Source organism: Petromyzon marinus, chromosome 68 (assembly GCF_048934315.1).
Source record: "Petromyzon marinus isolate PM22_M1 ecotype Great Lakes invasive population chromosome 68, UKy_Petmar_22M1.pri1.0, whole genome shotgun sequence".
Classification (NCBI taxonomy): domain Eukaryota; kingdom Metazoa; phylum Chordata; class Hyperoartia; order Petromyzontiformes; family Petromyzontidae; genus Petromyzon; species Petromyzon marinus.
The window spans coordinates 7,189,399-7,261,487 of record NC_133734.1 but is presented as its reverse complement, the minus strand read 5'-3'; the positions used below and the strand labels follow the sequence as shown (position 1 = coordinate 7,261,487).

The following is a 72,089-nucleotide window of genomic DNA, read 5'->3' as shown; positions in this document are numbered from 1 at the left end:
TTGTGTGGTAATGATGTGTGTGTGGTGATGCTGTACGTGAGTGGTGATGCTGCGTGTGAGTGGTGATACTGTATTTGTTTGATGAAACTGTATTTGTGTGGTGATACTGCATTTGTGTGGTGATGCTATGTGTGTGGTGATGCTGATTGTTTTTTGCTAATCGTCACAGGGGAAAGGTTCTGAAGAAGTCTCCGCCCCCAGCTCCTACTCCACTGGACACCCCCACGATCCGCTCCCTTGAGAGAGTCATGGGCAGACTGCTCCCTCTCATCTGTGAGTTCATCACTCCTGCCCCAGTGTGGAGGCGAGACCTTGGCTATTGAAACAACTGATTCCAGATACTAGGGTCCTGGGTTCAATGCCCAGTTCTAACTGATGCCCAGTATAGTCAATGTACTCATGTGCTGTGAGTCTAGGCTGAGCTTAGTCTCCAATCGTTGCACAACAAATACAACCCTCCATTGCTAATTGCATTTAGTTCACTCTCATCCAAAAGCGAGGGCATCAATGTCAGTGTCATATCATGATGCATATGACTCAGTGTTAATTCCTGAGACTCACAGAAACAGAATAAGTCTCGTTTCAGAATGTCAGGATTCATCATTCCTACTCCAGGCTGTTACATTTAGGCTCGAGCAACTTTTATAAGTCGTAGGGTTCAGTGTCCATATTCCAGGCTCAGGTGATAATTTTATCACTCTGCATATCATAAGATACGTTACCGTTACACAGGTAGTATATTATCTAAATGTTAATGTATAGTGCAAGCACATGAGTGTAAATCAGTCTTACGGTGCTCTATTAATACTAAACGGGTATGTTAAACTTGTTTCCCACGGCACTTAGCCAACCGTGCTAATCGGAGGTGCGAGTGTATAATTATTGAGCGAGGATGTCATTGGCCAATGTAGCAGATGAATATATTAGTAGAGGAGGTTTCTCGGTCAAGGATGTCATCATCAGACTAGAGCCAGACTACATCACCGTTGTAATGCAAAAGGTTAATTGTTAATGCATGAGGTGCATAGCCAGGCTAACTCAGCATTAGGATTCATCAATATTGCTTGAGACTGCTATATACCTTCTAAGGCACCTCAAGGATTATTGGGATTGGGCGTTAATTCCCGAGGCTCACAGAGCCACACTGGGCTATCACTATGGCTGACCATGTGTATCACTGTACATACGTTACAGTGCAAAGACGACTCGGAGGCAGATCTTCTTAGGGGCTTATGCCAAGGGTTTATTAGGGGCTTACGCCAAAGGACTATTAGGGGCTTATGCCAGTTACGGGCTAAGGGCTAATATAATTCTCCCAAGGGATAGGGTACTGGGACTCCTAACACACTGACTTACCGGGCTCTTTCCACTGTGCCGGCCGAGGGCTCTACCAAAATCGGCCGAATGGGTAAAGCAGCCACTCCTAACCCTCATGCTAGATTTCCCCTATTCCCCGTCAGCCCTACCCCTGGGTCCCAACTTCCACCCTTCACGTTCCCGGGCTCCTGCGACGATCCCGCTCACGTCACGGGCTCCAGCTTAAGTACCCCACAGAGACATGACGTCATCGTCCCGCCCCCCATGCATGACGTCACTGCTCGTGATGTCATCCTACCAGACAGTCCGCATGACATCACATCCTGTGACGTCACCGCACCAGAAGGTGTGCGTGATGTAATGTCCTCGACTACTCTTCTACATTACCCCCTCTCTCCGCCCCCCCCTTCCCCATGAAAAAGAATCAGCCTACCCCGGCTGTAGCCATTACTAGGCAGCATGATACAAGGCAAAGTTTGGAGACAGTCCCCACATGGGACACCGTAAAAGTGTCCAAGGAAGGAAGGGGACGAAGAAATGGCCCCACTGGCCGTCACAGTACCTGCATGCCCCGTGAGCGTGTGCGTGATGCCGGCCCGCTTCCCCATGCAACGTCGGGCGTCGTAACCGGCGGTGTACTGCAGGTGTCAAGTCCGTCGCCGGTACATCCGCCTGGTGAGGTGTCGCTGTTTGTTACTGGCGGGGGCTCTGCAGGCGCATACACAGGCAGGGCATCGCTCGCGCCATAACAACCCGTGCGGCCCGGGTTGTCGGACGCATCAATCGCCGGCCGCTCCTGAAGTGGGGATGAATCAGTGAGGCCAGGCAGTACAACCCGCTTGGGCCGAGACGGGTGCACAATCCAGTGGCGGCGGCCCAACTGAATACGGATGCACTACGGTCGGCGGACTTCTATGACCTCGACAGGGCCCTGCCAAGGGCGATGCAATTCAGGGGACGTGCCAACAGATACTTGGGGGCCGACAACCTGGTGTTTGGGCAAGCGCTCGTTAGCCGCCTGCCGGCTGGCCGAATTATCCAAGGCCGCCTGCCATGCCTCGCACAGCCGGTCGAGTGCGACTTTCATTGGGGCAGGCACTGGCGAGCATTTTTTGAAGGCCCCAAGTCCAGCTGGATGTGCATCGGGGGCTCCGGGTCCCTGCCATACATTAAATAAAAAGGGGAGAACCCTGTCGAGGCATGCGGTACCAACCTATACATGGCCAGAACCCCCGGAATGAACAGGTCCCAGTCCGATTGGGACGTACTCACGTGGTGGCACAGCATGGATGTGAGGGTGCCGTTCAAGCGCTCTACCATCCCGTTGGACTGGGGGTGGTAGGGCGAGGTGTAGATTTTCTTTGTGCCAAGAAGGTCGCAAACTCCTTGAGCACCCGAGAAGGAAAGTTCCGCCCCTGATCAGTCAAGAGCTGTTCCGGCGCACCCTTGTCAACAACGTACTCCTGTACGAATGCCTCAGTGATGGACAAGGCCGACTGGTCCATCAGAGGCCACGCCATAGGCCAACGTGTGAGGTACTCAACTCACACCAAGAGGTACCTGTGGCCCCGTTGGGATACGGGGAATGGCCCCAGAATGTCGAGTGCCATGAAATCATTGACACGAGAAACCCGGATGGACTGCAGCGGGGCCCGATCCTGGCCAACTGGGGCCTTCCTCCGTGCACAGTCGTGGCAACCCTTCAAAATCAGTGCCACGTCATCCTCCACACGTGGCCAATGGTAGACCCGTTTAAGGGTCAACAAGGTCTCATTGTAGCCCAGGTACATAAGTTTCTTGTGAATGGCTCGGGTCAATTTACCTCGCAGGCCAATGGGCACAACCACACAATAACTTTCCAACTGTGCATCCTAATGCATGAGGAAGCCGTCATGCACGGCGATCACCGGGGCAGCCAACGGAGTTGAGCTCCGGGCATTTGGCCCAACACGGCGTCGTAGCCTCAGCAGAGGAATCCTCCATCTGCAACTTAGACCATACCTCTCAGGGCAGTCCCTGGCCGAAATCAACAGGCAACACCACACCCGGAGGGGGGGGGCCGCTTCTGCCGATGCAACCAACTGGGCCGCGGTGTCCACTGGGGCCTTGCCGCGGCTAGAACCCAGGGCACAAGCGCACCCACCGTCCGTAGGCAGCCTGGAAAGGCCATCCGCATTCCCATGCTGAGTCCCCTTCCTGTGGATGACATCGAAGGGGTACTCCTGGAGCACCTCGAGCCAGCGGGACAGCTGACCCGAGGGCTGGTCAATCCGTAGGGAATATTGCAGGGCCGCATGGTCGGTCCGGACGGTGAACCGGCGACCGTACAAATATGGCTTGTACAGCTGGACGAAAAACACTTTGGCCAGCAGCTCCCTCCGGGTCACACAGTACCGCTGTTCAGTGGGAGACAAAACATGGCTGCCATAGGCAATAACCCTCTCAACCCCGTCGACGACCTGAGCCAGGACAGCCCCAATGCCCGTGTCACTGGCATCAGTGTCGAGGAGGAAGGGTTTGGAGAAGTCCAGATACCCCAGGGGCGGCGCATCCGCCAAGGCCGTGTGAAGTGCCACTAAAGCGGCTTCCTCCTCTATCCCCCAGCGAAACTTTTGACCTTTGGCGGAGAGTGCATGCAGTGGTTTTGCAATTGTCGCAAAATCGCGGACGAACCGACGATAGTACGATGCGAAGCCAACGAAGCTACGCACCTCAGCGACAGATGTAGGAGTCGGCGACGTCCGGACACAAGCTGTCTTTTCCGGATCCATGGCAACACCTGACGCACTCACAATGTGTCCCAAATACTTCACCGATGGTTGCAATAAATGACATTTCTGTGGTTTGAACTTCAAGCCCGCGCCCCGCACTTTGAGGAACACTGCCTCAAAGCATTGCAAGTGCTCGTCAAACGTACGGCCAAAAACAATAACATCGTCCAAGTAGATTAAACAAGATTCCCACTGCAGCCCCGCCAAGACCATCTCCATGAGATGCTGGAAGGTGGCCGAGGTCGAATGGAGACCCATAGCAAGCCGATTGAATTGGAACAGCCCCTGGGGTGTGCGGAACGCTGTCTTGGGTCTAGAGGCCTCATCCAGTGGCAACTGCAGAAGCCTGAGAGCAAGTCTGGGGTAAAAAAGAACCGCGCACCCGAGAGAGCGTCCAGGGAATCATCATGCGAGGCAATGGATATGCATCAGCCACTGAGATCTTGATTAATGTACGGAAGAGCAAAGGGGGCACCCCAAGGGCTAGTGGATGGGGAGAAAATGTCCGCTGCCAACATCTCGTCACCTACGGAGCGGACATTATCCTTTTTTGCCGGGCTAAAGTGGTACGAATTTAGACGAACAGGGGTCGAGTTGCCCGTATCTATGTGATTGTTCCAGGAGAGTGGTGCGACCGAGATCGAATTTACTCTGGCTAAACACATTGGTGAACCTCACGATGACTTTGTGAAGCCACTGGTGCTCCTCGGAGGATAACGACACATTCTCGTTACACAACACATCGATCCACGATGCGTCGGTCCTCCCCTTGTGCAACACGCCAGCCACAACCCCTCCAGCCGGCCTAGCGTCGTCGGGAGGGGGGCCCGGGGTAGCGTGCGCTAAAACGGCACCGGCTGGAACGACGATCGGCAAGGGCCCCGAATTTAGGACCTGTAAATAGGGGTCCTGGCCCGCCGACATGGCCGTCAAGGTGCCTACCTACTCATCTGACCTCGAAAAGTAATTGGAGGGAGACAAGAGGATACTTTCCTCCGGGGAATCCAATTTTAATGGTCTGCACAGCCTGAGGGGTAGTAGGATTTGTCACCCAGGTGGAACCGTCACAGACACCTTAGTCAAGGCCCGAACACTGGTGGCAAGGGGGGACAGTACAGTGGGAGAATGCAGAAAGTGCAACCACCCCCCCTACGGCATCTCTACACAACCTTGGTCAAAAAAAATTTGCACGGGCATTTTGGCTAAAAAGTCGGTCCCCAAGAGGCATGGCAGTGCCAAGGTCCTGGAGACAAGAATGGGCCCCACCTATTCAATTTCGCCAATTGTGATCGAAGCGACAATGTGGCCCAAAATGCCAAGGCTGCCGCCATTCGCAGCCACACAAGCTCCTTGAACCGGCCGCAACGGCCCAACGCTGCGTGGCAGAAAACCGAAAAATGGCCTCGGAAACCATCCATGTCCACCAAGATTTGCACCTCGACCCCTTGCACGTACCCCACCACCGCCGAGGACATGGCAGCGGCCGCCACCACGCGATGCGCAAGCGCATTCCACTGGCGGGTCCGCCTGGGCCACCCGGCAGATGGACACTAATGTGCAGGGTCCGAGCCCGACCCCCCAGAGATGACCCCGTGAAGATGGACCCTAACCGCGTTAGATGCGTGAGGTGAGGGGAGCGGCCGTGTGATTGATGCGTCGCGACTTGTCTGGGGCCCCAAAGCTGCTGCTGCTGCCGAAGAGCCGGTGGAAGGAGGGGAGGCCTTAGCGAAGGCCCCCGGGAGCGTCGCGGCAACATACATCAATAAAACTACACATTAAAATATAGCACATACACACAGATGAGTGCAAATCACTATTACATGAGCTCTATTAACACTACACGTGTGTATTATTGAATGAACATGCTATTGCTATTCTGCGTGTGAGTCTGACACACACACACGCCAGGGCTAAGATGTTTAGGATTCATTATTAGTGCTTGAGGCAGGGAGATTCAGACACCTTGAGGATTGCCCATGTAAATTACAATACTATCGCACACACGAGAGTACATCACTACACTATCACACACACACACACGAGTGTACATCTCTATACTATCACACACACCCAGAGTGTACATCACTACACTATCACACACACACACACACGAGTGTACATCACTACACTATCACACACGAGTGTACATCACTACACTATCACACACACACACACGAGTGTACATCACTACACTATCACACACACACACGAGTGTACATCACTACACTATCACACACACACACACGAGTGTACATCACTACACTGTCACACACGAGTGTACATCACTACACTATCACACACGCACACACACGAGTGTACATCACTACACTATCACACACACACAAGTGTACATCACTACACTATCAGACACACAGAGTGTACATCACTACACTAACACACACAGTGTACATCACTACACACACACGAGTGTACATCACTACACTATCACACAGACACACGAGTGTACATCACTACACTATCACACACACGAGTGTACATCACTACACTATCACACACACACACGAGTGTACATCACTACACTATCACACACACATACACAAGTGTACATCACTACACAATCACACACACACGAGTGTACATCACTACAGAATCACACACACAGAGTGTACATCACTACACTATCACACACACAGTGTACATCACTACACTATCACACACGAGTGTACATCACTACACTATCACGCACACACACGAGTGTACATCACTACACTATCACACACACACGAGTGTACATCACTACACTATCACACACACACGCGAGTGTACATCACTACACTATCACACACACACGAGTGTACATCACTACACTATCACACACACACGAGTGTACATCACTACACTATCACACACACACACGAATGTACATCACTACACTATCACACACACACACACACGAGTGTACATCACTACACTATCACACACACGAGTGTACATCACTACACTATCACACACACACACACATGAGTGTACATCACTACACTATCACACACGAGTGTACATCACTACACTATCACACACACACAAGTGTACATCACTACACTATCACACACACACACACACGAGTGTACATCACTACACTATCACACACGAGTGTACATCACTACACTATCACACACACACACACGAGTGTACATCACTACACTATCACACACACACACGAGTGTACATCACTACACTATCACACACACACACACGAGTGTACATCACTACACTGTCACACACGAGTGTACATCACTACACTATCACACACGCACACACACGAGTGTACATCACTACACTATCACACACACACAAGTGTACATCACTACACTATCAGACACACAGAGTGTACATCACTACACTAACACACACAGTGTACATCACTACACACACACGAGTGTACATCACTACACTATCACACAGACACACGAGTGTACATCACTACACTATCACACACACGAGTGTACATCACTACACTATCACACACACACACGAGTGTACATCACTACACTATCACACACACATACACAAGTGTACATCACTACACAATCACACACACACGAGTGTACATCACTACACTATCACACACACAGAGTGTACATCACTACACTATCACACACACAGTGTACATCACTACACTATCACACACGAGTGTACATCACTACACTATCACGCACACACACGAGTGTACATCACTACACTATCACACACACACGAGTGTACATCACTACACTATCACACACACACGCGAGTGTACATCACTACACTATCACACACACACGAGTGTACATCACTACACTATCACACACACACGAGTGTACATCACTACACTATCACACACACACACGAATGTACATCACTACACTATCACACACACACACACACGAGTGTACATCACTACACTATCACACACACGAGTGTACATCACTACACTATCACACACACACACACATGAGTGTACATCACTACACTATCACACACGAGTGTACATCACTACACTATCACACACACACAAGTGTACATCACTACACTATCACACACACACAAGTGTACATCACTACACTATCACACACACACAGAGTGTACATCACTACACTATCACACACACAGTGTACATCACTACACTATCACACACACGAGTATACAACACTACACAATCACACACACACGAGTGTACATCACTACACTATCACACACACACACGAGTGTACATCAATACACTATCACACACAGTGTACATCAACAACAACAACAACCGCCATTCGCCACTAAGTGGCGGTGACGTCACCACGACGCTTGTGCCAGGCTATGTGCACCCTGAGGCCACGTGAAGTGTCGAACGCCCGCTGGCAGGAGGTCACAGGGCAGACCCAGGTGCCACGGGTCGACTGACTGAGATGACTGGCTGATGCACCACCTGTGCCCCCTACTGTGCCAACCTGCTGTGCTTTAGCCACCCGGCGCTCCGCTCGTTGTTGTGAGCGTCGCTCCTCCGCCCTCCGTTGTTGTTGGAGGGTGACTACCTCCAACTGCCCAGTAGCATCCTTCACGAGCCTCCTCCACAGAGGCCGATCTTGACACCGCTGGTACCAGTCATCGGCAAGTCCACTCAGCTCCACGTTCTCCTGTACCACATCACTCCATCTCTTCTCTAGCCCGTGCCGCGCCCGCTTTGCCCCCTCAATCCGGCCGAACGAAAGCTGTTTCGGCATGCGGTGGCTGGGCATGCGGGCTACATGACTCAGCCATCGCAGCCTTGCCCGCCGGAGGAGCTCACCGATGGGACCTTGACCAGATCTTTCAAGGATTTGTGGGCTCCTCACACAATCCAGTCTGGTTAAACCCAGGATGGATCGTAGGCAGGCCAGCCTAAATGTTTCTAACCGGCGAAGATGTTCCATTAGGGGGGTCCACGTTTCGCAAGCAAAGAGAAGGGAGGGAATGACCGTGGCCGAGAAGACCTGAAGCTTAGTGCGGAGCGACAGACCAGGTAGCTTCCACACAGCGTTACGCAACCGATGAAAAGATATTGCCGCTCGACTGATTCGGAGTGAGACCTCTGCTGTTAAACTGGAGCCAGTCATAAGCACACTGCCCAAGTATGGGAAACTCTCCACTCTCTCCACAACTGCCCCATCACCGATCGGGAGTTGTGGGGGTGGAGTGTCCGATGGTACAAAATAACCAGGCAGGTGCTTAGTTTTGGTGGGGCTGATGGTAAGGCCCCACCTCTTAGTGGCACGCTCCAGTCTCAGCAGCAGCGTCTCCAACTCCTCCTCTGACTGAGCAGCTATTACCAAATCATCAGCATACATAACGTGGTTGAGCAATAGGGAGCCATCCCTTGACCGCACCCGGGCATCGATCAGCCTCCCATTATATCTGTACCATATGGAGATTCCCCTGGTACAGCTATTGAAGGCTTCACGAACTATGTGGTCAAAAATAGATGTTAAATAATGTGGGAGCCAGAGGACATCCCTGTCGCACCCCAAGGTGTACAGGGAATGGCTCCGACTCCCGGCCACGTAGTTTTACCCGGGCCCGCTCACCATCATGAAGGTCCTTAATGATCGTGAGCAGAGGGTCAGGTACTCCAAAAGCACGAAGAACGACCCAGAGCCCACGCCTACTGATGGTATCATAGGCCTTGACCAGGTCAATAAAGCAGAGATGTAGGTCTTGTTGGAATTCCCTACACCCCTGCTATAGCAGACGGACAGAAAATATGGCATCTGTGCAGGACCGCCCTATCCTGAAACCGCATTTGGGGCTCCGCAAGCCTCTCCTCACGAGTGTACATCACTACACTATCACACACACACACACACACGAGTGTACATCACTACACTATCACACACACACACGAGTGTACATCACTACACTATCACACACAGAGTGTACATCACTACACTATCACACACACAGTGTACATCACTACACTATCACACATACACACACGAGTGTACATCACTACACTATCACACACACACACGAGTGTACATCACTACACTATCACACACACACACACGAGTGTACATCACTACACTATCACACACACACACGGGTGTACATCACTACACTATCACACACACACGAGTGTACATCACTACACTATCACACACACACACGAGTGTACATCACTACACTATCACACACACACGAGTGTACATCACTACACTATCACACACACACACGAGTGTACATCACTACACTATCACACACACACACGAGTGTACATCACTACACTATCACACACACACGAGTGTACATCACTACACTATCACACACACACGAGTGTACATCACTACACTATCACACACACACACGAATGTACATCACTACACTATCACACACACACACACGAGTGTACATCACTACACTATCACACACACACACGAGTGTACATCACTACACTATCACACACAGAGTGTGCATCACTACACCATCACACCCACCTCGTGTGCCGGCCTTCACAGGTGCTCACCAACAGCACTTGCTCCTACAGTCTGTGAAAGGTGACACACGGGAGATGTTTGTGTTTGTTGTACACACACACAGAGACGCTATGGCGGTGTTTATATCCACGCTGCTGCTGCTGTGATCCACTGCCTCCCACGGGCACTACCGCACAGTAGGGCTGAACGATTAATCGATTCCAAATCGAAATCGCAATTTGAAACAATGCGATTAGCAAATCGCAAGGGCTGCGATTTTTTGCGATTTGAAAAGTCCTGTCAGTTTATAATTGGAATTGTTTTGTGTTTTATTATTATGACTTTATTTATTTAACTTAACAATTGTTATCTGTTTGATTGTTTTTTTTAATTAAAACATTTTAATAAATACATGTTGGAAACAATTCATATCTTTAAAGATATCATCCTTGCAATAGAATAGAAAGAGCAGTTTATATTGTGATGTATCACGTGGTAATGCTCCATCACGTGTTTTAAATCTATTACACAATAAATATAGAACTGAAGCTTGATTTCCAATTTTTTTAATCGCAAATCAAATCGCAATATCTGTCAGAAAATAAATCGCAATTAGAGATTCTCCCCAAATCGTGCAGCCCTAGCGGACAGCGCGCCCCACCTCCTGGCACCTCGCAAAGCCCCGCACGGCAGCCACCACCTCCCTGCCTAGCAGGTGCTACAGGCTGCGGGGTCACGTGGTGGGGCAGTCACCACCCTGCCTAGCAGGTGCTACAGGCTGCGGGGTCACGTGGTGGGGCAGTCACCACCCTGCCTAGCAGGTGCTACAGGCTGCGGGGTCACGTGGTGGGGCAGTCACAACCCTGCCTAGCAGGTGCTACAGGCTGCGGGGTCACGTGGTGGGGCAGCCATCACCCTGCCTAGGAGGGGCTAAAGGCTGCGGGGTCACGTGGTGGGGCAGTCACCACCCTGCCTAGCAGGTGCTACAGGCTGCAGGGCTACGTGGTTGGGCAGCAGGTAGCGGGGCAGACAAACGCACCGCTGTACTGTACTTCTGTGCTCTCGCCAGCTGCGCCATCTGACTTCGCCAACGCGCGGTGACCGGCGTGGTGAAGTATGGTCAAATATCCCCCGTGACCCGCACGGTGTAGGGAGGCAGTGGATTGACAAAGTGCCCGTTAGATGTCATCACACCGCTAGCTACGCATTACAACGTTGTATAACAATGCTCATTATGAATTGCTCTATTGTAGTGTGCGTGCGTGTTAGTGCACGAGTGATATTGTTAAAGTGCTGCTGTTGTTACCACGGCAACTGTGATTATCGTTACTGCAGACGGACGCTCACCGACTGTGGACCCAAACTCGGCCCACAACAAACTCCAGATTTCCTCGGACCTCAGGACGGTGATGCGGGCCGCTGTATCCCAGGGTCGCCCCGATCACCCACACCGCTTTGGTTACTATCCACAAGCCCTGTGCTCAGAGAGCTTCTCGTCGGGTCAGCACTACTGGGAGGTGGACGTGGGGGGTGCGGCGCGGCGCTGTCAGGTTGGAGTCACGTACGGGACGATCGCACGGAAAGGGCGTGGTAAAGAGTGCAGGCTGGGACACAACGACTCATCCTGGGTGTTATATAAATATAACAACAGCTGCTACGTGATTCATGGTGATGTAGTGACCTCAGTGCCGGTGAGGGATCCTCCCCGGAGAGTCGGGTGTCACCTGCACTGGGAGGCGGGGCTGCTGTCGTTTTACCGCGCCGACTCCATGGAGCTGCTGCACTGCATTCACCACGCGTTTAGTCAGCCTCTCTACCCCGCACTGTGGGTGGGTGGTGTTGTTGGTGACTCAGTGAGGATTCTGGATCTGAGTCGTGCGTCCTGAGAGCACGGAGTGTGAGCAGCGCAGAGAAACGGGCACAACGCACAGACTCACGCACACAAAGACGCAGATCTCCCCCGTGCAGCCTTAACAGACTGTTGGGGGCAAGTGCTGTTAACGAGCACCTATGAGACATTTGTGACGATGTGTGACGAGGGGCGAGGGGTTGAGAAATGTGACGTCACATCAAAATGCGCAACTCTAAATAAATAAAGACAACACGTTCTACTTTAATTAAATAAACGTTTTAATAAATGTTGTCTCCCACAACATCAGAGTGCAGCGCCACATTAAATACGCACTACAATGACAATAGTTTAAAGCGATTTGAAGCATTTTTTTTGGGGGGGGGGGGGGGGACAGAGCTTTGTGACGTCATATTTGAGGGGGGGTTTCGACTTTCTGTGACGCCGTGTGACGAAGGGGGGGGGGTCAAAAATTGTCCAAAATCGAGTGACGTCATTTATGACGGCCCCTATGAGGGCCGGCAGAGCACACGAGGGGGTGGGTGGCAAACAACCCGCCCGGCCGCCTTTGTCTCCCCAGTGTTGATGTTTACACACCGTACCAGAAACTCTTCAGGCTGAGTCGACCTAGGGGAGGCCTATGACCGGTTCACCAACACCAGTGACGATTATCGGAATCGGTCCTGGATCTCCCCCAGGTCGACTGAGCCTCAAATGAGTACCTGCTGCGATGTGCAAACATCGCCACTGGGGAGACAAAGGCGGTCGGGCGTGGTGCTGGTTACCGACACCCTCGTGTGCCACAGTGCCGGCCTTCATAGGTGCTACTAGCAAACAGCACTTGCCCCTACAGTCTGTTAAGGCTACACGGGGGATCATTTTCTTTGGGTTAGTGGGTTGGTGTGTATGCCTTTGTGTGTGTGTGTCTTTGTTACTGTATCTGTGTGTGTCTTTGTGTGTATTTTTGTTTTGTGGCTGGCCACCCACCCCCTCGTGTGCGAGAGTGCCAGCCTTCACAGGCGCTGCTACTTGCTACGAACAGCTCTTTCCCCAACAGTCTGTTAATGCTACACAGACACAATAGACAAAGACAAAAATCCCTCGTATAGCCTGGACAGACTGTTGGGGCAAGTGCTGTTAGCGAGCACCTATGAAGGCCGGAACGGTACATGAGGGGGTGGGTGGCCAGCACCACGCCCGTACTCATTTGAGGCTGAGTCGACCTAGGGAAGGCCCAGCACCGGTTTTCCATAACCATTGATATCAAATTTCTGAATCGGTCTTGGTTCTCCCGTAGGTCGACTCAGCCTCAAATGAGTACCTGGTGCAATGATAAAATATCGCCCCTGGGGATACAAAGGCGGGTCTCTGCCAGGCTGGCCTACTCACTAACAGCACTTGACCCAACAGTCTGTTAAAGCTACACAGGGGATTTTTGTCTTTAGTGTATAGAGGGGCATGTGCGCAGTGTGGGGTGGAGCGGTGGTGCAGTGGTTAGCGCACTGGTAGGGGAGGGCGGGGAATACTCTCCACGCTCTCGGCGTTGAGCGGAGTTCCACCGCGGGCGTGCTGGGAACACGTGTCACGTGACGCTACGGGGTGACGCGCGCCGTCCCCCTCGCGGTCACTCGCTCGTTGGGCGATAAACCAGGGGTGGGAATGGGGTGGGAATGGGATGGCATCACTAGGGGGGGCTACTCGTGGTGTGTGCCGGGCGTCGCTGGGATGAAGCATTTTTGTTATAACCAAGGGTCGAGGGACTCCTCCACCCACACAAAGTAGTTTTATTTTGCAGGGCTTAGAGAGAGAAAATCCATTTTAAAACCTAGTAGGAGGGCTTTTGCCACCAATATTTTTCGTAATAAAGGTTGGTTTTGTTTAACATTTTAATATCTTTGGACCTCCAGCCACAACCTTCGATTCATGGGATAACACCTTTCTCTGCTGACAAAAATTGGAACTGTCTTTTGACTTTGAAGTATGTTAATTAAGCCGACTAATATTGTCTCAACACGCATGAATAACACAGAGACACTGTGTGTTATTACAGGGATAATGACAAAGCAAAATCCAAATATACAGCAGTTTTCAGGGTTGTAATCCAACCCACGACCTCCTGCATACCAGGCAAGGGAGTTAACATCTCCTAGTCACCACGGCGCCCCTCCTTAACGTGAGACACCAATCCGGTGTGAGCCTAACTCGAGTCTCAGGCTTTTTAGCAACGCGAAGATGATTTGAGACGCATTGATTATATCGTACCAGTTGTGTAATTGTGTGAACGCTAATCACATTGTATTCTGGGCTTGGGGTGAGATTTCTACTTGCGTCATTGCTGGCATGGGTTTGACTTGTTTTGCTTTTTTAATTTTTGTGACCCAGGTCACTCTCGTCAACGAGACTCATCCTGATCTCCTGAGTTCTCACCTCGTTAAACTCAACTTAAACTCGACTCGATCATCATCAGAATCAGCAGAAGTTTCATTAGCAGCAGAATTAGTAACAGGAGCAACATTATCAATAGCAGTAGCTCCATTATTATCATCATCAGCATCAGGAGTAGAACCAGCAGCATCAATAATAATATAATAATTTTCAGCAGTAACAGAATCATCATCATCAGTAACAGCATCATTATCATTACTCTTGCAACCGAGGCTCATCCTGGTCTCTTGAGAACTCACCTGGTTAAACAAACCGAATTCAACACGTAGGCTTTCACGACCAATATTATTAATAACAATGGTCTACACTTTTTTTAGACGTCGTCTACTTCAGAGATTAAATGTGCTGTTTATTATGGATTTTGATGTTCTGAATTTAAATATGACAATTAAAACAACTTATTGGCTACTGTTCCCAAGACATTAAAGTTTTTACATTTTACGTCGATGTATCTTGTGTAGATAGTAGAATTTGTCTCGTAAATTGTAAACCTAGGTCTTTTCATGTGTTTATGGTTGCTTTACATGATAACATGTCACCTGTCCTGTTCATGGAACACTTTAAAAATCAGCAAGAGGGTTACATAAATAGAATCTATTATGAAACAAAAAGCACAAAAACTATGATGTATATATACGTACATAGTTTAGTCCTTATTCAGTGTCTATTCGGCGCTTCTTGGCTTGTCTCTTGCATTCATTAAATGGAGCATCTCTTGTCACTGTTCAGCAATAGTCTGCAAGCATTGATGGACTCAATTTTCCCTAAAAGCGTGTCTCCATTGTTGCAAGGTCCTGGTGAAATCGCTCGCCATGCTCGTCGCTCACTGCTCCGCAGTTCGGTGGGTAAAAATCTAGATAAGAGTGCTAAAATGTTATCTTTAGTGACATTTTGCAACCAAGGATTTTGTATGCCTTGAGGTTTTCTACAAAACTCCCTGTAGTTGTCTGCCTTGTTGTTTCCGAGAAAATGTGTTGCCACTCACTGGAAGGCTTTCAATACCGTCTTTTCCTTGCCACACAGTGCACGCTCAAATACATAATCTGGAAGAAGTTCACGAATCTGAGGACCAACAAAGACACCTTCCTTTATCTTTGCTTCACTTAACCTTGGAAATACTTGAAAGCTGCTTGTGTTTTGTCCATGGCTTTGACAAAGTTCTTCAGCAGACCCAGCTTGATTTGAATGAGTGGTAACAAAATCTTCCTTGATTCAACAAGTGGTGGATGCTGAACACTTTTCCTCCCAAACTCCAATGACTGCCGGAGTGGCCAATCTATATTGATGTAGTGGGAATCTCTCGCATGACTATCCCATTCGCAGAGAAAACAGCAGTACTTTGTGTATCCAGTCTGCAGACCAAGCAAGAGAGCAACAACCTTCAAATCGCCACAAAGCCGCCACTGATGTTGGACATGGTTTATGCACCTCAAAAGTTGTTTCATATTGTCATAGGTTTCCTTCATATTGACTGCATGCCCAACTGGAAATGATGGCAAAACATTGCCATTATCCAGCAAAACAGCTTCAAGACTCATCTTCAATTAATCAATGAACAGTCTCCACTCATCTGGATCATGAATAATGTTGAGGGGTGCCATCACACCATCTATGTTATTGCAGGCTACACGATCACCTTCCATGAAGAAAAATGTTAAAATATATTTTTGATGGTCACAGAACATGGAAATCCTAACATCACCTGCCAGGATATTCCACTGCTGCAGTCTGGAGCCCAACAGCTATGCCTTACTCTTGGGTAGTTCCAAATCCCTGACAATGTCTTTCAGTTCGCCTTATGTAATGAGGTATGGTTCAAACGAGGAGGATGGGAGAAAATCTGGGTCAAGTGACCTTGATGGGTCAGGCCCAGAAGTTAAATTTTCTTCCTGGTCTGACTCAAGTGAGAATGATTCTGGTGCATCAGGAACCGGCAGTCCTTCTCCGTGGGGAAATGGGTGTATAGCTGATGGAATGTTTGGATAATGCACAGCCCACTTTTTCTTCTTTGACACACCTTTCCCAACTGGAGGCGCCATTAAGAAGTAACAATTGATGATATGATCTGTTGGCTCTCTCCAAATCATTGGCACTGCAAAAGGCATAGATTTCCTTTTCCTGTTCAACCACTGGCGAATATTTGTTGCACAAGTGTGGCAGCATGTGTGGGGCCCACATCTTGTCCTCATCTCCAATTTTGCAGCCCAAATAAAGGTGATGGGCTTTCCTAACCACAGTGGTTGTACTGCGCTTTTGTGATGCAAAAGTCACTTCACCACAAACATAGCAGAAGTTACCTGCTTTGTTCACACAATTACGAGGCATTTCTGCTCACTTTGGATAAACAGAAATGTGTCCCTTTGCAAATTCAAACATTGACAAATAAGAGAGCATGACACTTTATGATTTCTAGAGCTGATACAGGGCAATGTGTTCAGCAGAGGGATATAAGCCTAGTTATGATTGCATCATCAATGACTTCTAGGACTAACACGATGCAATTCATATCATGTATGATGCAATATCAGGTTCAGATTGCATCATTCAATGTTTGCTCAAAAAGCAAGTACTGTCCAAACCCAGTCGTAGATATATTCATAGATCCAGTCAAATATGTATTTTAGTAATATCTGGTTTAAATTGAGATCCCTTCCCTTATAACTCACCTCCACTATTCCCAAGACATGTCGTTTCGTTTCCCCTATGTAACTGCTGCCGCAGGTACAACTCAGTTTGTAAACTCCAGGATATTGCATGTCAGGAATGACATCCTTCACAGATGGGATTAGATCACGGATTTTGTGTACTGTATTGAATCGGACCTGGATCTTGTATTTGTTTAAGATTTTGGGAATCTTTTTGGTAACACCTGCTATGTATGGTAACATGGTGGTTTTGATTGGCTTCTCAGGGGGTTGTTTCTCCATGGTTGGAGAAACAGCTTTGCGAATAATGTTGTCCGAGTACCCATTCATCTTGAGGGCCTGGTGTATGTGTTCCAGTTCACTGGCTAGGTGGTGTTGGTCGGAAATGCAGTGGGCCCTATGGTGTAGTGTTTTGATGAGGGAATTCTTCTGTGCCAGATGGTGGTGGGAATCAGGTTTCAGATAGGAATGTGTGTGGGTGGATTTCCTGTAGACAGTGTCCCAACGAGCTGTCAGGTCTCTTCTCAAACAAAACATCCAGGAATGGTAGCTTACCATCCTTCTCCACTTCCATGGTGAATTTGATGGATGGGTGTATAGAATTTATGTGGTTGAGAAATTGGTTCAAAGCTGGCAGGCCATGTGGCCAAATGACAAAAGTCTCATCTACATTTCTCTTCCACAACGAAGGACGTAGGGTGGATGTCTTGATGGCATCTGTTTCAAATTTCTCTATGAAAACATTCGCTATCACTGGTGATAAGGGGGGACCCATGGGGGTACCTTCATTTTGTTTGTAGAAAGTACCATTCCAGGTTAAGTGTTGGTAAGGCAGTGCCTAACCAGAGTAGGTACATCAGGATTCAGTCCATGTTGGACTAAGTCTTCAGTTATTGCTAAGGTGTCAGGTACAGGAACCTTGGTGAACAGAGAAACTACATCAAAGCTGATGATACGGTACACACCGCGTATCCAATAAATAAGTAACACATAACTGGTAGATAAGTAAGTAAGCATACTGTTAGGCTTACCAGCATTCGATCTCATCATATTACAGCTACTGGACGGGTAGTTACCCCTATCCAGTTTTAGCACTGGTAGATTGCACACTGCGCAGACAATAGCGGCACTAACGCCATTGCCTCCTGGCAACAAAGCCATTGGAAGTTTGAAACAAAGCTCATGGTCGCGACTGTATAGTGCTCAGCCAATAGCAGGGGCCTAAGGGACTCAGCAATTATGATTCCACGTCTGGTAGACGCTTGTTAAGGCCCTTCCCATTGTGCAGTCCATAGCCTCAGCTGAAACTTTCGCATCCCCCTACAGCCAATGAAAGTATTAAATAAATCGCGCCCACTTCAAACATTGTCGTTTCAGAGTGTTTTGAGTGTGAATTTTGCAGTATACATACTGTTGTTTTGTGCATATTTCAAGTAATTAAAAGTCGCTGTACCGTAGTTTATTATAATCACTTATGTGTTGCATAGTGGATAGTCCTACCATGAAAAAATTAAACGAGTTATGACATGTCACACGTGTAAAATATATTTGGGATAGTCCGCACCTCCATATACCCCGCAGGGTTTTGTTTTGTTTGTAAAAAGTGGTATACCCCGCGGGATATACGCGGGAAAATATGGTAGGCATGGAAGTTGGAAGGTGCTCTTCTCTGTCGTCTGGTTGACAGCACAGTTTAGATTGCGTTCAATGAATTTAATATTGCCGTCCCAATTACAATCATCTTCCCTTGACGTGAAGCAGGAACCTCGGTCACTGATGATGCGAGCAGATAGTCCGTCTTCGTTGATTAATGATTTGAGTGCTGTGAGTACATCTTGTGGTGAGGTGTCGTTGATATGGTATAGCTGAAACACTGCTTCTTGAATAAGCACGGCTCAGAGGTCATCGAAGACTGCCTGTTGCTCATCCGTTCCATTGAAGTCGGCATTTTTCTGCGTGGGCCTGCTCAGGAGTTATATGAAGTGATGAGAGGTAAATTGATGGGAGATGAAGCGATGAGAGATGAAGTGGTGGTGAGAGATAAAGCGATGAGAGATAAAGTGATGAGAGATAAAGTGACGAGAGATAAAGTGACTAGAGATGAAGTGATGAGAGATAAAATAATGAGATAAAATGATGAGAGATAAAGTGATGAGAGGTAAAGTGACGAGAGATACAGTGAATATAGAGATAAAGCAGTGAGAGATAAATTTCGATTTAAAGCTTTCGTGACTGCAATGATTCATCTTCTTTGGTTCTTTCGGTAAAGTCACGTAGAATGAGAATAAAATAATAAATTGTGTTATTTTATTTTATCAATTTTATTATTTTATTCTAATTCTACATGACTTTACCGAAAGAACCAAAGAAGACAGTGAGAGATAATCAATGCATCCAAGTATATACTCTACGCCCGTCCTTGTGGAAGAGATACATGGATGACACGTTTGTCATCTGGCCACGTGGCCGACCGGCTCTGAAACAATTCCTCAAACACATCAATTACATACACCCAGCAATCAAATTCTCCAAGGAGGTAGAAACAGGCATGCTACCTTTCTTGGATGTCTTAATCAAAATGAGACCAGATAGCTCATTGAGCCACTCTGTCTACAGGAAAGTAACTCATACCGATGCCTACCTAAAACCTGATTTCCACCATCATCCATCCCACCAGAATTTCCTCATCAAAACGCTACACCATGGAGCTCAATGTATCTCCGACCATGAACACCTGACCAGTGAACTCAAACACCTACACAAAGCTTCCAAGGCAAATGGATATTCTGCCTATACAATCTGCAAAGCCATCACCCCAACCGTGAGGAAGGAGCCATCTGAAGATCCAATCAAAACCATTACCTTGCTTTACATAGCAGGGATAACCAAAATGTTTCTAAAATCTTGAACAAACAGGTCCAGGTCCGATTTAACACTGTGTAAAATTCGTGATCTGATCCCATCTGTGAAGGACAAGATTCCTGACATGCAATATCCCGGCCTCGACAAACTTAAGCTGTATCTGCGGCAGCAGTTACCTTGGGGAAACTAAACTTCATGTCTCGGACCGTGTTCGTGAACATAATGGAGATCTGAAACACGGCAGGACCAATACTTCTGCCATGGCTGATCATTTACTTTAATGCGGCTGGCTCACGTGAAGTTGATTTCCCTAAGACGATGGTACTTGCAAGCCCACTGGCTATCAACAAAAATTAGTTCACGAAGCCATCCATATATACCGACACAGACACAATTTCAACTTAGAAATCATTGGAAAGATGTCATCAACCACTTTGGGCCATGACTTTATTTGTGTTTTCGTGTCAACCTCTACCGTCAGCAGTGTGGATGTTTGTAGCGAGGTGCAATGCCCCCCCCCCATCGCTACCCCCCTCTTTCTCCCCCTATCTATACCCCCTTCCTACCTCCATTGTCTACTTCTACATTGGCACTGGCTGACTTACACCGCTCAGCTCTCCTCCTCCCAGCTACCGAATTGTCGACTCCTACATTGCCACTCGCTCAGTGGCTGCCCCGTCCATGCTGTTTGCGCCGCGAAGCCCTCCTCCTCCCAGCTCTCGTCCCCCGTCCACTAACTTTGGAAGACCTTAGTATAAGCAGTTGCATTTGGAGGCTTGCCCCCTCTTTTCTCTCTGCCTGATGAAGATCGCTTGGTGTTGCGATCGAAACGTCGTGGGTTTTTTGCTTTTATTATTATTATTTTTTTTATTTTACATTTTTAATTCTAATTTTATTTTATTCTTTTATTTTTTGTATTTTCATGTCTATGTTGCGTCCTATAACTAACCACACGGAGACGTCTGCTGGAGGCAACACGTTTATTGAACAACTCTTAACACTCTGTTAACGCTACTCTGTTAGCCACTACTCTATTAACATGGCGAGGTGCGACCGCTTCCACTCGATATTCTAAGGGAGAGACAGCCTCCCTTCTAGCGTACTCTACCCACTCCGGGCTACGCACACGCCGGTCCCTTGCGACGGCGGCTAGGGGAAGGCTGGACCGACCGACCCACCCAGAAGTACGGGACTCGCCCTGGACCGCTTCAACCCCGGCTTAGCGAGAGCCTCGGGGAGGGTCCCAGGGGGTCCGAGCTACCTCGGCTCCGCTACAACCGGCTTACGAGAGCCACGGTTGAGGGTACCCGGGTCGCTGGTCCAGTCTTCAGATCTTCAGATGTCTTCGAGCTTGAGTTGGTCAGTACTGCCACGACCGTCCCGAGGGGCCGGCCTTTAATCTCCAGGTCGGGGTCACCCCTCCCCTCATGAACCCCCCCCCCCTCCAGAACCTTCTGGAAGATCTTAGAGGGTCTCAATTTTTTGTACAGCCATTTCCTTTTCTAAGTGGTTGTATTTCAAACTTTAGCTACCTTATAATTGAACAGCCATTTTGCACCCGCTTTCAAAATCCCCCCCGACCCCCCCATGCAGCTTCAGCCGTTTGCACCCGCTTCCAAAATCTCCCTGAACCCACACTCAGCATAACAAAAGTTGGGTTTTTTACCCACTCCCGTGCAGTGCGAAGTGGTTGTTACCCGCAGCAGCCTATCAAAAGGCTGCTTAACCCAGCCCTTCCACCTACCCACGCCCCCTTACTGACTCCTCCCCGCTCCATTAACCTGTATGTAATCCCGGTCGTCTCTGAACTGTGCTCCTGACACCGATATTCTGCGCTGACTTTTCCACCTGAAGACGGAAGCTTGTGTCGCCTCCGAAACGTCGTGATTTTACTATTTTGTTTTATTTTATCTGCGTGACTTTACCGAATAAAACCAAAGAGTATGGTCTTAATTCTTAAGAGGTCTTAGGAAGTGGAGGGGGGGGGGGCATCATCCCCCTCAGCCCCCAGCCCCTGGGGTCTGGGGTGTCAACCTCCGGTCACGGAGGGGCGAGGTTTCACCTTCGGTCAATCCTTTACCCACCTCGCTCTCTCTCTCTCTCGGCTGCCCCCTGTCGGCCCGTGAGCGTGGCGGCAGGTCAGCTGCCTACAGCGCCTTGTTATGGCGCAACATCTACGTGACTTTATCGAAAGAAACAAGTATATAGAGAAAAGTAACGAGGGATAAAGTAACGAGGGATAAAGCAACGGGAGATGCAATGATGAGAGATGCAATGATGAGAGATGCAATGATGAGAGATAAGGGGCCGTCCATAAATGACGTCACGCAGACATTTGTGACGATGTGTGACGATGGGGGGAGGGGTTTGAGAAATGTGACGTCACATAAAAATGCACAACTTCAAATGAATATAGACAACACGTTCTAACTTAATTAAATAGACTTTTTAATAAATGTTTTCTCCTACAACATCAGAGTGCAGCGCTACATTAAAAACGCACTACAATGACAACAATAGTTTAAAGCGATTCGAAGCGTATTCTTGGTTCTTTCGGTAAAGTCACCACCGCGTAGAAGGGAAACAATAAAATGATAAAAATATAAAACGATAAAATCCTCACGACGTTTCGACTGCAACACAAGAAGCAGTCATCATCAGCTGTGAAAACCACAGCAAGAAATTTTGAAAAAAGTGGCGTTTTTTTAACGAAAGAACCAAGAATATGAATCTCTGCAGTCACGAAAGCTTTAAATCAAGATTTGAAGCATGTTTATATATTTTTTGGGATGGGGGGCAGAGCTTTGGGGGGGGGGGGTGGGTCTGACTTTTTGTGAGGCCGTGTGACTAGGGGGGGCGGGGGGGGTGAAAAATCGTCCAAAATCGAGTGACGTAATTTATGGACAGCCCCTAAAGTGATGAGAGATGAGAATTATTCTTGCTTCTTTGGGTAAAGTCACGTAGAATGGAAATAAAATAAGTAAAAATGAACATAATAAAATAAAAATTAAATTAAATTAAAATAAAAATAAAATAAAAAATAATATAAAATAACGCCAACCCCAACCCCTCCCGCACCGCACGGACTGAGTTCGCAGCTGGGGCCAACGTTGGGGTGGAAACGGATCGCGTTCGTAAGTCGAGGAGTTGCCCCTCCACTCATCAACCACCAACACCCACCCATCACTTAGCCCCGCCCCCCCCGGCGTGTTGCGTTGATTCCCCGGAATTGATTTTTGTTGCCGTTGCGGATTCGACAGTTTGCTCGGAATCGATCGGAGGAATCGATTCCCCCCCCCCCCATCGCACAACTTCCACCATTGCTCAGTCGCTTCAGGTCACGCAGCAAGAAGCAAGCAGCAAGCAGCAAGAAGCAGGCAGCAGGAAGCAGGCAGCAGCAGCAGGCAGCAGCAAGAAGCAGGCAGTAAGAAGCAGGCAGCAAGAAGCAGGCAGCAAGCAGCAGGCAGCAAGCAGCAGCAGCATCAAGAAGCAGGCAGCAAGAAGCAGGCAGCAAGAAGCAGGAAGCAAGAAGCAGGCAGCAAGAAGCAGGCAGCAAGAAGCAGGCAGCAAGCAGCAGGCAGCAAGAAGCAAGAAGCAGGCAGCAAGCAGCAGGCAGCAGCAGCAGGCAGCAGCAGCAGCATCAAGAAGCAGGCAGCAGCAGCAAGCAGCAGGCGTTGGTTCCGTGTGAACGCTTCTGAAGACGGCGCAGGCGATCGGGGACTTCAATTCGGTAAACTTTGAACGTTGCAGCAAAAATCGTTGAAATAATTTAAATTAATAAAAAAAAGTTTCGTCGTCGTCGGCGGCGTTGTTGTTGTTCCGCCCGGGGCCTGCCGCCCTGGTCGGTAGGGGATTCTAGGCGAACGAGGAGGGCCCGAGAGCCCGTCGGGGGCCTACAGGAGGCGGGGTGAAAAAAAGTTTTAAAAGTTACATTAACGATCAAACAGCAGCAGCATCATCATCATAATCAGCAGCAGTAGCGTCAGCAGCAGTATCAGCAGCAGTGTCATCAGCAGTAGTGTCAGCAGCAGTGTCATCAGCAGCTTCATCAGCAGCGTCATCAGCAGCTTCATCAGCAGCATCATCAGCAGTATCATCAGCAGCAGCAGTGTCATCAGCAGCGTCATCAGCAGCTTCATCAGCAGCGTCATCAGCAGCTTCATCAGCAGTGTCATCAGCAGTGTCATCAGCAACTTCAGCAGTGTCATCAGCAACTTCATCAGCAGTGTCATCAGCAGCTTCATCAGCAGTGTCAATTGCAACTTCATCAGCAGTGTCATCAGCAGCAGTGTCATCAGGAGCAGTTTCGTCAGCAGCAGCTTCATCAGCAGTAGTGTCATCAGCAGTGTTAGCAGCAGTAGCATCAGCAGTAGCTTCATCAGGAGTAGTGTCATCAGCAGTAGCAGCATAAACTCAGCAGCAGTAGCATCAGCAACAGTGTCATCAGTAGCAGTAAGATCATCAGCAGCAGTAGTAGCATCAGCAGTGTCATCAGCAGTATCATCAGCAGTTGTCATCAGCAGCGTCCGCAATAGCACCGGCATCATCAGCATCATCATCAGCAGCAGTAGCGTCACACAGCAGCATCATCAGCAGTAGCAGCAGCATCAGCAGTAGCGTCACACAGCAGCATCATCAGCAGTGTCATCAGCAGTAGCGTCACACAGCATCATCAGCAGTGTCATCAGCAGCAGCAGTAGCGTCACACAGCATCATCAGCAGTGTCATCAGCAGCAGCATCAGCAGTAGCGTCACACAGCAGCATCATCAGCAGTGTCATCAGCAGTAGCGTCACACAGCAGCATCATCAGCATCATCAGCAGTGTCATCAGCAGTAGCGTCACACAGCAGCATCATCAGCAGTGTCAGCAGCAGTATCAGCAGTAGCGTCACACAGCAGTGTCATCAGCAGCAGCATCAGCAGTGTCATCAGCAACATCATTTCCAACACCATGGTGCTGATGATGATCGTGATGGTGTTTGTGTCGATGATTGCTGCTGCTATGTGATCCTATAGCCTAGGGGACACCCCCAGTGGCAGCTGTCCCTGTGTGTGAGTCTGCTGCGAGTAGTAGTAGGGGTAGCGATGATTGCTGCTGCTGTGTGGTCCTATAGCCTAGGGGACACCCCCAGTGACAGCTGTCCCTGTGTTTGAGGCTGCTGCCAGTAGTAGTAGGGGTAGCGAGGATTGCTGCTGCTGTGTGATCCTACAGCCTAGGGGACACCCCCAGTGACAGCTGTCCCTGTGTGTAAGTCTGCTGACAGTAGTCGTAGGGGTAGCGATGATTGCTGCTGCTGTGTGATCCTATAGCCTAGGGGACACCCCCAGTGGCAGCTGTCCCTGTGTGTGAGTCTGCTGCCAGTAGTAGTAGGGGTAGTGATGATTGCTGCTGCTGTGTGGTCCTATAGCCTAGGGGACACCCCCAGTGACAGCTGTCCCTGTGTTTGAGGCTGCTGCCAGTAGTAGTAGGGGTAGCGAGGATTGCTGCTGCTGTGTGATCCTATAGCCTAGGGGGCACCCCCAGCGGCAGCTGTCCCTGTGTGTGAGTCTGCTGTCAGTAGTAGTAGGGGTAGCGATGATTGCTGCTGCTGTGTGATCCTTTTGCATAGGGGCACCCCCAGCGGCAGCTGTCCCTGTGTGTGAGTCTGCTGCCAGTAGTGGTAGGGGTAGCGAGGATTGCTGCTGCTGTGTGATCCTATAGCCTAGGGGGCACCCCCAGCGGCAGCTGTCCCTGTGTGTGAGTCTGCTGTCAGTAGTAGTAGGGGTAGCGATGATTGCTGCTGCTGTGTGATCCTTTTGCATAGGGGCACCCCCAGCGGCAGCTGTCCCTGTGTGTGAGTCTGCTGCCAGTAGTGGTAGGGGTAGCGATGATTGTTGCTGCTGTGTGATCCTATAGCCTAGGGGACACCCCCAGTGGCAGCTGTCCCTGTGTGTGAGTCTGCTGCCAGTAGTAGTAGGGGTAGCGATGATTTGCTGGATTGTTTTCCATGTCTGTGTGCCTGTCCCGTGTTTCAGGAGTTGGCCATCATGCTGCGGCTGTTGCTGCTTGTGCTGGTGGTTCGGCCTGCACTGACGGAGGTGTTCACATCAATAGGTGACACACACACGCAAACGCACACACGCACGCAAACACGCACGCAAACACGCACGCAAACACGCACACACACAACACAAAGACAAAGATCCCTTGTGTAGCCTTTAACAGACTGTCGGGGCAAGCGCTGTTAGCCGGATTTTTTTTTTTGAAGGTAAATAATCGAAAACGTAAAAATTAACCATGGGCACGCGAGCACAGCCACTTTTAAATTTCGATTCAAAGCTTTCGTGACTGCAGGGATTCATATTCTTGGTTCTTTCGGTAAAGTCACCACCACGTTAGAAGGGAAACAATAAAATAATACAAATATAAAACAATAAAATTATTGTAAAACAATAAAATTATTATTCTTGGTTATTTCGGTAAAGTCACCACCACGTTAGAAGGGAAACAATAAAATAATTTAAAAAAATATAAAACAATAAAATTATTGTAAAACAATACAATTATTATTCTTGGTTCTTTCGGTAAAGTCACCACCACGTTAGAAGGGAAACAATAAAATAATAAAAATATAAAACAATAATATTATTATTCTTGGTTATTTCGGTAAAGTCACCACCACGTTAGAAGGGAAACAATAAAATAATAAAAATATAAAACAATACAATTATTGTAAAACAATAAAATTATTATTCTTGGTTATTTCGGTAAAGTCACCACCACGTTAGAAGGGAAACAATAAAATAATAAAAATATAAAACAATAAAATTATTGTAAAACAATAAAATTATTATTCTTGGTTATTTCGGTAAAGTCACCACCACGTTAGAAGGGAAACAATAAAATAATAAAAATATATAAACCAATAAAATTATTGTAAAACAATAAAATTGTTATTCTTGGTTCTTTCGGTAAAGTCACCACCACGTTAGAAGGGAAACAATAAAATAATAAAAATATAAAATAATAAAAATATAAAACAATAGAATTATTTTTCTTGGTTCTTTCGGTAAAGTCACCACCACGTTAGAAGGGAAACAATAAGATAATAAAAATATTTTATCGTTTTATATTTTTATTATTTTATCGTTTTTTTTAAATGGAAAAATAACGGATAAAAAAATACTCCAATACTGCGGACACGTTGACAAATGTGGTCACCTTGATTTGGTGCTTTCGTGACTGCAGGAATTACTCTTTGGTTTTTTCGGTAATGTCACCAAAGAGTAAAATGTGGTCACGTTCATAGCTTCAAAAAAGTGAAAACGTTCTCCCCGCCTTGCCTTCGCCATCTTCCCCAGGTGGTCTCTGGAGCCCGGAGGCGCATTCCTTGTGGCTGTTGTTTTCAGATTCTCAGAAGTTTTAACGCGTTTTTTTTTAAGCACCCTGTTGTACATCTCCGTACACGTCCCTGTGTGTGCATGTGTCTGTGGAGCTGAGTGGACTTGTCGATGAGCGGTACCAGCGGTGTCAAGATCGGCCTCTGTGGAGGAGGCTCGTGAAGGACGCTGCTGCTACTGGGCAGTGCCAGGCTAGGTGCACAGTGAGGCGACTGGGGCAGTTGGAGGCAGTCGCCCCTCTGGCAACAACAATGGAGGGCGGAGGAGCGACGCTCACAACAACGAGCGGAGCGCCGGGTGGCTAAAGCACAGCAAGTTGGCACAGTAGGGGGCACAGGTGGTGGTGGTGGTGAATCTACCACTCATCTCAGTCATTCAGCCCATGGCACCTGCAGGGTCTGTCCCCTGGCCTCCTCCTCATGCACCTAGCCTGGCACAGCAGCAGCAGTCAACCCATGGCACCTGCAGCGTCTGTCCCCGTGACCTCCTCCTCATGCACCTAGCCTGGCACAAGCGCCGTGGTGACGTCACAGCCACTTAGTGGCGAATGGCGCCAATTGTTGTATCTCTGTGTATCTCTGTGTGTCTCTGTGTGTATGTATCTCCGTGTGTCTCTGTGTGTATGTATCTCTGTATGTATCTCCGTGGGTCTCTGTGTGTATGTATCTCTGTGTGTATGTCTGTGTGTGTTGTTGTTGTATCTCTGTGTCTCTGTGTATGTCTGTGTGTTGTTGTTGTATCTCTGTGTCTCTCTGTGTATCTCTGTGTGTATGTCTGTGTGTGTTGTTGTTGTATCTCTGTATCTCTGTGTATCTCTGTGTGTATGTCTGTGTGTCTCTGTGTGTATGTATCTCTGTGTCTCTGTGTGTCTCTGTGTCTATATCTGTGTGTCTCTGTGTGTATGTATCTCTGTGTATGTCTGTGTGTCTCTGTGTGTATGTATCTCTGTGTCTCTGTGTGTATGTATCTCTGTGTGTATGTCTGTGTGTGTTGCTGTGTTTTTGCAACTCCCTCCCTCCCTCGATCTTCGTCTGTCGTCTCAGGACACATGAGCGAGCTGCTCGACACCGAAGCGGATCTTCTGCTCTCTCTCGACTCGTACATCGCCGTGCAACAGAGACGTCTGCACAGCCTGAGAGCGTGAGAACAGCATCAGCAGCATCGTCATCATCAGCAGCAGCATCGTCATCATCAACATTATCAGCAGCATCGTCATCAGCAGCAGCATCGTCATCATCGGCAGCATCGTCATCATCAACATTATCAGCAGCATCGTCATCATCGGCGGCATCGTCATCATCAACATCATCATCAACATCATCAGCAGCATTGTCATCAGCAGCAGCATCAACATTATGATCATCAGCAGCATCAGCAACATCAATATCAGCAGCGTCATCAGCAGCATTGTCATCAGCTTCATGATCATCAGCAGCATCAGCAACATCAATATCAGCAGCGTCATCAGCAGCATTGTCATCAGCAGCATCGTCATCATCAACATTATGTCATCATGGATAAAATAGAATATAACAACAAAATTAAAGAATTACTCGATGATGGTAGCTATACAAAAATTATAAGAGATCCCACCAACAGCCTCGTCACACAAACCAACAAAATAATTTCTGATTCAACCGCATTAATTGATCAATCTAAACAGTTTTCGTTGAAACCTTCTGCTGCCAGGCCACCAAGATTATACGGCTTACCAAAAATACACAAAGTAGATGCACCCCTTCGTCCCATCGTCTCTACTATCAACTCCCCCACCTACAAACTGGCTCGTTTTTTGTCTGAAATCCTGCGTCCTTTCACTGGAAAAAACACCTCTGTGGTACAAAATTCTACGCACCTGGTATCGAGAATCAAGGGTATTTCCCTGTCCCCAGACGACCTGCTTGTCAGTTTTGATGTAGTTTCCTTATTCACCAAAGTTCCTGTACCTGACACCATCGCAATCATTGAAGACTTGGTTCATCAAGGACTAAACACTGAGGTACCCCCCCCTGGTGAGACACTGTTTAACCAATACATACTTCACTTGGAATGGAACTTTCTACAAACAAACTGAGGGCACCCCAATGGGCTCCCCCCTATTTTCGGTTATAGCTAACATTTTCATGGAGAAATTTGAGACTAACGCCATCCAGACTGCCACTCTGCGCCCAACCATATGGAAGAGGTACGTGGATGACACTTTTGTCATCTGGCCACATGGCCGGCCTGCTCTAGACCAATTCTTCAACCACATCAATTCCATACACCCAGCCATCAGATTTACCATGGAAGTTGAAAAAGATGGCAAGCTACCTTTTTTGGATGTCCTAATAAAAAAGAGACCTGATGGTTCAATTAGCCACTCTGTCTACAGGAAAGCTACCCATACAGATGCTTATCTGAAACCGGATTTCCACCATCATCCATCACAGAAGAATTCTCTCATCAAGACTCTGTACCATAGAGCCCAATGCATATCCGGCCAGGAACACATAGGCAGTGAACTCAAGCACGTACACCAAGCTCTTAAGGCTAATGGTTACTCCGACTATACAATCCGCAAAGCTATCACTAAAACTATGAAGAAGGACCCTCTTGAGGAGCCTTTCAAAACTATCACTTTACCCTACATTGCGGGGATCACAAAAAAAGATCTCCAAAATCTTGAATAAACACAAGATCCAGGTCCGTTTCAACACATTACATAAAATCCGTGATTTGGTTCCGTCTGTAAAAGATGTGATTCCGGACATACAGTACCCTGGTGTCTACAAACTAAGTTGCCTCTGTGGTAGTAGTTACATTGGAGAAACCAAACGCCATGTCTTGGACCGCATTCGTGAACACAAAGCAGACCTTAAACACGGTAGGACCAACACCTCGGCCGTGGCAGATCATTGTTATAATTCAGTAGGCTCACATGACATTGACTTCTCCAAGACAGAGGTTCTTTGTAGGCCATCTGGCTACCATGAGAGATTTGTTCATGAGGCTATCCACATATACAAGCACAGAGACAATTTCAACCGAGAAGATGGATTCTGGCTTAGCAATCATTGGAAGGATTTGATAAACCATTTCAGGTCTTAATTGATTGTTCACGCTTATGGTGGCTTTCAGACAGCATACATTAATTTTTCATCTCCCCCCTCCTCTTTTCAGAACATAGATGGACTAGTCCTTCTAAATAAACTGGCAAATCGCTGTGCATGCCGCTAACGTTTTTTTATAAATGAAAACACCGTTCTAAAATAAATAAATAAATGCGGACCGCTGGTTGCGTGCCTGCAAGCAGTGCAGCCGCTGGTTGGTGCGGAGGCTTCACCTAAAACACCCCCCCCCCCCGGGCCACCTGGAGCCCCATCATTCCCATTGTTCTCATCGTTCTCCATTGTTCTCATCGTTCTCATCGTTCTCCATCACTTCTTATCGCTTCTTATCGCTTCTTATCGCTTCTTATCGCTTCTTATCGCTTCTTACCGCTTCTTACCGCTTCTTACCGCTTCGTATCGCTTCTTCTCGCTTCTTCTCGCTTCTTCTCACTTCTTCGCTTCTTCTCGCGTCTTATCGCGTCTTATCGCGTCTTATCGCTTCTCATCGCTTCTCATCGCTTCTCATCGCTTCTCATCGCTTCTCATCGCTTCTCATCGCTTCTCATCGCTTCTCATCGCTTCTCACCGCTTCTCACCGCTTCTCATCGCTTCTCATCGCTTCTCATCGCTTCTCATCGCTTCTCACCGCTTCTCACCGCTTCTCACCGCTTCTCACCGCTTCTCATCGCTTCTTAACGCTTCTTATCGCTTCTTATCGCTTCTTATCGCTTCTTATCACGTCTTATCACTTCTTATCACGTCTTACTTCCATAGTAGAGGTTTGTTGGGTTGGATCGCGTAAATATAAAAATGTGTCGTTAAAACCCCCCACCGCCATCTGACGCAGCGAACGAGCAAGGGTTGTCATGCCAACAGAACATGCCACTTCGTCACGAGTACGGCACACCGGTGTGCAGTGTAGTGTGTAGTAGTGTATAGTATATAGTGTGTAGTGTAGTGTATAATGTAGTGTATAGTAGTGTGTAGTGTATAGTGTAGTGTGTAGTGTATAGTGTAGTGTATAGTAGTGAAGTGTATAGTAGTGTAGTGTATAGTAGTGTAGTGTATAGTAGTGTAGTGTATAGACGTGTATAGTAGTGTAGTGTATGGTAGTGTAGTGTATAGTGGTGTAGTGTATAGTAGTGTAGTGTATAGTAGAGTAGTGTATAGTAGTGTAGTGCATGGTAGTGTATAGTAGTGTAGCGTATAGTGGTGTTGTGTATAGTAGTTTAGTGTATAGTAGAGTAGTGTAGTGTATGGTAGTGTAGCGTATAGTGGTGTAGTGTATAGCAGTTTAGTGTATAGTAGTGTAGTGTATAGTAGTGTAGTGTATAGTGAAGTGTATAGTAGTGTATAGTAGTGTAGTGTATAGTATTGTATAGTGTAGTGTGTAGTGTAGAGTATAGTAGTGTAGTGTATAGTAGTGGAGTCTATAGTAGTGTATAGAAGTGTAGTGTATAGTAGTATAGTGTATGGTAGTGTAGTGTATATTAGTATAGTAGTGTAGTGCATAGTAGAGTAGTGTATAGTAGTTTAGTGCATAGTAGTGTAGTGTATAGTGGTGTAGTGTATAGTAGTGTAGTATATAGTAGTGAAGTGTATAGTGGTGTAGTGTAGTGTATAGTAGTGTAGTGATAGTGTAGTGTATAGTAGTGTAGTGATAGTGTAGTGTATAGTAGTGTAGTAGTGTATAGTGTATTGTAGTGTAGTGATAGTGTAGTGTATAGTAGTGTAGTGTATAGTAGTGTAGTATATAGTAGTGTATAGTAGTGGAGTGTGTAGTAGTGTAGTGTATAGTAGTGGAGTGTGTAGTGTATGGTAGTGGAGTGTATAGTCGTGGAGTGTATGGTACTAGTGTAGTGTATAGGAGTAGTGTAGTGTCTAGTAGTGTATAGTAGTATAGTATTGTATAGTAGTTTATTGTAGTGTATAGTAGTCTATAGCAGTGTAGTGATAGTGTAGTGTATAGTAGTTACAGCACACCGGTGTGTAGTGTAGTGTATAGTCTAGTGAATAGTAGTGCAGTGTATAGTAGTGTAGTAGTCTAGTGTATAGTAGTGCAGTGTAGTGTGTAGTAGTGCAGTGTATAGCAGTGTAGTGTATAGTAGTATATAGTGTAGTGTATAGTAGTGTAATGTGTAGTAGTGTAGTGTATAGTGTATAGTAGTGTAGTATATAGTGTATAGTAGTGTAGTGTATAGTGTAGTGTATAGTATAGTGTAGTGTGTAGTAGTTTAGTGTATAGTAGTGTAGTAATATTGTAGTGTGTAGTAGTGAATTGTATAGTATAGTAGTGATAGTGTATTGTATAGTATAGTAGTGCATAGTAGTACAGCACACCGGTGTGTTGGAGAGCCAAGCCACAGCATTTACAATCTGAGTATGACGTTTCGCCAGTAATTACAACCAGCTTCATCTTCTTACTTCTTACCACTTTTTATTTCTTCTTACCACTCTTCTTACCACCCTTACTTCTTACCACTTCTTACCACTTCTTACCTCTTCTTACCACTTCTTACTTCTTACCACTTCTTACATCTTACCACTTCTCACCACCCTCATCACCCTCACTTCTTACCGCCCTCGCTGATCTTGGCCTGCCTTTGTGGTCGTCGTCCGCCGGCACTTTTCTCCGTCTCGTGGCTGTCGAGGAGGCAAAAAGGGCGCGAGGTGGCCGCTCCTCGTGACGCCGATTCCCTCCACCGGTTCAAAGTCCTCGATCCTCCCCTCATTCTCTCCCCAAGCCCTCTCCACACCGTCACCTCTAATGCCTCCCGCCTTCTGCTCGTTTTTGAAACGCCAGTTCTATAATGAACAGATCAGCCCGCATTTTCATGACACCGTGCATGATCGAGCCCGACACCTATTTCACGATTTGTTGTGTTCATTTGACCAGAGCTACGTAGCTCTGCTTCAGAAGCGGCCTCGCCACAAATGGTAGCCCAACGGGGGTTGGCTTACGTGGGAATGCGTAGCGGCCAAATGCTTGCAAACGCACGGTGAATCTGCATGTGGAGGGCAAAAAGCCTGAGGAAGCCCGTGGGAAAAATCCACGCGGCTGCGGGGGGGGGGGGGGGGGGGGGGCGGGGGAGGGGGGGGGGGGAGAGACGCACAAACTCCAAATGCACGGGCATTGTCAGAGTCAAGATCGAACCCACGGCCTCATGTATACCGGGCAAGGCAGTGTACATGTCGCCACATGCAACCTGCAAATATACAGCAGCAGCAGCAGCAGGCATCAGGGTCGGGATTGAACCCACAACCTCCTGCATATCAGGCGATGTAGTTAACATCTCCTAGCCACCCACCCACTCGCCCAACCACCACCCCCCCACCGCTCTCACCGCTCTCACCGCGCTCTCCCTCGTAGGTGGGCGGAGTCTATACAGGAAGTCCGCCGCTCCGCGACCCTCGACCCGGAAGGGTTCCTGGGCAATCCGGTCAACGCCTACCGGCTACTCAAGAGGCTGGGGCAGCAGTGGCGGGCGCTGGACGACTCGGCCATCATGAACCCGGCCACCGGTGGGTAGCAAGCGAGCCGTACGCACTCAGCTCACACTCAGCTCACACTCACTCAGCTCACACTCACTCAGCTCACACTCACTCAGCTCACACTCACTCATTCACTCAGCTTACACTCACTCAGCTTACACTCAGCTCACACTCACTCAGCTTACACTCACTCAGCTCACACTCACTCAGCTCACACTCACTCATTCACTCAGCTCACACTCACTCAGCTCACACTCAGCTCACACTCACTCAGCTCACACTCACTCAGCTTACACTCACTCAGCTCACACTCACTCAGCTCACACTCACTCATTCACTCAGCTCACACTCACTCAGCTCACACTCACTCAGCTCACACTCACTCAGCTTACACTCACTCAGCTCACACTCAGCTCACACTCACTCAGCTTACACTCACTCAGCTCACACTCAGCTCACACTCAGCTCACACTCACTCATTCACTCAGCTCACACTCACTCAGCTCACACTCACTCAGCTTACACTCACTCATTCATTCAGCTCACACTCACTCAGCTCATACTCAGCTCACACTCACTCAGCTCACAATCAATCAGCTTACACTCACTCAGCTCACACTCACTCATTCACTCAGCTCACACTCACTCAGCTTACACTCAGCTCACACTCACTCAGCTCACACTCACTCAGCTTACACTCACTCAGCTCACACTCACTCAGCTCACACTCAGCTCACACTCACTCAGCTTACACTCACTCAGCTTATACTCACTCATTCACTCAGCTCACACTTACTCTCAGCTTACACTCAGCTCACACTCACTCAGCTCACACTCAGCTTACACTCACTCAGCTTACACTCATTCACTCAGCTCACACTCACTCAGCTCACACTCAGCTCACACTCACTCAGCTTACACTCACTCAGCTCACACTCACTCAGCTCACACTCACTCATTCACTCAGCTCACACTCACTCAGCTTACACTCAGCTCACACTCACTCAGCTCACACTCACTCAGCTCACACTCACTCAGCTTACACTCACTCAGCTCACACTCGCTCAGCTCACACTCAGCTCACACTCACTCAGCTTACACTCACTCATTCACTCAGCTCACACTTACTCTCAGCTTACACTCAGCTTACACTCACTCAGCTCACACTCACTCGGCTCACACTCACTCAGCTTACACTCACTCAGCTTACACTCACTCAGCTCACACTCACTCAGCTCACACTCACTCATTCACTCAGCTCACACTCACTCAGCTTACACTCACTCAGCTCACACTCACTCAGCTTACACTCACTCGGCTTACACTCACTCAGCTCACATTCACTCAGCTCACACTCACTCATTCACTCAGCTCACACTCACTCAGCTCACACTCACTCAGCTCACACTCACTCAGCTCACACTCACTCAGCTCACACTCAGCTTACACGCGCTCAGCTTACACTCACTCAGCTCACACTCACTCATTCACTCAGCTCACACACACTCAGCTCACACTCACTCAGCTTACACTCACTCAGCTCAAACTCACTCAGCTCACACTCACTCAGCTCACACTCACTCAGCTCACACTCACTCAGCTTACACTCACTCAGCTCACACTCACTCAGCTCACACTCACTCAGCTCACACTCACTCAGCTCACACTCACTCAGCTCACACTCACTCAGCTCACACTCACTCAGCTTACACTCACTCAGCTCACACTCACTCAGCTCACACTCACTCAGCTCACACTCACTCAGCTCACACTCACTCAGCTCACACTCACTCAGCTTACACTCACTCAGCTCAAACTCACTCAGCTCACACTCACTCAGCTCACACTCACTCAGCTCACACTCACTCAGCTCACACTCACTCAGCTCACACTCACTCAGCTTACACTCACTCACTCATTCACTCAGCTCACACTCACTCAGCTTACACTCACTCACTCATTCACTCAGCTTACACTCACTCAGCTCACACTCACTCAGCTTACACTCACTCATTCAGACTCACTCAGCTCACATTCACTCATTCACTCAGCTCACACTCACTCAGCTCAAACTCAGCTTACACTCACTCAGCTCACACTCAGCTCACACTCACTCAGCTTATACTCACTCAGCTTACACTCACTCAGCTTACACTCAGTCAGCTCACACTCACTCAGCTCTCACTCAGCTTACACTCACTCAGCTTACACTCACTCAGCTTACACTCACTCAGCTCACACTCACTCAGCTCACACTCACTCAGCTCACACTCACTCAGCTCACACTCACTCAGCTCACACTCACTCAGCTTACACTCACTCAGCTCACACTCACTCAGCTCACACTCACTCAGCTTACACTCACTCAGCTCACACTCACTCAGCTCACACTCACTCAGCTCACACTCACTCAGCTCACACTCACTCAGCTCACACTCACTCAGCTTACACTCACTCAGCTTACACTCACTCACTCAGCTTACACTCACTCATTCACTCAGCTCACTCAGCTTATACTCACTCAGCTTACACTCACTCACTTGATCGCCCACTCACTCGATCGTTCATTCACTCTGATGGCTCATTCATTCACTCGATCGCTCGCTTATTCACTTGATCGCTCGCTCATTCATTCACTCGTGCACTTGCTCATTCACTCAGCTTAGATTCGTTCACTTGATCGTTAATTCACTCTAATCACTAGCTCATTCGCTCGATCGCTCATTCACTCAATTGCTCATTTACCCTCTCATTCACTCTGTCACTTACGCTCTTACTCATTCACTCGATTGCTCACTCATTCACTCGCTCACTCCTTCACTTACTCACTCGATCTCTCACTCATTCACTCGCTCACTCGTTCACTCACTCGATCCTTCGCTCATTCACTAATTCGCTCGTCGACTCATTCATTCACTCAGCTTACACTCGCTCGATTGCTCACTCTATCGCTCAATCGATCACTCATTCACTCGCCCGCTAACTTGCTTGCTCATGCACTCGCTCAATCGTTCGCTTGTTCACTCACTCGCTCATTCTCTCCGTCATTTGCTCGCTCTATCACTCGCTCACCCACTCGCTCACCCACTCGCTCATTCACCCGCTCACCCACTCGCAAACCCACTCGCTCATTCACTTGCTCGCTCATTCACTCACTCGCACATTCGCTCAATCACCCGCTCACCCCCTCGCTCACCCACTCGCCCATTCACTTGCTCGCTCATTTATTTACTCATTCACCTACTCACCCACTCGCTCACCCACTCGCTCATTCGCTCACTTGCTTATTTACTCGCTCACGCATCCGTACATTTGCTCATTCACCCACTGACCCACTCGCTCACCCACTCGCTCATTCATTCACTCGCTCATTCACTCGCTTACCCACTCATTCACTTACTCGCTCATTCAGCCACTTGCCCACTCACTCATTCACTTGCTCGCTCATTCACTCCCTTATTCGCTCACCCACTCGCTTATTCGCTCACCCACTCGCTCATTCGCTTACCCTCTTGCTCACTCGCTCATTCACCCACTCGCTCACCCACTTGCTCATTGACTTGCTCGCTCGTTCACTCGCTTACCCACTCGCTCATTCACTCATTTACCCACTCACCCACTCGCTCACCTGCTTGCTCATTCACTCACTTACCTACTCGCTCACTCGCTTATTCGCTCACTAGCTCATTCACCTGCTCACCCCCTCGCTCACCCACTCGTTCATTCGCCCACTCGTTCACCCACTCGCTCACCCACTCGCTTACCCACTCGCTCGCTCACTCACCCAGAGCTCGTTTTGTCTCCGTCTCCCTCTTACCCAGAGTTCCTAGCGAACGTATCTGCCCAGCGTCTGCGGCTGCCCACCGAGGAGGACGTCACCGGGGCAGCCAAGGCCCTGATGCGTCTACAGGACACCTACAGACTGAGGACACGCGACATCGCAGATGGGAACCTACCAGGTACTCACTCATCCACAGAAAGACTCACTCACAGAGGTACTCACAGAGGTACTCACAGAGAGTCTCACTCACAGAGGTACTCACAGAGAGTCTCACTCACAGAAGTACTCACAGAGAGTCTCACTCACAGAATTACTCACTCTGTGAGACCTTCTATGTCTGTGGCTGCTGTCAGCCTGGGCCGGGTCTCAGACCCTAAGTCTCTGAATCTCTAGACCCTGAATTTCTAGACCATGAGTCTCTAGACCCTGAGTCTCGAGTCTTTAGACCCTGAGTCTCTGAGTCTCTAGACCCTGAGTCTCTAGACCCTGAGTCTCTGAGTCTCTAGACCCTGAATCTCTAGACCATGAGTCTCTAGACCCTGAGTCTCTGAGTCTCTATACCCTGAGTCTCTAGACACTGAGTCTCTGAGTCTCTAGACCCTGAGTCTCTGAGTCTCTAGACCCTGAGTCTCTAGACCCTGAGTCTCTGATTCTCCAGACCCTGAGTCTCCAGACCCTGAGTCTCTAGACCCTGAGTCTCTAGACCCTGAGTCTCTAGACCCTGAGTCTCTAGACCCTGAGTCTACACCAGACATGGGCAAAGTACGGCCCCCGGGCCGTATACGGCCCGTTGGGCTTTTTAATCCGGCCCGCCGAACTTGTCCAAATATTATTATTATTAAATTAAATTTTACCTTTCTCCTGTAATGCCCCCATTTCCCCATTAGATGGCGCACTTTGACCGGGAGTGTGGTGTATAGGGCTCGAAAGGGCACATGATCTCGCAATGCATTGTGGGCCGTCAGCGCCATTTTCAGGGTTTGTTTACATTGCCGCGTTGGATTCGGTGCTCCCTTCACTTTTTCGCTTTGCCCTGTGAGCCCTTCTGTAAAATGAGCGGATGAAGGAAACGAAAAGTGGACAATGAGTGCCGAGTGTTTAACACGGAGTGGACAACAAAATGCCGAGAAACTGTCGCAGTTTTCAAGGAGTGCAACATCAGCCGTCACTTGGCTACGAAGCATACTAACGACGCTAAAAAGGAGTCAACGCAAGGCTCAGAGGTTGGCGGCTAAATTTACAGACCCGGCAACATTTTTTTCACCGACAAACTGCGCTTCAAGAGTCGGCTACCAAGGCAAGTTTTTTTGGTGGCATTCGAAATGGCAGAGGCTAGCAAGCCTTTCTCCGAAGGCGAGTTTGTAAAAGAATGCATGGTACAGACAGCAGGCATCTTGTGTCCGGAGATCAAAAGCAAATTTGAAAAAGTCAGTTTATCACGCAGGACTGTGACTCGCCGTGTGGAACTGATTGATGAAAATATAGCCGGCCAATTAAGCAAAAAGTCTGATTTCTTTGAGTTATATTCACTAGCACTGGATGAAAGTACGGACGTAAAAGACAATGCTCAGCTCCTCATTTTTATCTGAGGCATTGACGACAGTTTTTAAATAACAGAGGAGTTTTTGACCATAGAGTCCCCTGAAAGGAACAAAGTGGGGAGAGGACTTGTATAACCAGGTGTCTGCTGTCATCGAAAGAATGAAGCTACCTTGGAGTAAACTTGTCAATGTCACAACGGATGGATCGCCAAATTTATCTGGAAAAAAATGTTGGGCTGCTGAAAAGAATCCAGAATAAAGTGAAAGAGGAAAACCCTGACCAGGATCTTATTTTCCTTCACTGCATCATCCATCAGGAATCCCTGTGTAAGTCTGTATTGCAGCTTAATCATGTCGTGAATCCAGCCGTAAAATTTGTTAACTTTATACGAGCAAGGGGACTTCAGCACCGTAAGTTTATTATGTTCCTGGAGGAAACTGATGCGGATCATCAGGACTTGCTGTACCACTCTCGTGTCCACTGGTTAAGTTTGGGGAAAGTGTTACGAGTGTGGGAGCTGAAAGAGGACATCATCGCATTTTTGGAGTTGATGGGGAAATCTGACGAATTCCCTGAGCTATGCGACAAGAACTGGGCTCAGTGACTTCGCGTTTGCTGTGAACATATTTTCACACGTGAATGAGCTGAATGTGAAACTGCAGGGGAAAGATCAGTTTGTTCACGACATGTACAAACATGTGAAAGCCTTCAAATCCAAGCTCACTTTGTTCTCCAGACAAATTGCGAACAAATATTTTGCTCATTTCCCCCCCACACTTGCCATGCAGGAAGAGGCACCGCGAAACATAAAAAAATACAGCAAATCACTTGAGCACCTGCACGGAGAATTCTGCCCGTAGGTTCTCTGATTTCGAAAACATTGAACAGTCACTTCAGCTGGTGTCCTGTCTGCTGTCACAAGACTCTGAAACAGCACCACGGGAGCTGCAGTTGGAACTGGTAGATCTTCAGTCTGACTTCAGTCCTAAAGTAGAAGTTCAACTCTGTTAAACTGAATGACTTTTATGCTTCACTTAACAGAGCCGCGTTTCCAAACCTCCGGAGGACTGCACGGAAGATGCTGACTTTGTTTTGGCTCGACTTATGTGTGTGAGCAGACATTCCAGCGTCACGAACGCCAACAAAGCCCGTCACAGATGAAAGTTATCGGATCAGCACCTCAGATCTATCCTGAGAATTGCCACAACCAAAATAACTCCAGACTTGGATGCGCTTGCAAAAATGGGAGATCAACAACACTGTTCCCACTGAAACTGAAAGTGATGATGTGTTGCTGCAGCGAGGTTGGAGCCAAATCTCCGACACACAGCCTGCCTGGCTGCTCTAACCTGTTAATGTAGATAATAAAGAAGTTCAAGTGAGGTCATTGGTTTGGGCGCAGGCCTCAGATGTTTTCACGATGTTTGATCAGTCACGTGACGACGTGTTCTTGTATTGTTCATGTTCGTGCAATTTGTTAAATTGCCTTGCAAATAAATGCTTTGCTACCTGTTAAAGGCCAAATCCTTTCATGTAATGATTTTTACATGTCATTTATATTAGTTCACACAAACATTCCATCCATCTGTTCCTGGCCCGGCCTCTCTGTCAAATTTTAGAACCCATTGTGGCCTGCAAATTAAAAAAAAATGCCCACCCCTGCTCTAGACCATGAGTCTCAAGATCCAGAGTCCCTGAGTCTCCAAACCCTGAGTCTCTAGTCCCTGAGTCTCTGAGTCTCTAATCTCTGTGTCTCTAGACCCTGAGTCTCTAAGTCTCTAAACCCTGAGTCTCTAGACCATGAGTCTCTGAGTCTCTAGACCATGAGTCTCTGAGTCTCTAGACCATGAGTCTCTGAGTCTCTAGATCCTGAGGTTCCGAGTTTCTAGACCCTGAGTCTCTGAGTCTCTCGACCATGAGTCTCTGAGTCTCTAGATTGTGAGTCTCTGAGTCTCTAGACCCTGAGGTTCTGAGTCTCTAATCTCTGAGTCTCTAGACCCTGAGGTTCTGTGTCTCTAGACCCTGAGTCTCCAAACCCTGAGTCTCTGAGTCTCTAGACCCTGAGTCTCTGAGTCTGTAGACCCTGAGTCTCTAAGTCTCTCAACCCTGTGTCTCTGAGTCTCTAGACCCATGAGTCTCTGAGTCTCTAGACCCTGAGTATCTGAGTCTCTAGACCCTGAGTCTCTGAGTCTCTAGACCTTGAGTCTCTAGACCCTGCGTCTCTGAGTCTCTAGACCCTGAGTCTCTGAGTCTCTAGACCCTGAGTCTCTAGACCCTGAGTCTCTGAGTCTCTAGACCCTGAGTCTCTGAGTCTCTAGACCCATGAGTCTCTAGACCATGAGTCTCTGAGTCTCTAGACCCTGAGTCTCTAGACCCTGAGTCTCTGAGTCTCTAGACCCTGAGTCTCTGAGTCTCTAGACCCTGAGTCTCTGAGTCTCTAGACCCATGAGTCTCTAGACCCTGAGTTTCTGAGTCTCTAGACCCTGAGTCTCTGAGTCTCTAGACCCTGAGTCTCTGAGTCTCTAGACCCTGAGTCTCTGAGTCTCTAGACCCTGAGTCTCTGAGTCTCTAGACCCTGAGTCTCTGAGTCTCCAAACCCTGAGTCTCTGTGTCTCCAAACCCCGAGTCTCTGAGTCTCTAGACCCTGAGTCTCTGAGTCTGTAGACCCTGAGTCTCTAAGTCTCTAGACCTTGAGTCTCTAGACCCTGAGTCTCTGAGTCTCTAGACCTTGAGTCTCTAGACCATGAGTCTCTGAGTCTCTAGACCCTGAGTCTCTAGACCCTGAGTCTCTGAGTCTCTAGACCCTGAGTCTCTGAGTCTCTAGACCCATGAGTCTCCAAACCCCGAGTCTCTGAGTCTCCAAACCCCGAGTCTCTGTGTCTCCAAACCCCGAGTCTCTGAGTCTCTAGACCCTGAGTCTCTGAGTCTGTAGACCCTGAGTCTCTAAGTCTCTAGACCTTGAGTCTCTAGACCCTGAGTCTCTGAGTCTCTAGACCTTGAGTCTCTAGACCATGAGTCTCTGAGTCTCTAGACCCTGAGTCTCTAGACCCTGAGTCTCTGAGTCTCTAGACCCTGAGTCTCTGAGTCTCTAGACCCATGAGTCTCCAAACCCCGAGTCTCTGAGTCTCCAAACCCCGAGTCTCTGAGTCTCTAGACCCATGAGTCTCTGAGTCTCCAAACCCCGAGTCTCTGAGTCTCTAGTCCCATGAGTCTCTGAGTCTCTAGACCCCGAGTCTCTGAGTCTCTGGACCCCGTAAACCCTTCCTCTCTCCACACCGCTCCACCCTAACCCACCGTCGCTCCCCCTGTGTGCGTGCACGTCCAAGGCGCTAAGTTCCACGACGCGCTGTCTGCTCGCGACTGCTACGACCTGGGCCGCGTCGCCTACACGGAGGGCGACTACCGGCACACGCAGCTGTGGATGCGGCAGGCTCTGCGCATGGTGCGCGGCACCACGTGGCAGAAGCGTCGGGGGGCAGCGGGAGGAGGGGAGAGACGTGGGGCGGAGGACGGAGAAGTGGAGGAGACACCGGGGGGAGGATCAGCGGTGGAGGGGGTGGAGTGGCTGACGGGATCGGCGGCGGTGGACGAGGTGGACGTCTTGGACCACCTGAGCTTCGTGGCGTTTCAGCAGGGGGAGACGGAGGAAGCGTACGCGCTCACGAAGCAGCTGCTCGCGCTGGGTACGAGTGATGGGGGGGCGGGGAGAGAGAGAAGCACAGAGGGAGGGATGTTGTGTGTGTGTGCGTGTGCATGTGTGCGTGGCAGCTGTACCGTTACCGCCTTGACCTCTGTGGGTTACACGAGATCCGGTGGGCTAGTTCTGGAATGTGTCTGTGTAGAGGGGAGAGGCTGCCGTTTGTTTGTCGGGAGGTGGACCGGTACCGCCTGGACCTCTGTCGCTTTCACGAGGTCCGGTGGGCTAGTTCTGGAATGTGTCTGTGTAGAGGAGAGGCTGCCGCTCATCTTTCGGGAGCTGGACCTTGTACCGCTTGGATCCTCTGAGTCTTACACGAGGTCCGGTGGGCTCGTTCATGGAATGCGTCTGTTTAGAGGAAACACTGCATTTTCTTAGCCCTTTCGGTAAAGTCACGTTGAAGGGAAACAATAAAATAATAAAATATATATAAAACAAGAAAATAATAATGTATTTTATTGTTTCCCTTCATCTCATAATAGTATACTTTATTATTTTATTGTTTCCCTTCAACGTGACTTACCGAAAGAGGTAAAAATATGAATTACTGCAGTCACGAAAGCTTTAAATCAAAATTTACACTGCATTTTGTTTGTCGGTATGTGGACCAATACCGCCGAGACCTTTGGGGCTTGCATGAAGTGCAGTGGGCTAGTTCTGGAATGCGTCTCTGTAGAGGAGAGGCTGCCATTTGTTTGTTGGGAGGTGGACCGGCACCGCCGAGACCTTTGTGGCTTACACGACGTCCGGTGGGCTAGTTCTAGAACGTGTCTGTCTGGAGGAGAGGCTGTCACATCTCTCACCCTCATCTCTCCTCATCTCACTCTCCCCATCTCTCTCCCCGTATCCATCTCCCCATCTCCCTCCTCACCACTACCACCACCGCCTCCTCCCAGACCCATCTCACTCTCTCTCCCCATCTCCCCATCTCTCACACACCATCTCCCCATATCTTTCCCCACATTTATCCCCCCATCTCCCCCCCCCCTCAATCTCCCTCTCCCCATGCCCCCCATCCCAATTTCCATCTCTCCATTTCCCCATCTCTCTCTCACTATCCCGCCCCATCTCTCTCTCCCCATGCCCCCCCATCCCAATCTCCATCTCCCCATCATCTCCCCATCATCTCCCCATCATCTCCCCATCATCTCCCCATCATCTCCCCATCATCTCCCCATCATCTCCCCAGACCCGTCTCACGAGCGTGCACAGGGGAACCTGGACTACTTCTCCCGGGCGCTGTCCTCCAAGCGCAAGGGAGACGACGAATCTCAGCTGCTCACCACCGGCATCCGCAGTGACTCCTCGTCGTCGTCGTCGCCGTCCTCGAAGAGGAGGAGGAAGGACACGATGGGGGGAGAGAGACTCGGGGATGACGAGGAGGAGGAGGAGGAGGCGGTGGAAGAGGAAGTGGGGGAGGAGGTGGACGATGGAAGAAGTGCAAGCTACATGAAGCTGTGTCGGGGAGAGGGGATCAAGATGGTGAGTCGGGGGGTTGACGACGGACGACCTCACGGCTCCCTCCACGTCCCTCTGTCTCTCTGTGTCTCTGTGTCTCTGTCTCCCTGTCTCCCTGTCTTTCTGTCTCTCTCTCCCTGTCTCTCTGTCTCTCTGTCTTTCTGTCTCTCTGTCTCCCTGTCTCTCTGTCTCTCTCTCCCTGTCTCTCTCTCTGTCCCTGTCTCCCTGTCTCTCTCTCCCTGTCTCTCTGTCTCTGTCTCTCTGTCTCCCTGTCTCCCTGTCTCCCTGTCTCTCTGTCTCTCTCTCCCTGTCTCTCTCTGTCCCTGGCTCCCTGTCTCTGTCTCTCTCTCCCTGTCTCTCTGTCTCTGTCTCTCTGTCTTTCTGTCTCTCTGTCTCGCTGTCTCTCTCTCTCCCTGTCTCTCTCCCTGTCTCTTAATCTCTCTCTCTCCCTGTCTCTCTCCCTGTCTCTCTCCCTGTCTCTCTCCCTGTCTCTCTGTCTCTCTCTCCCTGTCTCTATCTCTCTCTCCCTGTCTCTCTCTCCCTTCTCTTTCTCCCTGTCTCTCTCTCCCTGTCTCTCTCTCCCTGTCTTTCTCTCCCTGTCTCTGTGTCTCTCTCTCCCTGTCTCTGTGTCTCTCTCTCCCTGTCTCTCTCCCTGTCTCTCCCTTCTCTCTCTCCCTGTCTCCTTGTCTCTCTCTCTCCCTGTCTCTCTCCCTGTCTCCCTGTCTCTCTGTCTCTCTCTCCCTGTCTCTCTCCCTGTCTCCCTGTCTCTCTGTCTCTCTCTCCCTGTCTCTCTCCCTGTCTCCTTGTCTCTCTCTCCCTGTCTCTCTCCCTGTCTCCCTGTCTCTCTGTCTCTCTCTCCCTGTCTCTCTCCCTGTCTCTCTGTCTCTCTCTCCCTGTCTCTGTCTCTCTCCGTGTCCGTCTAGACGGCTTTACGTCGCGCCCGGCTGGGTTGCCGACTGTGGGATGTCAACAGGAGCCCGAGTCTCTCTCTGTCTGTCTCCGTGTCTCTCTGTCTCTCTCTCCCTGTCTCTCTGTCTCTCTCCCTGTCTGTCTCTCTCTCTGTCTCTCTCCCTGTCTCCCTGTCTCTCTCTCCCTGTCTCCCTGTCTCTCCCTGTCTCTTCCTGTCTCTCTCTCCCTGTCTCCCTGTCTGTCTCTCCCCCTGTCTCCCTGTCTCTGTCTCTCTCCCTGTCTGTCTCTCTCTCTGTCTCTCTCCCTGTCTCCCTGTCTGTCTCTCCCCCTGTCTCCCTGTCTCTCTCTCCCTGTCTCTCTGTCTCTCTGCCCCTGTCTCTCTCTCCCTGTCTCTCTCCCTGTCTCTCTGTCTCCTTGTCTCTCCCTGTATCTCTCCCTGCCTCTCTCTCCCCGTCTCCCTCTCCCTGTCTCCCTGTTTCTCTGTCTCTCTGTCTCTCTCTCCCTGTCTCCCTGTCTTTCTCTCTGTCTCCTTGTCTCTCTCCCTGTTTCTCTGTCTCTCTCCCTGTCTTTGTCTCTCTCTCTCTTCCTGTCTCTCTCCCTGTCTCTCTCTCCCTTCTCTCTCTCCCTGTCTCTCTCTCTCTCTCTGTCGCCTTGTCTCTCTCTCCCTGTTTCTCTCTCTCTGTCTCCTTATCTCTCTCTCTCTCCCTGTCTCTCTGTCTCTCTCTGTCTCCTTGTCTCTCTCTCTCCCTGTCTCTCTGTCTCTCTCTGTCTCCTTGTCTCTCTCTCTCCCTGTTTCTCTCTCCCTGTCTCTGTCTCTCTCTCTCCCTGTCTCTCTCCCTGTCTCTCTCTCCCTTCTCTCTCTCCCTGTCTCTGTCTCTCTCTGTCGCCTTGTCTCTCTCTCCCTGTTTCTCTCTCTCTGTCTCCTTATCTCTCTCTCTCTCCCTGCCTCTCTGTCTCTCTCTGTCTCCTTGTCTCTCTCTCTCCCTGTTTCTCTGTCTCCGTGTCCGTCCAGACGTCTAGACGTCGCGCCCGGCTGAGTTGCCGGCTGTGGGACGGCCGGAGGAATCCGCGTCTGCTGCTGCGGCCGCTGCGCCTGGAGGAGGAGTGGGACCGGCCACTCATCGTCCGCTACCACGGAGTGGTGTCAGACCAGGAGATCCACCTCATCAAGGAACTCGCAAAGCCACGGGTGGGAGAGGGGGAGGGGAGAGAGGGGGCAGAGGGGGAGGGTGAGAAAGAGGGGGAGAGGGGGGAGGGAGAGGGAGAGCGGGAGAGGGGGGAGGGAGAGAGGGGGGAGGGAGAGAGGGGGGAGGGAGAGAGGGGGGAAGAGAGAGGGGGGAGGGAGAGAGGGGGGAGGGAGAGGGGGGAGAGGGGGAGGGAGAGAGGGGGGAGAGGGGGGAGAGGGGGTCTCTGGCCATGTCTCTCCCCGTCTCTCCACGTGTCTCCCCATGTCTCTCTCTCTGTGTGTCTCTCTGTGTCTCTGGGTGTCTCTGTCCGTGTGTCTTCATCGTATGTCTCCGTGTGTCTCTCCGTGTGCAGCTGCAGAGAGCCACAGTCCATGACCCTCAGACAGGAGAACTGACGGTCGCTCACTACAGAGTTTCCAAGAGGTGAACACACACAGACACACTCACACAAGACACACAGAGACACACACAACAACAACAACCGCCAATCGCCACTAATTGGCGGTGACGTCACCACGACGCTTGTGCCAGGCTATGTGCACCTTGAGGCCACGAGAAGTGTTGAATGCCCGCTGGCAGGAGGCCACGGGGCAGACCCAGGTGCCACGGGTCGACTGCCTAAGATGACTGGCTGATGCACCACCTGTGCCCCCTACTGTGCCAGCCTGCTGTGCTTTAGCCACCCGGCGCTCCGCTCGTTGTTGTGAGCATCGCTCCTCCGCTGTTGGAGGGCGACTGCCTCCAACTGCCCAGTAGCGTCCTTCACGAGCCTCCTCCACAGAGGCCGATCTTGACACCGCTGGTACCAGTCATCGGCAAGTCCACTCAGCTCCACATCCTCCTGTACCACATCACTCCATCTCTTCTCTAGCCCGTGCCGCGCCCGTTTAGCCCTCTCGATCCAGCTGAACAAAAGCTTAGGCATGCGGTGGCTGGGCATGCGGGCTACATGATCCAGCCAACGCAGCCTGCCCCGCCGGAGGAGCTCACCGATGGGACCTTGCCCAGATCTTTCAAGGATTTGTGAGCTCCTCACACAATCCAGCCTGGTTAAACCCAGGATGGATTGTAGGCAGGCCAGCCCTTAATGTTTCTAACCGGCGAAGATGTTCCATTGGGGGGGGTCCACGTTTCGCAGCGTAGAGAAGGTAGGGAATGACTGTGGCTGAGAAGACCTGAAGCTTAGTGCGAAGCGACGGACCAGGTAGCTTCCACACAGCGTTACGCAACCAATTAAAAGATATTGCCGCTCGACTAATTCGGAGTGAGACCTCTGCTGTCAAACCGGAGCCGGTCATGAGCACACTGCCAAGGTATGGGAAACTCTCCACTCTCTCCACCACTGCCCCATCACCAATTGGGAGTTGTGGGGGTGGAGTGTCCGATGGTACAAAATACCCAGGCAGGTGCTTCGTTTTGGTGGGGCTGATGGTAAGGCCCCACCAATAGGGAGCCATCCCTTGACCACACCCGGGCATCGATCAGCCACCCATTGTATTTGTACCAGATGGAAATTCCTCCGGTACAGCCATCGAAGGCTTCACGAACTCTGTGGTCGAAATAGTTGTTAAATAATGTGAGAGCCAGGGGACATTCCTGTCGCACCCCAAGGTGAACAGGGAATGGCTCTGACTCCCGGCCACAAAGTTTTACCCGGGCCCGCTCACCATCATGAAGGTCCTTAATGATTGTGAGCAGAGGTTCAGGGACCCCAAAAGCATGAAGAGCAAACCAGAGCCCAGGCCTACTGATGGTATTATAGGACTTGACCAGGTCAATAAAGCAGAGATCTAGGTCTTGTTGGAATTCCCTACACCTCTGCTGTAGCAGACGGACAGAAAATATGGCATCTGTGCAGGACTGCCCTTTCCTGAAACCGCATTGGGGCTCTGCAAGCTTCTCCTCAGCGTGCCTGGCAAGGCGATATTGGATAATCCTTTCCAGGACCTGCGGAACCCATCCACTGGTCCAGATTGTTGTTATGGTGTCATGTAGGGCAGTCTGCGCACAAACGCCACCCTCCCTCAGCCTTTAACTTGAGAGGTCATCTTTGCCCAGTGTCTTTCCTGGTCTCAGATTCTGGTTCGCCTTCAGTACTTCCTCATCAGATGGCACCTCAGCCAGCATCTCACAGGGGGTGACTTCTTCCAATATTTGAGGCACCGCAGCCTCTGCAGGGTCATCCTCACTTTGTGCCACGATGTTTTCCTGGCTGAGGGATTTCCCTTCCCCCAGGACCTCACAGAAATGCTCAGCAAATCTGCAAACCTGTTCCTGGGGGTCGGAGATTGAATCACCGTCCTTTCCCCTGATGGTAATAGGTGTGGCACTGCAAGTTACTTTTTTGATGGAGTTAAAGAGCGATTTGTGATCACGGGCCACTGAGGCAGACTCCATCTCCTCAGCAACCCGCGACCACCACCCATCCTTGCAGCGCCTCACGGCTCTCCGAACCTCCGAGCGAAGGCTGCGGTAAGCCTCCTCATTCTCCGACGTGGGATTCTGTAGCCGATGACAGTGGGACTGTCGCTTTTTCTCAGCCAGCCTGAACACGTCCACTGTCAGCCAGGCTCTCTGGGGAGGTCTGGACCGCGTACCCAAAGCAGCCATTGCAGCTGCATGAGCCACAGTCCTAAACCTCGCCCATTTCCCCTTGACATCAGGAGGAGTAGGGGAAGATGCCAACCCCAGAAGGCATCTGACTCATCGGCTTTGCCTGCATCCCTCCACGGATATTCATCTTCGGTGGGGGCATAAGTAACCACGACCACCACTCCTCGCCTCCGGTTGATGGGAAGGCGAGCCCAAAGTAGCCTGGGGCTTACAGCTTCCCACACCTCACCGTCACGCTCCCACACCCCCTTCTATCTTTTGTTTAGAAGAGCCACTCCCTGTTGTTTGGCAGTCTCCTGCCCCGAGTAGAGGACTGTCCACCCCTCATGGTGACAGGAGCCAGAGCCGGTCCACCGGACCTCCTGAATACCACAGAGATCCAGGCGGTACCGGTCCAGCTCCCGACAGTGGAGTGGCAGCCTCTCCTCCACAGTGAGCGTTCGAACATTCTACGTGGCCACCTGCAGTGGCTTTTTGCTGCTTCTGGAGGAGCCCCGAGGGTAAGGATTCAGTCTCCTGGCTCCGCCAAATGGGGTTTCGCCAGGAGACGTCATAGACGCCTGTCCCCCCGGGGCCTCCGGCACAAGCTTAATACATTTTTTAAATAGTCGTTTGGCGGTAGTTAATTGCAGGTGGAAGGGTTACCAGCCCCTCGCACTTGTCCAGAGCCCCCATTTGGCCACTGTGGTGGTTACAAATGCCATGAAGGGAAATGGCCAATCTGAGTTGGCCCTCCCCCCACTGCACTGCTCACCACAGCGTTGCCGTCCAGCACCAACGAGGAGGTAGGGGGTTGTTTTGTCGGACACATTCACACACAGACACACACACAGATAGACACACACACACAGACACACACATACACACAGATAGACACACACACACAGATACACACACAGACACACACACAGATAGACACACACAGATAGACACACACAGATAGACACACACAGATAGACACACAGATAGACACACAGACAACAACCGCCATTCGCCACTAAGTGGCGGTGACGTCACCACGACGCTTGTGCCAGGCCATGTGCACCTTGAGGCCACGTGAAGTGTCGAACGCCCGCGGGCAGGAGGTCACGGGGCAGACCCAGGTGCCACGAGTCGACTGACTGAGATGACTGGCTGGTGCACCACCTGTGCCCCCTACTGTGCCAACCTGCTGTGGTTTTGCCACCCGGCGCTCCGCTCGTTGTTATGAGCGTCGCTCCTCCGCCCTCCGTTGCTATTGGAGGGCGACTGCCTCCAACTGCCCAGTAGCATCCTCACGAGCCGCCTCCACAGAGGCCGATCTTGACACCGCTGGTACCAGTCATCGGCAAGTCCACTCAGCTCCACGTCCTCCTGTACCACATCACTCCATCTCTTCTCTAGCCCGGGCCGTGCCTGTTTAGCCCCCTCGATCCGGCCGAGCAAAAGCTGTTTCGGCATGCGGTGGCTGGGCATGCGGGCTACATGACCCAGCCAACGCAGCCTTGCCTGCCGGAGGAGCTCACCGATGGGACCTTGCCCAGATCTTTCAAGAATTTGTGAGCTCCTCACACAATCCAGCCTGGTTAAACCCAGGATGGATCGTAGACAGGCTAGCCTAAATGTTCCTAACCAGCGAAGATGTTCCATTAGGGGGGTCCACGTTTCGCAAGCGTAGAGAAGGGAGGGAATGACCGTGGCCGAGAAGACCTGAAGCTTAGTGCGGAGCGATAGAGCAGGTAGCTTCCACACAGCGTTATGCAACCGATGAAAAGATATTGCTGCTCGACTGATTCGGAGTGAGACCTCTGCTGTTAAACTGGATCCAGTCATAAGCACACTGCCCAGGTATGGGAAACTCTCCACTCTCTCCACAACTGCCCCATCACCGATCGGGAGTTGTGGGGGTGGAGTGTCCGATGGCACAAAATACCCAGGCAGGTGCTTAGTTTTGGTGGGGCTGATGGTAAGGCCCCACCTCTTAGTGGCACGCTCCAGTCTCAGCAGCAGCGTCTCCAACTCCTCCTCTGACTGAGCAGCTATTACCAAATCATCAGCATACATAACGTGGTTGAGCAATAGGGAGCCATCCCTTGACCGCACCCGGGCATCGATCAGCCTCCCATTATATCTGTACCATATGGAGATTCCCCCGGTACAGCTATTGAAGGCTTCACGAACTACGTGGTCAAAATAGATGTTAAATAATGTGGGAGCCAGAGGACATCCCTGTCGCACCCCAAGGTGTACAGGGAATGGCTCTGACTCCCGGCCACGTAGTTTTACCCGGGCCCGCTCACCATCATGAAGGTCCTTAATGATCGTGAGCAGAGGGTCAGGTACTCCAAAAGCATGAAGAACGACCCAGAGCCCAGGCCTACTGATGGTATCATAGGCCTTGACCAGGTCAATAAAGCAGAGATGTAGGTCTTGTTGGAATTCCCTACACCTCTGCTGTAGCAGACGGACAGAAAATATGGCATCTGTGCAGGACCGCCCTTTCCTGAAACTGCATTGGGGCTCCGCAAGCCTCTCCTTAGCGTACCTGGCAAGGCGATGCTGAATAATCCTTGCCAGGACCTTTCCCGGCACACTGAGGAGTGAGATGCCCCTGTAGTTGTTACAGTCTGTGCGGACACACACACAGACACACACACAGACACACACAGACACACAAAGATAAAAAGACAAAGATCCCCCATATAGCCTTAACAGACTGTAGGGGCAAGTGCTGTTAGCGAGCACCTTTTAAGGCCGGAACGGTACACGAGGGGGTGGGTGGCCAGCACCATGCCCGACCGCCTTTGTCTCCCTAGTGGCAATGTTTATACACCGCACCAGGTACTCATTTGAGGCTGAGTCGACCTAGGGGAGGCCCGGGACCGGTTCAGATAATCGTCACTGGTGTTGGCCGTGAGCGGGAATCGAACCCGGGTCGCCAGGTTCATAGCGCAGCGCGCTAACCGCTACACTATCGCTCCCCACACACACACACAGACACACACACAGACACACACACAGACACACACACAGACACACACTTACACACGAGGAGATGGGTCTCTCACTGAATCTCTCTCCTCCCTGTGTATCCCTCTTCCTATCTCCATCTCTTTCCCCCTCTTTCTCCCCACCTCTCTCGCCCCCTCTCTGTCCTCTCTCTCTCCCCCTTCTCTCTTCCCCCTCTCTCTATCTCACCCCACCTCTCTCTCCCCCTCCCTCTCTCCGTCTTTCCGGGGCAGTGCTTGGCTGAGATCTGAGCATCACCCCCTGGTGCAGAGACTCAACGAGAGAGTGGCCGATATCACTGGGCTCAACATGGACACTGCAGAGGAGCTACAGGTGAGTGAGTGGGTGAGTGAGTGAGTGGGTGAGTGAGTGGGTGGGTGGGTGAGTGGGTGGGTAAGTGGTTGAATGGGTGCATGGGTTAGTGGGTGGGTGAGTGAGTGAGTAGGTGAGTGAGGGGGTGAGTAGGTGAGAGAGTGAGTAGGCGAGTGAGTGGGTGGGTGGGCGCGTGGGTGGGCGCGTGGGTGGGCGCGTGGGTGGGTGAGCAGATAAACGGTGGTTGTGATGCTGATGTTGATGTTGCAGGTGGCTAACTATGGCATGGGTGGACAATATGATCCTCATTTCGACTTTGGTCGGGTAAGAATTTTACCCACTCACCCACCCACACACTCATCCACCCACCCACTGGTTCACCCACTTACTCATCCACCCACCCACCCACTCACCCCCCCACTCACCGCCCCACTCACCCACTCCACGTGTACACACGCACACAAACTCTCTCTTTGTCCCGATATATCTGGCGTTGAGTGGAGTATAACGATAACCTGTGTAATGTCTCTCTCTCCCCCTCTATCTCTGCCTCTCCCTCTCTCCCTTATCTCTCTTCATCTCTCTCTCCCCCTCTATCTCTGCCTCTCTTCCCCTCTATTCCTCTTTCTCTCTCTCTCTCTCTCTGCGAGTTCAGAAGGAGGAGCCGGATGCCTTTAAGGAACTCGGGACGGGGAACCGCATGGCAACGTTTCTTATCTATGTGAGAGACGCAAAGAGACACATAGAGACACATAGAGACGCATATACAGGTAGTCTTTGTATCTCACTCTCCCCATGTCTCTCTCTAGATGAGCGATGTGCCAGCCGGAGGAGCCACTGTGTTTCCAGATGTTGGAGCGGCAATTTGGCCAATAAAGGTTTGTGTGGGTTCACGATGGCCGTGTGGGTGGGGTTCACGGCGGCCGTGTGGGTGGGGTTCACGATGGCCGTGTGGGTGGGGTTCACGGTGGCCGTGTGGGTGGGGTTCACGGTGGCCGTGTGGGTGGGGTTCACGGTGGCCGTGTGGGTGGGGTTAAAGGTGGCCGTGTGGGTGGGGTTAAAGGTTGCCGTGTGGGTGGGGTTCAAGGTGGCCGTGTGGGTGGGGTTCACGGTGGCCGTGTGGGTGGGGTTCAAGACGGCCGTGTGGGTGGGGTTCAAGACGGCCGTGTGGGTGGGGTTCACGGTGGCTGTGTGGGTGGGGTTCACGGTGGCTGTGTGGGTGGGGTTCACGGTGGCTGTGTGGGTGGGGTTCACGGTGGCTGTGTGGGTTGGGTTCACGGTGGCAGTGTGGGTGGGGTTCAAGGTGGCCGTGTGGGTGGGGTTCACGGTGGCTGTGTGGGTGGGGTTCACGGTGGCTGTGTGGGTGGGGTTCACGGTGGCTGTGTGGGTGGGGTTCACGGTGGCTGTGTGGGTTGGGTTCACGGTGGCAGTGTGGGTGGGGTTCAAGGTGGCCGTGTGGGTGGGGTTCAAGGTGGCCGTGTGGGTGGGGTTAAAGGTGGCCGTGTGGGTGGGGTTAAAGGTGGCCGTGTGGGTGGGGTTCAAGATGGCTGTGTGGGTGGGGTTCAAGGTGGCTGTGTGGGTGGGGTTCAAGGTGGCTGTGTGGGTGGGGTTCACGATGGCCGTGTGGGTGGGGTTCACGGTGGCCGTGTGGGTGGGGTTCACGGTGGCCGTGTGGGTGGGGTTCACGGTGGCCGTGTGGGTGGGGTTCACGGTGGCCGTGTGGGTGGGGTTCACGGTGGCCGTGTGGGTGGGGTTCACGGTGGCCGTATCTTATTCTCCCTCCCTGTGTGTCTCTCTCCCCGCGTCTCTCTCCTCGTGTTTGTGTGCAGGGCACGGCCGTTTTCTGGTTTAATTTGCTTGCGAGCGGAGAGGGCGACTACAGCACGAGACACGCGGCCTGCCCCGTCCTAGTGGGGAGCAAGTGGGGTGAGAGACATGGGGAGAGAGACACGGAGAGAGAGAGACACGGGGAGAGAGAGACACGGGGAGAGAGAGACACGGAGAGAGAGACACGGAGAGAGACACGGGGAGAGAGAGACACGGCGGTTTGAGAGACACGGGGAGAGAGAGACACGGGGGGGAGAGAGACACGGGGAGAGAGAGAGAGACACGGGGAGAGAGAGAGAGGCACGGGGAGAGAGAGAGAGACACGGGGCGAGAGAGAGAGACACGGGGCGAGAGAGACACGGGGAGAGAGAGACACGGGGAGAGAGAGACACGGGGCGAGAGAGACACAGGGAGAGAGAGAGACACGGGGAGAGAGAGACACGGGGAGAGGGAGACACGGGGAGAGGGAGACACGGGGAGAGGGAGACACGGGGAGAGAGAGACACGGGGAGAGAGAGACACGGGGAGAGAGAGACACGGGGAGAGAGAGAGAGACACGGGGAGAGAGAGAGAGACACGGGGAGAGAAAGAGAGACACTGGGAGAGAGAGACACAGAGAGAGAGACACACAGGGAGAGAGAGACATGGGGAGAGAGAGAGACACCGGGAGAGAGAGAGACACGGGGAGAGAGACACGGGGAGAGAGAGACACGGGGAGAGAGAGACACGGGGAAAGAGAGACAAGGGGAGAGAGAGACACGGAGAGAGACACAGGGAGAGACACGGGGAGAGAGAGAGACACGGAGAGAGAGAGAGACACGGGGAGAGAGAGAGAGACACGGGGAAAGAGAGAGAGACAAGGGGAGAGAGAGACACGGGGAGAGAGACACAGGGAGAGACACGGGGAGAGAGAGAGACACGGGGAGAGAGAGAGAGAGAGACACGGGGAGAGAGAGAGAGAGACACGGGGAGAGAGAGAGACACGGGGAGAGAGAGAGACACGGGGAGAGAGACACGGGGAGAGAGAGACACAGGGAGAGAGAGAGACACGGGGAGAGAGAGAGACACAGGGAGAGAGAGAGACACGGGGAGAGAGAGAGACACGGAGAGAGAGACACAGGGAGAGACACGGGGAGAGAGAGAGACATGGGGAGAGAGAGACACGGGGAGAGAGAGAGACACGGGGAGAGAGAGAGAGACACGAGGAGAGAGAGAGACACGGGGAGAGAGAGAGACACGGGGAGAGAGAGAGACACGGGGGGAGAGAGAGAGACACGGGGAGAGACCCGGAGAGAGAGAGACACGGGGAGACATGGGGAGAGAGAGACACGGGGAGACATGGGGAGAGAGAGACACACGGGGAGAGAGAGACACGGGGAGACATGGGGAGAGACACACGGGGAGAGAGACACACGGGGAGAGAGAGACACACGGGGGGAGAGAGACACGGGGAGAGAGAGACACGGGGAGAGAGAGACACGGGGAGAGAGAGAGAGACACAAGGAGAGAGAGAGACACGGGGAGAGAGAGAGACACGGGGAGAGAGAGAGACACGGGGGGAGAGAGAGAGACACGGGGAGAGACCCGGAGAGAGAGAGACACGGGGAGACATGGGGAGAGAGAGACACGGGGAGACATGGGGAGAGAGAGACACACGGGGAGAGAGAGACACGGGGAGACATGGGGAGAGACACACGGGGAGAGAGACACACGGGGAGAGAGAGACACACGGGGGGAGAGAGACACGGGGAGAGAGAGACACGGGGAGAGAGAGACACGGGGAGAGAGAGACACGGGGAGAGAGAGACACGGGGAGAGAGAGACACGGGGAGACATGGGGAGAGAGACACACACAGGGAGAGACACGGGAAGAGAGAGACACACGGGGAGAGAGAGACACGGGGAGAGAGACACAGGGAGAGAGAGAGACACAGGGAGAGAGACTTGCTATGTGTATTGTGGTGTATCATCTCCGTGCGTCTCTCTCTCCGCAGTCTCTAACAAGTGGATTCATGAACGAGGCCAGGAGTTTAAACGGCCATGCTCACTCAACCAGACAGAGTGACCGCTCACTCACCCACTCAGTCACTCGCTCACTCAGTCACTCACCCACTCAGTCACTCACCCACTCAGTCACTCACCCACTCAGTCACTCACCCACTCCGTCACTCACCCACTCCGTCACTCACCCACTCCGTCGCTCACCCACTCCGTCGCTCACCCACTCAGTCGCTCACCCACTCAGTCACTCACCCACTCAGTCACTCACCCACTCAGTCACTCACCCACTCAGTCACCCACTCACCAATACCTGCCATTCGCCACTAAGTGGCGGTGACGTCACCACGGAACTTGTGCCAAGCTATGTCCATGTTAAGGCCACGTGAAGTGTGGAACCCCCACTTGCAGGAGGTCACAGGGCAGACCCAGGTGCCACGGGTCGACTGACAGATGAGTGGCTGAGGCACCACATGTGCCCCCGACTGTGCCAACTTGATGTGCTTTAGCCACCCGGCGCTCCGCTCGTTGTTGTGAGCTTTGCTGCTCCGCCCTCCGTTGTTGTTGGAGGGCGACTACCTCCAACTGCCCAGTAGCGTCCTTCACGAGCCTCCTCCACAGAGGCCGATCTTGACACCGCTGGTACCAGTCATCGGCAAGTCCACTCAGCTCCACATCCTCCTGTACCACTCCATCTCTTCTCTAGCCCGTGCTGCGCCCGTTTAGCCCCCTTAATCCGGCCGAACAAAAGCTGTTTCGGAATGCGGTGGCTGGGCATGCGGGCTACATGACCCAGCCAACGCAGACTTGCCTGCCGGAGGAGCTCACCAATGGGACTTTATCCAGATCTTTCAAGGATTTGTGAGCTCCTCACACAATCCAGCCTGGTTAAACCCAGGATGTATCGTAGGCAGGCCAGCCTAAATGTTTCTAAACAGCGAAAATGTTCCATTCAGGGGGTCCACGTTTCACAAGCGTAGAGAAGGGAGGGAATGACCATGGCCGAGAAGGCCTGAAGCTTCGTGTGTAGCGACAGACCAGGTAGCTTCCACACAGTGTTACGCAACTGATTTATAGATATTGCCGCTCGACTGATTCGGAGTAAGACCTCTGCTGTTAAACTGGAGCCGGTCATAAGCACACTGCCCAGGTATGGGAAACTCTCCACTATCTGCACAACTGCCCCATCACCGATTGGGAGTTGTGGGGGTGGAGTGTCCGATGGTACAAAATCCATAGGCAGGTGCTTAGTTTTGGTGGGGCTGATGGTAAGGCCCCACCCTCTCAGTGGCAGGTTCAGCAGCAGCGCCTCCAACTCCCCCTCTGAGACAGCATCAATCACCAGATCATCGGCATACATAACGTGGTTGACCAATAGGGAGTCATCACTGGACCGCACCCGGGCATCGATCAGCCTCCCACTGTATCTGTACTAGATGGAAATTCCTCCGGTACAGCCATCGAAGGCTTCACGAACTACGTGCTCAAAATAGATGTTAAATAATGTTGGAGCCAGAGGACATCCGTTACACCCAAAGTTGAACAGGGAATGGATCCGACTCCTGGCCACATAGTTTTACCCGGGCCCGCTCACCATCATATGAAGGTCCTTAATGATCGTGAGCAGAGGGTCAGGGACTCCAAAAGCACGAAGAACAACCCAGAGCCCAGGCCTACTGATGGTATCATAGGCCTTGACCAGGTCGAGAAAGCAGAGATGTAGGTCTTGTTGCAATTCCCTACACCTCTGCTGTAGCAGACGGACAGAAAATGGCATCTGTAGGGGACTGCCCTTTCCTGAAACCGCATTGGGGCTCCGCAAGCCTCTCCTCAGCGTGCCTGGCGAGGCGATGTTGAATAATCCTTGCCAGGACCTTTCCCGGCACACTGAGGAGTGAGATGCCCCTGTAGTTGTTACAGTCTGTGCGGTCCGCCTTCTTAGAGGGGGACCACCAGGGCATACTTCCAATCCTGCGGATCCCGTCCAGCGGTCCAGACTGTTGTTATGATGTCATATAGGGCAGTCTGTGCACAAACGCTGCCCTCCCTCAGCATTTCGCTTGGGAGATCATCTCTGCCCCGCTGCCTTTCCTGGTCTCAGACTCCGGATCGCCTTCAGTACTTCCTCAACAGATGGCACCTCAGCCAGCCACTCACAGGGGGTGACTTCTTCTTCCAATATTTGAGGCACCGCAGCCTCAGCAGGGTCATCCCCACTTTGTGCCACATTGTTTTCCTGGCTGAGGGATTTCCCCCCCCCCCCCCCCCCCCACGGAACCTCACAGAAATGCTCAGCAAATCTGCAAACCTGTTCCTTTGGGTCGCAGATTGGATCACCATTCTTTTCGCTAATGATGATAATAGGTGTGGCGCTGCAAGTTACTTTTTGATGGAATTGGAGCGATTTGTGATCACGGGCCACTGAGGCAGATTCCATCTCCTCAGCAACCTGCGACCACCACCCATCTTAGCAGCGCCTCACGGCTCTCCGAACCTCCCAGCGAAGGCTGTGGTAAGCCGCCTCATTCTCTGATGCTGTAGATGAGAATGGGCCTGTTGCTTTTTCTCAGCCAGCCTGAGCATGTCCTCTTGTCAGCCAGGGTCTCTGGGGAGGTCTGGACCGCGTACCCAAGCAGCCATTGCAGCTGCATGAGCCACAGTCCTAAACCTCGCCCATTTCCCCTCGACATCAGGAGTAGATGATGCCAACCTCAGCCGCAGCCGATGAAATTCTCGCTTGCAACTTTCATCAACTGAGACCAGAGGCCACTAAGGGTTTGAATGGGGTCCTGGGTGTACACCCACCACCGGAGGGGAAGAATGGCAGGCGCATCTTGCAGATGACAAGTCGATGGTCAGCAGGCAGATCAGCTCCACAGGAGGTCCTGGTGTCAAGGACATGGGCCCGCATCCGCTGTTCCGTCAAACACACACACACGGGTCGGATATGCGACGTCCTAACCAAAGATTCACTGTTGTTCACTAACTCGGGAGTTTGTGTGATGTTGATATTTTATAACCGATGGTGATAAAAATAATACGAATAAGAATAATATACTGCAGATTTTTTGTTAAAAATGTTAAACAATTTTTTTTTTAATTTCAACCGCAGCCCGTTCTTGTTTCAACGAGGCATCGCCTGCACCTTGTGAGCGTCGTTTTAGTTTATTTTTTTACGCGCTAGTCCTGCGGAGAGAGATGTCTTCGATATGAGATGTGCCTTATACGATGCTGTCGAGGTTATAATGAGTCTCGTTAGTACATCTCGCGAGCGGTTGCAATGTCTGTGGGGGGTGGGGGTAGGAAATAGAAATATCTTTGATATGCCTCATCGGATTCCTGCAGTGATTAATAAATGTGACGATTCTGAGACTCGCAAGAGAGACGGACTCGCAGAGGTACTCCAACTTGGAGACACGGACACTCACACAGACTTGCACAGACTCAAGACTCGCATAGAGATCCAGAGACTCGCACGGAAACACCCACCCACACACGGGTCGGATATGCGACGTCCGAACCAAAGATTCACTGTTGACGACTAACTCGGGGATTTGTGTGATGTTGAGATTTCATAACCGATGGTGATGATATACTGCCGATTTTTTTTTTAAATATTAAAAAAAACAATTTCAACCGCACTTCTGTTTCACCGAGGTGTCTGTAAGTCGCAGCTTTCGCGTACCAAAAACTAAGCCACGTCTGAACCTGGTGGAGCAATACGCCTCGACGCGTGTTTGACGCGTCTTAAATCACAGTTTATTTCTTACTTGATTTGAAGCTTTCGTGACTTGCAGGAATCCACGCACTTTGGTACTCTCGGTGGGGTCATCACTGTAGTAAGGAAGAACGTAAAGAATGGATGACGGACCTTCCGATCGCAACACAAGCAGCGTCCGTCGTCAGACGTGAAACAGCCACGGCAGAGGAGGGACTGGCCCGTCGTAGGAGAGAGAGAGAGCTGCTGCGTCGAGAGTTCGCGTGGGAGTTTTGGTGGGGCCCAGCGCACTGGCTAGTGGGCGGAGCTAGAGAAGGAATTTGTACGTAAATGCGAGGGGTCGGCGTGTCAATGTGAGGTACACACAGTGAGAGTGGTGCACAGAGACACAGAGAGTTGGAAATAACAGCTGACATAGGTAGGTAGGATGGAAACATCACAGTCAGTTAAGACTTTACCTGGTTGATAACGTCCTTCCAATGATTGCTCAGTTTGTATCCACCTTCCCGGCTGAAGTCGTGGCTGCGGTAGCAGTTACATTGGGGAAACGAAGCGACATGTCTCGGGCCGCGTTCGCGGACACAAGGCAGATCTGAAACACGCTAGGACCAATACCTCTGCCGTTGCTGATCATTGTGTTAACGCAGTGGGCTCGCACGAATTTGATTTTTCCCAGACGAAGGTGCTCTGCAAACCCACCGGTTATCATCAGAGATTTGTTCATGAAGCCATCCAGATATATAAACACAGACACGACTTCAGCCGAGAAGGTGGATACAAACTGAGCAATCATCGGAAGGACGTTATCAACCAAGTCTTAACTGTGATGTTTCCTACCTACCTATGCCGGCTGTTATTTCCGACTCTGTGTCTCTCTCTGTGCATCACTCTCACCACGTGTACCTCTCGCTCTTTGGGGGGGGGGGTTTGGTTCCTGTTGCACGGGCTCTCTGACATTGCCACGCCAATCCTCTCATTGGCACAACCTCCCGATGGCTGGCTGGGCCGTTTCACACTGACACGCCGACCCCTCGCATTTACGTACAAATTCCTTCTCTAGCTCCGCCCACTAACCAGTGCGTTGGGCCCCACCAAAACTCCCACGCGAACTCTCGACGCAGCAGCTCTCTCTCCTACGACGGGCCAGTCCCTCCTCTGCCGTGGCTGTTTCACGTCTGACGACGGACGCTGCTTGTGTTGCGATCGGAAGGTCCGTCATCCATTCTTTTTGTTCTACCTTACTACAGTGATGACTTCACCGAGAGTACCAAAGATTATGGAATTCTTGGTTCTTACGGTAACGTCACGTATTTCCCTTCCACGCGGCGACTTTACCGAAAGAACCAAGAATATGAATTCCTGCAGGTCACCAAAACTTTAAATCGAAAAAAAAAATATGCTTAGTTCTTTCGGTAAAGTCACGTTGAAGGGAAACAACAAAATAATAAAATATATATAAAACAATAAAAATTCTCACGACGTTTCGACCATAACAAACGGTCGTCTTCAGGTGTTATGGTCGAAACGTCGTGAGAATTTTTTATTGTTTTATATATATATTTTGTTGTTTCCCATCAACGTGACTTTACCGAAAGAACTAAGAATATGAATTACTGCAGTCACGAAAGCTTTAAATCAAAAAAATTTAAGTTGCACAAATCGATTTCCACATCTCGTCTATTGATCACGTTATCTATCACACGTTGGTCAAAGACTGTGTCCACTCGCTCGGCTGGGGGGGGTTCTTCTCTGCTGCTTCCCGATTATACCGCCAGAGCGGTCGTCTCCTCATGGGTTCAACAAACGGAACGTCGAACCAAGGGGGATTCTAAACATCATGAGACCTCCCTTTGGCAGTAGCAACATAATAGGTTGTCTTTTTTTATATACCCTTTTACCTGGCAACAAAACTGACACCTTCTTACAAGGGATCATGGTTTGCATTGACCACAATACCTGCGGTCAAAATGCAAACAACAACAAAAACAGCACCCTGGTAATGTGTGGTGCATTAACATTATGAGACCTCCTTTGCCAGAAACAAGATATAGGAATAGGTTTTACCCTTTTAACTGGCACAAAAACTGACACCTTTATTCAAGGCATCATGTTTGCAATAACCACAACACCAGCACTCAAAATGCAAACAAAAAAGACAACTCTGATAATAATATTGGCACTGTCCTTGAATTTTCGTGGGCAAGCTGTCTCGGGTGTGGACCAATCAAATTCAAGGACAGTGCCAATATTATTATCAGAGTTGTCTTTTTTGTTTGCATTTTGACTGCTTGTGTTGTGGTTATTGCAAACACGATGCTGCCTTGAATAAAGGTGTCAGTTTTTGTGCCAGTTAAAAGGGTAAAACCTATTCCTGTGTGGTGCATTGTCCTTGAAACTGATTGGTCCACGCCAGAGACAGCTTGCCCACGAAAACCTCCTTTGCCAGTAGCAAAATATAAATAGGGTTTTTTTTTACCCTTTCATCAGTTGGAATATTCCACGTCAAGTACGCGCAATGTTCAACAAATGTATGACAGACGTTCATCAAATGTATACAGAAATAATATTCACTTTCTGTCTTATGACCCTTGCAGCGTCGTCTGCGGCTCTTGAGCCTAGTTACATTTTTTTCACGCGCTCGTCCTGCGGAGAGAGATGTCTTCGATATGAAAGGTGCCTGAAACGATGCTGTCGAGGTTATAATGAGTCTCGTTAGTACATCTCGCGAGCGGTTGCAACGTCTGTGGGGGGGGGGGGGGGGGGAGTAGAAATATCTTTGATATGCCTCATCGGATTCCTGCAGTGATTAATAAATGTGACGATTCTGAGACTCCCTAGAGAGACTCGCAGAGGTATACCAACTTGGAGACAAGCACACTCACAATGACTCACACAGACTCAGACTCGCTCAGATCCAGAGACTCACACAGATCTACACTCGCAGGGATCCAAAGACTCACACAGAGACCCACAGATTCACACAGAGACCCACAGATTCACACAGAGACCCAGAGACTCACACAGAGACCAACACAGACACCCAGAGTCACATAGACACCCAGACTCACACAGAGACTCACACAGAGACCCAGAGAGACACAGATCGAGAGACTCACACAGATTCACACAGAGACCCAGGGACTCGCACAGAGACCAACACAGACACCCAGAGTCACATAGATACCTAGACTCACACAGAGACCCAGAGACTCACACAGATTCACACAGAGACCCAGAGACTCACACAGAGACCAACACAGACACCTAGAGAGTCACAGACAGCCAGACTCACACAGAGACCCAGAGAGGCAGATCGAGAGACTCACACAGATTCACACAGAGACCCAGAGACTCGCACAGAGACCAACACAGACACCCAGAGAGTCACATAGACACCCAGACTCACACAGAGACTCACACAGAGACCCAGAGAGACACACAGATTCACACAGAGACCCAGAGACTCGCACAGAGACCAACACAGACACCCAGAGTCACATAGATACCTAGACTCACACAGAGACCCAGAGACTCACACAGATTCACACAGACCCAAAGACTTGCACAGAGACCAACACAGACACCCAGAGAGTCACATAGACACCCAGACTCACACAGAGACCCAGAGACTCACACAGAAACCAACACAGACACCCAGACTCACACAGAGACTCACACAGAGACACACAGATTGAGAGACTCACACAGATCCACACAGACCCAGAGACTTGCACAGAGACTAACACAGACACCCAGAGTCACATAGACACCCAGAGACTCACACAGAGACTCAGAGACACCCAGAGACTCGCACAGAGACCCAGAGAGACACACAGATCCACACAGAGACCCAGAGACTCGCACAGAGACCAACACAGACACCCAGAGTCACATAGCCACCCAGACTCACACAGAGACTCACATAGAGACCAACACAGACACCCAGAGAGTCACATAGATACCTAGACTCACACAGAGACTCACACAGAGGCCCCAGAGACTCACACAGATTCACAGAGACCCAGAGACTCACAGAGAGACCAACACAGACACCCAGAGAGTCACATAGACACCCAGACTCACACAGAGACTCACACAGAGACCCAGAGAGCCACACAGATCCACACAGAGACCCAGATACTCGCACAGAGACCAACACAGACACCCAGAGTCACATAGATACCTAGACTCACACAGAGACTCGCACAGAGACCCAGATACTCACACAGAGACCAACACAGACACCCAGAGAGTCACATAGATACCTAGACTCACACAGAGACACCCAGAGACACGCACAGAGACCCAGAGAGACACACAGATCGAGAGACTTACACAGAGACCCAGAGACTCACCACCATCATCAAGCATCTAAGCATCACCACCATCACCGCCATCACCACCGCCGCCATCACCGCCACCACCGCCATCACCGCCACCATCACCGCCATCACCACCGCCATCCCCGCCATCACCGCCACCACCGCCATCATCACCGCCATCACCACCGCCATCACCGCCACCACCGCCATCATCACCGCCATCACCGCCATCATCACCGCCATCACCACCGCCATCACCACCGCCATCACCGCCACCACCGCCATCATCACCGCCATCCCTGCCACCACCGCCATCACCACCGCCATCACCACCACCATCACCGCCACCACCGCCACCACCGCCATCATCACCGCCACCACCGCTATCATCACCGCCATCATCACCGCCATCATCACCGCCATCCCTGCCACCACCGCCATGACCACCGCCATCACCGCCATCATCACCGCCATCACCACCGCCATCACCACCGCCATCACCGCCACCACCATCACCGCCATCACCGCCATCACCACCGCCATCACCGCCACCACCGCCATCATCACCGCCATCACCACCGCCATCCCCGCCATCACCACCGCCACCCCCACCAACATCACCGCCATCATCACCGCCATCACCGCCATCACCACCATCACCACTGCCATCACCACCATCACCACCGCCATCCCTGCCATCACCGCCATCACCACCATCACCACCGCCATCACCGCCATCACCGCCACCACCGCCATCCCTGCCATCACCACCGCCATCACCACCGCCATCACCGCCACCACCGCCATTCATCACCGCCATCACCACCGTCACCACCGCCATCATCACCGCCATCACCACCGCCATCACCGCCATCACCACCACCATCACCGCCACCACCGCCATCATCACTGCCATCATCACTGCCATCATCACTGCCATCACCATCACCGCCACCACCGCCATCATCACCGCCATCACCACCATCACCACCACCGCCATCATCACCGCCATCACCACCACCGCCATCATCACCACCACCATCACCACCATCACCACCATCACCACCGCCATCCCCGCCATCACCGCCGCCACCGCCATCACCACCGCCATCACCACCGCCACCACCGCCATCACCACCACCATCACCACCACCATCACCGCCACCATCACCGCCATCACCATCTCATCTTTATTGGGGTTAAAACCGATTCGACAGTCACGGAGCTCATCAATAATCTAATAACGTCACCCCCCCCCGCCACTACTCTCAAGGCTGAGTGGACCTAGGCGCGATACGAACCAAACAACAGCAGCAGCAGCCTCGACGCAAACACTCCCACGTGGGATTAGCGATACACCACGTGGTGATATCAAATGGTGATGCTATTGAACGGTGGTGATGATAGTATTGATGGTAGTGCTATTGATGGTGGTGGTGATATGGAACGGTGGTGAAGGTATTGATGGTTGTGCTACTGGTGGTGGTACTCAATGGTGGTGATGAAGGTGGTGGTGTTATTGATGGAGGCGGTGTTATTGATGGAGGTGGTGTTATTGATGGAGGCGGTGTTATTGATGGAGGTGGTGGTATTGACGGTGGTGGTATTGACGGTGACGAGTGACGATGGTAGGGGTTGGTGGTTGTCATCCTGCTGTAGTTTGGTGCCGAGTCACAACATTTCGGTGGCTGTTCCAACGCTAGGCGACCCCACGCGGCAAGGGATTCCGCCTGTAGTGGAGGCCGTAGCTCCGGCTGTAGTTTTCCCGATCGCTCTCTTGCCAGAGCAGCGACCATCCAGACCACAGCTCACAACACCCGGGGGTCTGCCTGTAGCTCAGCACCGTTGCCCCGGCTACCATCCAGACCACAGCTCACAACACCCGGGTCTGCCTGTAGTTCAGGCTTGCATTCCCCGTCCGTGATCTTCACGCAGATCAAAGCGTAGCTCAAGTCTGTATATCAGACTGTGGCTCAGACTGTAGCCCACGGCTGTAGATCACCTGCAGCCCTTCAGTGGGCCCGGCCTGTAGTTCACAGTTCACTTTGCCTGTAGTTGAGGCTTTAGTCTTATTGCTATTTTAAGGGTTGTAGCTCGGACGATATGTATAGATTGTTCGCCCGTAGTTTAGTTTGTAGCTCAGCCGATAGTCGATGTCCGCCTGTAGTTGCAGTTTAGTCCGACGCTCAGCTGATAGTCATCTGCCTGTAGTTTATTCTGCAGCTCGGCCGACAATTGTCTGCCCGTAGTTTAGTGTAGTCTGTAGTTCCACGGCTGTAGCTCAGCCCGTAGTTTAGTGTAGTCTGTAGTTCCACGGCTGTAGCTCAGCCCGTAGTTTAGTGTAGTCTGTAGTTCCACGGTTGTAGCTCGCGCTGTAGTGCTGACTGTGGCTTCGCCTTCAGTGGTCTTTCCGCGTGCACCGCACTTGGAGCTTGGGCTGTAGTCGGGGCCTGCTTTGCATCATCCAGGCTGCAGCAGCAGCAGCAGCAAGAGTTCAGGGCCGTCGTAGTAATCCTAGGCTGTAGTAGCGACTAAAGCCTGTGGCGCTGACTGTCATCCCAGGCTGTAGTAGTGTTCACAGGCTGTGGTGCTGGCTGTAGTAGTCTCAGGCTGTAGTAGCGACTAAAGCCTGTGGCGCTGACTGTCATCCCAGGCTGTAGTAGTGTTCACAGGCTGTGGTGCTGGCTGTAGTAGTCTCAGGCTGTAGTAGCGACTAAAGCCTGTGGCGCTGACTGTCATCCCAGGCTGTAGTAGTGTTCACAGGCTGTAGTAGTCTCAGGCTGTAGTAGCGACTAAAGCCTGTGGCGCTGACTGTCATCCCAGGCTGTAGTAGTGTTCACAGGCTGTGGTGCTGGCTGTAGTAGTCTCAGGCTGTAGTAGCGACTAAAGCCTGTGGCGCTGACTGTCATCCCAGGCTGTAGTAGTGTTCACAGGCTGTGGTGCTGGCTGTAGTAGTCTCAGGCTGTAGTTGTGTTCACAGGCTGTGGCGCTGACTGTCACCCCAGGCTGTAGTAGTGTTCACAGGCTGTGGTGCTGGCTGTAGTAGTCTCAGGCTGTAGTTGTGTTCACAGGCTGTGGTGCTGTCATTCCAGGCTGTAGTAGCATTTACAGTCTGTGGCTGACTGTAGTAGTCCAGGCTGTTGTAGTGTTCACAGGCTGTGGTGCTGACTGTAGTAGTCAGGCTGTAGTCGTGTTTACAGGCTGTGGTGCTGGCTGTAGTAGTCTGAGGCTGTAGTCGTGTTCACAGGCTGTGGTGCTGGCTGTAGTAGTCTCAGGCTGTAGTCGTGTTCACAGGCTGTGGTGCTGACTGTAGTAGTCACAGGCTGTAGTCGTGTTCACAGGCTGTGGTGCTGACTGTAGTAGTCCAGGCTGTTGTAGTGTTCACAGGCTGTGTGTGGTGCTGGCTGTAGTGTGAGTGTGTAGTGAGGAGTGTGTAGGCTGTAGTATGAGTGTGTAGTGAGGAGTGTGTAGGCAGTAGTGTGGTGTTTAGTGAGGAGTGTGTAAGGCTGTAGTGTGAGTGTGTAGTGAGGAGTGTGTAAGGCTGTAGTGTGAGTGTGTAGTGAGGAGTGTGTAAGGCTGTAGTGTGAGTGTGTAGTGAGGAGTGTGTAAGGCTGTAGTATGAGTGTGTAGTGAGGAGTGCGTAAAGCTGTAGTGTGGTGTGTAGTGAGGAGTGTGTAAGGCTGTAGTGTGAGTGTGTAGTAAGGAGTGTGTAGGCTGTAGTATGAGTGTGTAGTGAGGAGTGTGTAGGCTGTAGTGTGGTGTGTAGTGAGGAGTGTGTAGGCTGTAGTGTGGTGTGTAGTGAGGAGTGTGTAAGGCTGTAGTGTGAGTGTGTAGTGAGGAGTGTGTAAGGCTGTAGTGTGGTGTGTAGTGAGGAGTGTGTAGGCTGTAGTGTGGTGTGTAGTGAGGAGTGTGTAGTGTATAGTCAGTGTGTCTGTGTGTGTGTAGTGTGAAGTGTATAGTGAGTTAGTGTGTGTAGTGTAGTGTATAGTCAGTGTGTGTAGTGTAGTGTATAGTCAGTGTGTGTAGTGTGTGTAGTGTAGTGTATAGTGTATAGAAAATGTGTGTGTGTGTAGTGTGTGTAGTGTATAGTCAGTGTGTGTGTGTAGTGAGTAGTGTGTGTAGTGTAGTGTGTAGTGTATAGTCAGTGTAGTGTAGTGTGTAGTGTAGTGTATAGTGTATAGTCAGTGTGTGTAGTGTGTGTAGTGTAGTGTATAGTGTATAGTCAGTGTGTGTAGTGTAGTGTTTAGTTAGTGTGTGTAGTGTGTGTGTAGTGTAGTGTGTAGTGTATAGTGTATAGTCAGTGTGTGTAGTGTAGTGTTTAGTCAGTGTGTGTAGTGTGTGTAGTGTATAGTGTTTAGTCAGTGTGTGTAGTGTGTGTGTAGTGTGTAGTGTTTAGTCAGTGTGTGTAGTGTAGTGTGTAGTGTATAGTGAGTTCGTGTGTGTAGTGTAGTGTGTAGTGTATAGTGAGTGTGAGTAGTGTCTAGTTAGTGTGTGTAGGGTAGTGTGTCGTGTATAGTCAGTGTGTGTGTGTAGCGTGTGTGTGTAGTGTAGTGTGTGTGTGTAGTTTAGTGTGTAGTGTTTAGTCTGTGTGTGTAGTGTATAGTGAGTGTGTGTAGTGTAGTGTGTGTAGTTTAGTGTGTAGTGTTTAGTCTGTGTGTGTAGTGTAGTGTGTGTGTGTAGTTTAGTGTGTAGTGTTTAGTCTGTGTGTGTAGTGTATAGTGAGTTCGTGTGTGTAGTGTGTAGTGTAGTGTGTAGTGTAGTGTGTGTAGTGTAGTGTATTGTGTCTAGTCAGTGTGAGTAGTGTAGTGTGTAGTGTATAGTGTAGTGTAGTGTGTAGTGTCTAGTCAGTGTGTAGTGTACTGTATAGTCAGTGTGTGTAGTGTAGTGTGTAGTGTATAGTGAGTGTGTGTAGTGTATAGTGTAGTGTGTAGTCATTGTGTGTAGTGTGTAGTGTCTAGTCAGTGTGTGTAGTGTAGTGTGTGTAGTGTAGTGTGTGTAGTGTAGTGTGTGTAGTGTAGTGTGTGTAGTGTAGTGTGTGCAGTGTGTGTAGTGTAGTGTGTGTAGTGTAGTGTGTGTAGTGTGTGCAGTGTAGTGTGTGCAGTGTAGTGTGTGTAGTGTAGTGTGTGTAGTGTAGTGTGTGTAGTGTGTGTAGTGTAGTGTGTGTAGTGTAGTGTGTGTAGTGTGTGTAGTGTGTGTAGTGTAGTGTGTAGTGTAGTGTGTGTAGTGTGTAGTGTGTGTAGTGTAGTGTGTAGTGAGTAGTGTGTGGTGAGTAGTGTTTAGTCAGTGTGTGTGTAGTGTAGTGTGTGTAGTGTAGTGTGTAGTGTAGTGTGTGTAGTGTAGTGTGTGTAGTGTAGTGTGTGTAGTGTGTGTAGTGTAGTGTGTGTAGTGTGTGTGTAGTGTAGTGTGTGTAGTGTAGTGTATGTAGTGTAGTGTGTGTAGTGTAGTGTGTGTAGTGTAGTGTGTGTAGTGGCCTGGCACAAGCGTCGTGGTGACGTCACCGCCACTTAGTGGCGAATGGCGGTTGTTGTTGTAGTGTCTAGTTAGTGTGTAGTGTAGTGTGTAGTGTAGTGAGTAGTGTGTGTAGTGTAGTGTGTAGTGTCTAGTTAGTGTAGTGTAGTGTGTAGTGTAGTGTGTAGTGTCTAGTTAGTGTAGTGTAGTGTGTGGTGTAGTGTGTAGTGTCTAGTTAGTGTAGTGAGTAGTGTGTAGTGTCTAGTTAGTGTAGTGAGTAGTGTCTAGTTAGTGTAGTGTAGTGTGTAGTGTCTAGTTAGTGTAGTGTGTAGTGTCTAGTTAGTGTAGTGAGTAGTGTTTAGTTAGTGTAGTGTATTGTGTAGTGTCTAGTTAGTGTAGTGTAGTGTGTAGTGTCTAGTTAGTGTAGTGAGTAGTGTCTAGTTAGTGTAGTGTAGTGTGTAGTGTAGTGTGTGTAGTGTGTAGTTAGTGTAGTGAGTAGTGTCTAGTTAGTGTAGTGTAGTGTGTGTAGTGTAGCGAGTAGTGTGTGTAGTGTAGTGAGTAGTATCAAGTTAGTCTAGTGCAGTGAGTAGTGTCTAGTTAGTGTAGTGTGTAGTGTAGTGTAGTGTGTAGTGTAGTGTGTAGCGTAGTGTGTAGTGAGTAGTGTCTAGTTAGTGTAGTGTGTAGTGTCTAGTTAGTGTAGTGAGTAGTGTCTAGTTAGTGTAGTGTAGTGTCTAGTTAGTGTAGTGAGTAGTGTCTAGTTAGTGTAGTGTGTAGTGTCTAGTTAGTGTAGTGTGTAGTGTAGTGAGTAGTGTCTAGTTAGTGTAGTGTGTAGTGTAGTGTGTAGTGAGTAGTGTAGTGTAGTGAGTAGTGTCTAGTTAGTGTAGTGTGTAGTGTAGTGTGTAGCGTAGTCTGTAGTGAGTAGTGTCTAGTTAGTGTAGTGTGTAGTGTAGTGTGTAGTGAGTAGTGTAGTGAGTAGTGTCTAGTTAGTGTAGTGTGTAGTGAGTAGTGTAGTGTAGTGAGTAGTGTCTAGTTAGTGTAGTGAGTAGTGTAGTGTGTAGTGTCTAGTTAGTGTAGTGTAGTGTGTAGTGTAGTGAGTAGTGTCAATTAGTGTAGTGTAGTGTGTAGTGTAGTGTGTAGTGAGTAGTGTAGTGAGTAGTGTCTGGTTAGTGTAGTGTGTAGTGTAGTGTGTAGTTAGTGTAGTGAGTAGTGTCTAGTTAGTGTAGTGTATTGTGTAGTGTGTAGTTAGTGTAGTGAGTAGTGTCTAGTTAGTGTAGTGTGTAGTTAGTGTAGTGTGTAGTGAGTAGTGTAGTGAGTAGTGTCTAGTTAGTGTAGTGTAGTGTGTAGTGTCTAGTTAGTGTAGTGAGTAGTGTAGTGTGTAGTGTAGTGTGTGTAGTGTAGTGAGTAGTGTGTGTAGTGTAGTGAGTAGTGTGTGTAGTATAGTGAGTAGTGTGTGTAGTGTAGTGAGTAGTATCAAGTTAGTCTAGTGCAGTGAGTAGTGTCTAGTTAGTGTAGTGTAGTGTGTAGTGTAGTGTGTAGCGTAGTGTGTAGCGTAGTGTGTAGTGAGTAGTGTCTAGTTAGTGTAGTGAGTAGTGTCTAGTTAGTGTGTGTAGTGTAGTGTGTAGTGTAGTGTGTAGTGTCTAGTTAGTGTAGTGTCTAGTTAGTGTGTGTAGTGTAGTGTGTGTAGTGTGTATAGTGTAGTGAGTAGTGTCTAGTGAGTGTAGTGTGTATAGTGTAGTGAGTAGTGTCTAGTTAGTGTAGTGAGTATAGTGTAGTGAGTAGTGTCTAGTTAGTGTAGTGTAGTGTGTGTAGTGTAGTGTGTAGTGTCTAGTCAGTGTGTGTAGTGTAGTGTGTAGTGTAAACTCAGCGTGTGATTGTGTGGTTCAGGAGGCTGACGCTGGGATCCACAGCACTTTCCTTTGCTCCTCGGTGACCAGGTCATCGACCTGGGAGCACAGCACGGAGACTGGCGCTCCGTGTAGCACGGCTACAGACACACAG

At 50.4% G+C, this 72,089-nt stretch overlaps 2 protein-coding genes across 2 annotated transcripts in view; both read left to right on the top strand.

Annotated features, from left to right (window-relative positions):
- Nucleotides 1-12,735, top strand: part of LOC142906645 (tripartite motif-containing protein 14-like) — a 12,802-nt gene extending 67 nt beyond the window's left edge. The window contains exons 1-2 of the mRNA XM_076054883.1: nt 1-273; nt 11,861-12,735. The exon at nt 1-273 is cut by the window's left edge and continues 67 nt beyond it. Of these exons, the coding sequence (XP_075910998.1) occupies nt 249-273; nt 11,861-12,411 (576 nt within the window). The 5' untranslated portion in view covers nt 1-248 and the 3' untranslated portion in view covers nt 12,412-12,735. The remainder of the gene's footprint in view (nt 274-11,860) is intronic.
- A 10,867-nt stretch (nt 12,736-23,602) lies between these two features.
- On the top strand, nt 23,603-60,244 carry LOC116956856 (prolyl 4-hydroxylase subunit alpha-1-like). The gene is made up of 15 exons (XM_032978704.2): nt 23,603-24,056; nt 26,343-26,421; nt 28,751-28,847; nt 34,170-34,321; nt 38,113-38,250; nt 42,941-43,297; nt 44,501-44,793; nt 46,691-46,867; nt 47,218-47,288; nt 52,700-52,799; nt 53,049-53,102; nt 53,434-53,499; nt 53,588-53,656; nt 54,608-54,704; nt 56,600-60,244. Exons 2-15 carry the CDS (start codon nt 26,355-26,357, stop codon nt 56,668-56,670), a joined length of 1,809 nt encoding a protein of 602 aa, XP_032834595.2. The 5' UTR covers nt 23,603-24,056; nt 26,343-26,354; the 3' UTR covers nt 56,671-60,244.
- Nucleotides 60,245-72,089: the final 11,845 nt, after the last annotated feature.

Excerpts from the sequence above, each read along its gene's own strand:
- LOC116956856 (XM_032978704.2), top strand. The coding sequence starts at position 26,355 with ATGCTGCGGCTGTTGCTGCTTGTGCTGGTGGTTCGGCCTGCACTGACG. Across the intron at positions 26,422-28,750 it reads GGAGGTGTTCACATCAATAG|GACACATGAGCGAGCTGCTC; the intron begins GTGACACACACA and ends CTGTCGTCTCAG. Across the intron at positions 38,251-42,940 it reads CGCAGATGGGAACCTACCAG|GCGCTAAGTTCCACGACGCG; the intron begins GTACTCACTCAT and ends TGCACGTCCAAG.